We start from the raw sequence: 72,089 nt of genomic DNA, 5'->3' as shown, positions 1-72,089 counted from the left end.
TAAAATTTCACAAGAGCAGGCAAGTATAAATACAGCACTTTTTTTCCTAATTGGTGTCTGCTAAAGAACAGTAAATGCATATTCCCATTTCCTGCATTTCTCTTATGTACCTGTAAAGTGAAAGATGACCATTGCTAAAATCCTTTAAGTGGGAAGAACAGCACAGAACTGACATAAATCAATAGCCTATTCTGTTTGTAGTCAGGATGTTTTCAGTTGACCAGGATAAGTTAAGGACTGACAACTGCATAGCAATTGGGATAGTATCAGCTTGAAAAATCACAGTCAAGTGAGATTAATTTTTGTTTTTACTATGTACTTACTCCCTGCTTTGAGTCTTTCCATGAGTCACTTCTAGATCATTTTTGTTCAGGCTTTATGCCTGGGCCCTATTTGCTAAGTATTTTAGTGCTACTTTGATCCTGACTGGCTTAGGTACCACAGGCTGGGGAGATGTTAAGTTTCTAAAAAGCATGTGATGCATGATTTGTCAGTCTTGACCCCGCTGGCTTCTGTCCAACTTAAGTTTTTGTGCTCACCTAATTAACATTTTTGTTCTTAGGTGGCCACTTAGATAAAGTCCCAATCACTATCTTCTGATTCACCTAATTATAAACACAGGGGAAAAATGTTATTATAAAAATCTCTGCTCATACTACTGTATGCTCCTTGTTATGAAAGCCCATTCTTAACTTGGTCCATTCTTCCAGATCAGTCTTTACTGAAGTAGAGAGTTCATTCATAAAGCAGCTTTTAGTACTGTTTACGAGTCAGACTGTGCCAGGGAGAACACGCTGCAGAGGGCCACCATGTTTCCTCCCATCCAGTTTTCCTGGTGGATAATTACTAAGCAGGATCAGTTTTATCAGGATGTAAACTAAATACGCGTATGGTTTTGGAGACATCATACCATTGTTCTATATTTGGGCCTACAAGCCATGCAAGACTTAAGTGTTACTTAATGCATCCTCTTCCATTTGACCACCCCTTTGACTTCAAACACTCCCTTCCCTGTATTCTGGGAGATGAACAGCGTGCTTCCCTTTGTAGTTACTGGCACTGGAAACAGCCATGTACTGCACAGAGAGTGACGACCCAGAACCCCTGGAAATGGTTGATAACTTCCGAAATGTTCAGGAATTTCGGGAAAGACTGGTTTTTATCTCCTTCCGTGAAGGTAAGCTGTACGAGCACTTCTATGCATAGAAAGAGTGCGCAGTGATTTGTGTGAGCTTGAAATACTGAGGCGGCAGTCCTGTTGCACTGTACCACTACAAAAACATAGCAAGCTCATTTTCCTCCAGTTCTTTTTGTTCCCTTTTCTTCTCTTACAATAATAAGGTATTCAAAGAGTATATAAGAAGTTTGTTTCCCCATAATGGGTATCAGGCAAACTTTGCAACCGTTCCCATTACCAGCAGCAGCTAGCTGAATATTGAAGTCTAAACTAGTTTAGTCATGTCTTTCTTCTCTTTAAAGCTACCATTTCTGCTCTTCAATTAATGCTGAGAGAAGTTACTCTGATCAATCACCTCTTTTCTCATTTTAATTTGTTTATAGTTTGCAGCCCACTTTCAAGATCTGACTAAAACAAAATACTGAGTACTGTTGGCTAACAAAATTTTGCATCAGTCTGCATCAGGTCACTTGTTAACAAAAAATAAGATTTTTCCCTTTCTGAAAGATCATTAATACCCTTCTGCTATGCGTGATGAAGAGTCTGTGCAATCTCTGCTCACACATAGTTCTCTGCAGTGAGCAATAATCTTAATCTTACTACTGCTTCAGAGTCAAGAATAAATCACAAAACAACCTCCCTATCAGTCAGCTAAGAAAACTTACTTGTTTGTATTATGTTGGTAACAAGTGGAAACCTTGTTTCTTGAGTGTAATATGACTTGGCATAAGACAGAAGTTATTTCTGTGACTATATACAACTCACAGGGCATACACGAGTCATGCTTGGGATTTTGTTGTTTCTGTTTCTCGATTCTTGTTGTATACTACATAGAGCCATAGGCATGATATTCTATTCTATCTTCATGCCCCTTATCAAGTCCCCATGCTGCCACTTGCAGAGTATAATGGCTATAGAACAATGCCTCAATCTCATCTTAAAATGAGAATTAGTAGTTCTCTTGTTTCTACATTCTAACCAAAATATATAGGAAAAAGACAAGCTCACCAAGTCATCAACAATCCTTAACAGCCCCATGATTAACATACAAACTGCTATTAGTTGCACAAAACTATTTCGAGTAAACTGAAAGATGGCTAAATAGTGAAAGAGAGAAAGAACTAGAATATGTCGGTCCTTTTTCTGCTTTTGTGGATAGAAATATCCCTCTCTCCCATGGCATTCTTACATGACTGGGAAAAGGGTTAAAACTTTCCTCCCGAACTTCCAATCTCAAACACCGGCTGCCAACTTGGGAAGTAGTTGGGTCCAGAACGGCTGTTTTAGTAATCTCCTTCAAACCTCTGCTCAAGTCAGATTGCGTACAATGATTTTAAACAGCAGCAGCAGGATTTGCAATACAGCTGCTGAGTTTCTGAGACTGGAAGGCTTCCTCTGCGAGGTCTTTCTTAAAGGCACGCACAATCTCCTATAGCAATGCCACTGCAGAAGCACTTACTGCAGTAGCTGAAGTTCTGGAGTGAGCAGCTACGTCATGTTTAAGACCAGTTCACCATGGAATCCTAGAGATCGAACTTTTTTTTTTTCTACCCTCTCATTTCATCAAGATTCAGTACCTGGTGCACTGGGCAAGGGGATGTTGCTGATTGCTAACTGCTTCTATAAGCCAGTGATTTTCTGAGTCAAACTGGTCAGAAACGAGAAATACAAGTTTTCCATCTGTTGCTCAAGCTGACCTTCCACAGGATCTGACTACCCTCTCTCTGTAAATCACGCTCGATACTTGTTGAGAGTTACAATCCATGGTCCTGGTAACTAAAAATCAGATACTATGCTTTTCACCCAGGAATCTTTAAACACTTCACAGAAATAGTTTAAGCATTATTATTTCCATCTGTGGGGGAAAATTTGACCCAGATGTGACTTTCTCAAAATTGCTGCTGTGAACCAGAGCCAAACCCAATAACAACATTTGGCTCTCCCTCTGCTAAGCCACATTATTTGGCTCCCATGCAGAGGTGACACCAGCTACAAAAGCATTTTCAATGTGTCTTTGCAGCTGGCATGACTTACCAGAGTTCAATTGTATGGGTTATTGCCCATCCTGCTGTTCTCACCCAAGAACTGGTCTCTCAGGCCACGAAAGGCATTGCTCAGTGCTACTTTAATAGAAACCCCGTTCAGTGTAAGCCCATTTAATTACAAAAACTCATTGACTCTATCAGTGAACCATGGAAAAATGTTCTACCCATTTCAAAAGCGGTATTCATACCCCTGCAATCGCACATTCCACCTACTGCGGTCACAAAGGCTCCCTCACAGGTGCAGCCCCTCACCTCAAGGGAAAAAAAAAGGTTTCTGTCAAAGCACAATTAAAATGCACCTGGTTGTTGGCTTGGAGTGCCCAGTCTGAAGCAGCCAGCTGTATCAGAGGTAGGAGCAGAGCACGCTCATTAAGAGGGGAAGGAGAAGCCATACACAGAATCATGGCCTCAGCCAGGCTACCGCAGAAATTTGTGAGTGAAATCCTGTTGTGCGCACCCCAGGCCCCAACTAAAACAGGTTTTCAGAGCAACTTTTCTGCCTTTTCAGTAACAAGACTGAGGGCTGCAATCTTCGCCTGAGCTCAGACGCCACAAGATGGGGGCACTGAGCTGTATCTTGTATCAAAAATGCAAATGACTGAAGTGTTTGGTCATCCACATTTTGATGCCAACAATTAAAATCTGAATTCATGCTCACTATTAACAAGTACGACATTTCAAAATGTTTCTAATCTTAAAGCATTATTCAGAAAAACTCAAACATGTATAATGTATTTTGTGCATCAGCAATCTATTGCAATAACATCAGTTTCACATACATGCAGCTGAAATACATTGCAATGTTCAAACCTTCCACTGCCCACAAGTTAAATGGGAACTTGTGTCCAGTTTTGATTATAGCACCATGCTGAAATACTATCTGACTAAATTTTGCATGAAGTCTTCTCATCAAACAGAAAAGCCCCCTACCCTTCTTCTTCAAACTATGAACTCTTTTTCTACAATTATCTATTTCGTGTTATATTTTGTTGTCCATTTGGCACACCTTTAGCCTAACAAAACTCCCCTTTTTTAAAAAAAGCTTGTATTGCATGCTGCTTCTATTCAGCTGGATGTAAAATTAATAAAGTATTTAAAGGGCTAAAAAGGATGAGGTTAAACTCCCTGTTTTACATTTCTGTTTTCTCAACAGCTGATTTAATAAGAGAAAATATTTAGACGGAACTCATGAAACCTGTCAGCTTCACTCTGAAGGAGTTCTGATGTTGCCTAGTGAGAAATAGGCATTTTGTAAAATATAAAAAACAATGTGTAAATGAATCATGAAAATGTAGTTAAGAGAACTCACCTTCAGGATCTTTGGGAAGGCCAAAATAAATAAAAACACTTCTATTGCCAAAAGTATATATGAAGGTCATTATCAAAGATGCCATTATTATGATAATGCTTAACATCTCAGAGCAAACGTGAGACTACTCAGTTCTTCACAGTAATATCCTGAATTCATTCATACCTTCTTAGATTACTTTAAGCAATGTTCTCAACAACGAAGCACATCACTCTTCAGCTGTCCACATTCAGTGGTGTTGTTCTGCCCTGAAAAAAACAAAAAGCACCCAATTTAACATCCTTAGTTGCCTGGGTTTAGTTCTCCAGTTTTGCTTAAGCTCTCTTATACATTATAGCCCTGAAATCCAAGGAGTTTCTGATATGCTATGCCTGTGCCTGCATGTTGGCTTTGTGAGTTCAGTGGGTGCCTATATTCACAGCTCTGTGAACTGTGGACCCAGGTGCAGAACTAGGACCTTCCAGTACCCACCTCTGCATTGTCCATTCCACCCCTGCAAAGTGCTACGAGCCGCTGTGGGGAAGTTGCAGATGCAGAATGCAAATGTTATGACACATTAGAGATGGACCTTCTCCTCTCAAGTAAATGAAATTAACTGTTTTGTATGCTTTACCTCTTTTCCTAGGTTTTGTTGTTTCTCTTGTGATAGTCTGCGTTCTGGGAGTCCTCATCATTCTTGCAGTAGCCGTCTGGCTGCTGAGGAGGAAAAGGTAAGATGTCCGGCTATCACATCACAGGAAAAGAAGTCAAACCAAAACCATCTTCGGACACGAAGTGCTTGTGTTTCTGAAACCATGCACATTTTTAAAAGTGCCAGTGTTTGATCTTTTATAAGATATGATCTCTTCCTTAAAAGCTTTGATTTTTTTTATCACTGTAAACATTATTTCTCCTGTATCACATACTCTGAACTAATTCTATTTTATTGCCAGCAAACTATGTTTACATGGCTACAAGGTCTCTACTTGCTGCAACCTTTATGCCACAGTGGCCGCCATTGGAGGAATAGTTGGTTTTTTTCTGAAAAGCAGCCATATAAGGTGTTTTTCCCAAAAAATAATTATGACTGGAACACTGCTTGTGTAAACTCTTAAAAGATACAAGGACGGGAAATTGGGATTGCATGTGAGTACTGGGGAGAACACAAACCCACTTTCCACTCTAGGTACTGACCGCTCCCACGAGCAGATAGGAAATGAGACTCCCCTTCCAGACTAAGCAGGACAAGCAGGCTGGGTTGACAATACTTACTCAGGTTTTCTGTTTCTCGATTGCCATTTGTTCCTTTTCTTATTCTTTTTGCTAGCCCCGCTGCTCCTAATTGCTTTTTGAATCCTTTCATTTTTTCCTAGAACAGTAAGTGAAACAAGAAAGGAATGGAGTTTTAGACCAAAGCTCACATCATTTAAGGGAAAGAAATCTGTACTGATAAGAGATCATTTAGCCAGACAGTTTGCCACCACAGACAAGTTCTGGAAAAAGTCTAAGATTACAAACTTTCCTACAGCCTCAATCCTTTGCAATCAGCATGGACTCCTCCACACAGAACGCATTCTCCTGAAATATTTGTAACAATAAGCTACTGTGACATTTGCACTGGTGCAGAGAAAAATAATCTCATGCATGCATAATGGGACATTTTCAGTAACCAACGATGCTTTTCCTTCATTGGAACCATAGTTATTTAATACATTTGTTTTATTCTAGCTGTAAAAATGGAGGCAAAGATAACAGAGGAGTCATCTACAAACCAGGCGCATACAAAGAAGAAGACAACATCTCCAAACCTTGATGCCCTGCTCTGTCACAAAAGCCCCTTTACATTCATAGCACTGATTTATTTTGCATTGGTGAAACACATCTCTTGTTCTTGGCTAATGATAAGCCTCAAGAGTGTTCTAAAAATGTACCAGCCAGAGTTTTCCTGTAGCCCTTGTTCTCTTCTTTTCCAGGGAGATATGATCAGCAAATGCTCCTGAGCTAAATTCCTCATCACAGTCTTTTCATGTTCGCTGCTTACTGAGTCTGGGTCTTTTAATTGATTTTACAGTTAATCCTAAACACCAATTTTATGGTTTGTTTAGCATAGATTTTCCCATAGGTATTCGAATGTGAAGACACTCATCAAGCAACAAGCACTCTTCCCTGCTAAATCAAGGTTTTGGTTTTAGCACCATGAATAGAAACATGATAAAGGGCAACATGTATATGAGATCAGAATTTGAACTAGGTTGTTCAGCAGATACATCACAGCAAATTATATTAGGACATTCACCAGTGGCTTTGTAACAGGAATTTAGAGGAAAGGACAAGTGTAAATGCAATGAGAGCCACATGGATTGTTAATGGGCTTCAAACCCAGGAACTCAGTGCTGAAAACACACTACTGCTAGAGGAAGAGCTCACTTCCCAGTCAGTACACGGAGGCCAGCCTCTGCCTGTCATTGGAATTACAGAAACATCTTGTCTTATTGTCCTGCTCTTATTTATAGTGTGTGTATGAATGATGTGGATATAATGCAGTTGCTGCTGCTTTTAAGCAGACTTGCCATTTAATCACGAAATCTTGATTGATTTTGCAGTGTATAGTACAACTGTGATTATATAATAAATGGTTTCACTGATATAGTTCTCTGAATTTAGTAAATAAATTATTAGAAAGTAATCAAAGTTATTTTTTCAAATTGCATAAGCTAGATACTCTTGAGTCTCATTATGCACTTCTGAAAGTGAGAAGCATAACCCTGTTTCTACTGAAGACAATGTAAAATGTCATTGACTCCAGGAAGAGCAGAGTTTAGCCAGCCTAGCTCCAGATGTATACAGAATTCCTCTTGAATCTGACATCTAAAGTGAGGGTCTGAAGCGCTTGTACTTCCGTGTACAAGCAGGAAGTGACTGAGCACAGGCTTATACCTAAAATAACTTCAGGTTTGAATGCTACTAAACACCACTGGGGAAATTCCAACCTGAACTTTATACTTAGATCCAGTTTACATTCAGTAGTATCACCACCACATTTGTGTTTTTAAAATCAATACACTTTTATTGTATGTGTTTTCTACTTTAAAGATGGCAGGTGAATACTTATGTTTTACATTCTTGCCCTTCCACCCCCAAGAAGATTGTTGTGACGTCAAAAGCAAGCTTTTGGGTAAAAGGATAAATATCTTATTAACACTTACTGTACAGGAAATTTAGCAGCATAATCTTACAACTAAGTACATTGCATTTGCCAGCATTTTTATCTCACATAAACAAACGCATAAAGATCGTCTTGTTGAAGTATTTGAAATCAGTTAAAAAGCAGCGTTTGTGTGCTATGGGGAACATTACTTACTCTTTGAATACAGGTGTTTATAAGCACAAGAACAGATAATAAATTTTTGTGATGTTTCTTTGGTTTCTCTTATTTCTTCTAGAAGAGTAACATTTTAATTAGTAATTCAATCTTCAGCTCAGCTGATTAGAAGCATCGATTGATAGCTCTCTTTTGCATGCAACATCTTCGGCATCTGTAAAAAGCAGCATAAAAGCCTCACCTGAGTAATATATGCCCAATGTGAGCACAAGTCTCACATTACCAGCAAAAAAAACATGTTACACATTAGGCAAAATATGTCTCCTTCAGAACTATTTCTTCAGCAAAAGGACAAACTGAAGAGGGAGTCACACAAATCAAATAGCTGCTACTCGCACTTGTAACACATTCTAACTTCATGGACTCTTCCTATGAAATCCATGCTGCCTTCAAAAATGCAAGCACATGGGAATTTTTGTGTTATGTTAGCACCATATTACCAGTATGCACTGCCAGAGGTTCCTGAGATGAATGAATCTAAACCCATATGTTTTCCAGGCTCTTTAGCCACTATCATATAATAATAATCCTATTGATGTATCACATTTTTTTTAATACTTTCCAGGACATTTCTTTTGTCATTCTTACCTGCGCAATATTTCAGATGTCTGTAAGAATCAAGCATTATCTACTACCAGAATAAATTAAATCAAGTTATAAAAATCACAACTCACTCCTTTTTAAATAGGATTACCCATTATTGAGGCTCCAATAGCAGAAATTAAGCCTAAATAGCTTAAGCCGGAAACAAAGTGCGTTAGATGCCAGAAGAGGTGTAGGGCTCTCCTTCCATTTCCTTGTGACAGAAGGAAACTCGTTCCTTTGTTACAACTCCCCACAGCATTACTATGTAATGCTAAATCCAAACGCAGAGAATTCACTTCCTGTGAGCAACCAGGAATATCCTCACAGAGACGCTTTAGTGCCTGCCTTACTGCCTGGGTTAGTCAAGGATCCCTCCTCTCAGGAAGAGGTTATCACAATAGCAGCTAACAGGCTTTCGGGTTTTACTTCAGAAAGGAGAACTTACATCAGGACATCCTATCATAGTTTGTATCATGAAGTTTGAAGTCAGTTTGGTACAACTTTGTCCAAACTAGCTGACCAATCACAAGACTATTCTGCTAAAAGGTGCCTACAGTAGGATCATTATAAATATCTTACTGTCACATTTTCTCAACTGTGAGCAGTGTAGGGGTATAATACTTCTTGCACCACTAAGTGTATCTCAACATTTTCTCAGGAAGCATTGAGTCGCAAAAAGTTCTATATATATCATATCTAATGTATGAAAACAAATCCCAAAGGAATACTTTTAATACATATACCTAAAAGTTAATACCCAACAAATGCAAACTGAAACTTCTGAAAAAGCCTATCAAATACAGCAGTTTTTAATATTCATTAAAAAAACCAGCTTCTTGACTTCAGCTAAAATGGTGGAAGAAAACTGAGTTGTCTTGCTATTGCAAAGCTTACTGTATTGAAGTAAAAAAATTTTGCACATTTGTCATTAATAGTTTTATTTCAGCAAAATATGGATATTGCTTAGTCTCAGAAAAATAAATAGCTCCACAAAACCCCTCAAAAGTCCAATTATTTTTTTTTGCTTTTAAAAACATAATTAACAACCGTTACTAAAAATAACAGGTAAGACCGTTTCTGATTACAGAGAAGTGAAATGGCACCATCTAGTGACTAACAGATGAGAAAAATCAAGTCAGGAACGCCGTCATTACTTTTGCTTCCCCTCAACACCACACATTCAAGTTTGGAAACAATAGCAAAAGGAAATGCAAAAATAAACATGAATGCTGGAACACTTACTATGGAACAAGGAACTGAAAGTGTTATTACTGAAGGATTATTTCTCTACCAAACTAGCCACCTAGAGTCTTTAGTATGTATATATATATAAATGCGATAGTCACACACTACTGACCCAAATAACTTTCCAGGAAAGCCCAATGACTTTTAAGCAATGGTAACAACAGCCTAGTGAGGAGTTTTCTAGCAATTAATAATAACACAGCCGTCAAAATTTGTGAACACAAATCGAGTAACTTTGGACAAATCTGACTCTTCACCGGTAAAATCAAGTAAGGCAGCGGCCTCTCCAATTAATACCACAACGTATTTGCACAGGCATCATCATCCCACATGTGTATGGTCACTGATTCACATGTCCAGTAGATCACCTAAAAGCTGCCACCATAGAACACTTCTAAGCTATTTGTACCGAACCAAACTTTTAAGTGCTTCTGTGTGTATTTAATAAATACAAAGGCCCGTCTCTTGCTTTGCTAGAAAAGTTTCTAGCAACTCAAAAAAAACCCCACGAAAACCCACCACTCTAACCTTTTAGGGCACCTCACCCTAAAAAGTGGGACAGGTTGAAATTATAGCATCAGAGAATTATCTTTTTTACACTGTGAGAGACCGAAAATACTTTGTGAAGAACATCACAGTGATCTGTAGCTCTGCTGACTTGTCGCTTATTCAGAGCTCCACGGTAGGGCAAAGAATGCTACCTATTCTGAATAAAAACAAGATAAATAAGATTAACTGTCTATTGTAACAGGGTTTAAAGTTGTTAAGAAAAGCAGCAGACAGAAGAGCTGGCCTTGCTCCATGCTGCTGCAGTCTTCAGCAAGAAGAAGTAAAAAAACCCCATGATATTCAGGGAAATCACAGCAGAGCAAGCTGCTACAAGCTACTACAGGCATGGACCGTATTTCAAGAGCACATGGATAAAATCCTTTCTGGTTAGAACAAGCATTGGGTCAAACAATATTATCCACTAACTTCAACATACGCAGCTGGCCCAGATCAAATTGTTTCTCTATTTCTATCAACCACTTCACCACACAGATACCTATTTTAGCTTCAGCAGAGCACAGAAACGTGTTTGAACAGACTGCCCTTCCTCTTTCAACAGTGATTTCAGTTCAAGTTGAAATTTCTGCCTGCAAGAATGGTTTTCAGCTGACACAGTAAAAATGGGGCTCTTGTAATATCTTTCGAGAACACCTGCAGAACTTTTACAAAAAACTGTATGATTTTCCAAATGGGATTTAAACAAAACCACACCAAATCCCCCCAAAACAAAAACAAACAAGAAAACCCTTTATTTTCAAATATATGAGGGTATTATTTATAAAAATTGTCACTTGTTTTAACCATCATGGAGACACAGTGCAAGTCCACAGACTCCCATTTGAAATTACTACTTTATGACTTTTGCAATTTCAGCTACAGATATTGTCATAGGACAAAGAAAGCAAATGCTTCTGGTCATAAGAAGCAGGAAACAAGGAAGACACGTTAGAGTATCTTCTGATTCTAAAATTTTGCATGAATACTCTGAAGGAAAAGATGTGTAAATAGTTAAAAGAGAACATGTGAACAAATATGCCTTTTTAGGACTGTTACTGTATTTTCTCTTTAATTTAGTTGCACTAAATTTTTGATAAGTCAGTGTTCACCCACTGAGTTAGATAATTAAAAAGAGATACATTAATCTGGTCCCTAAAATTAAAAGGAAAAAAGATAATTTCTACTACTACTTAAAGCTTAATAAGGGGCTTCACTAACAAATTTTAGGACCCTGCACATCTCAAAATAAAAGTAGAAGAATATTTCATTGGAACGCTTGCACTCTAAACCCCAGTTTTGCTGTAGGTGAACCTCTGTGGGGGAGGCCGAGCTCCCTTGTTGGAAACCATCGATGTAGATCAAGAGCGACAGACTTGCCAGGGAGTCTTTCAAGAAGCACTTAAGCATCTGACATCTCTAAAAACACAGAGCACAAACCTTTAGATCTTAAATTCATGAAAGCAGTGAGTGTGGTAGTATATTATCAAGGTACGGGGGGGTCTTTGGTGACCAGCTGAAAATCAGAAGCACAGAGCAATTTTATTGATAGTATCACTTAAAATATTCTAGATATGGTAAACACACAAAGATGGTCAACATACAGAGGTGCTGGCCATCTCAGTCATCTCTATAGCTGAACCTTTGATTATTAATGCAACCTAATAATTGGCATTAGTTAACATAACACACTCTTCATCTTGGTCACACAGAAAATGCTATGGACATCATCATGTCTCCACACAAGACAAACACCTGTCTGTCAAAAAGCTGTCAAAAGCCCAGTGGAATCAGGGATCTACTTCACTGGTATGGAGAAACATACAGTAATCAAAACCGGCGCTGGTCATCTCTTCCCCAAAGCAAGATAATTTTGGAAAGATCTTTGGAACACAAATCGAAAGTTTTCACTTGTTATTTGGAAACTGAAAATAAAAATATCTTGTTCTCTTGGTTTAATGTCAGAAATCAATCTCTCGAAAGATAACTGGCAAAAACAACCTCGCTATTGTTTTGCACGTTACTGGAATTATAATGTGCCATAAAGGTCATTTACTGTGTGAGTTATTAAAGATTACATTTCTGTCATAAAACAGTGACTATAGGGTAAGTATCACAGAACGCTCTGCATGCACTTCCAGGTGAGTGAAGCAAGCCGTGGCTTCCGCACTCAACCACAGCCCTTCACCTGACGTTATATGGCAGTCACAGGACAACGTATCATGGGATCAAAGGCTACCATGTCACACTGCGACCCACTTCTAGAAAACTTACCTGGCTCTCTTGGCCTTGTGGTTTCATTTAGGTAGACTTTAAATAGAGAGAAAAAACACTTTCAAACATCATATAAAGTATTTAATTCTACAGCCTTAAGCAAAGCACAGCTTGGAAACTTTATTATCATTGAATCGCTTTGATCTTTACAGAAAGAGCTACGGTGTCATAAGTTGAAGAAAACTGGCAGGCAGTAATAACATTAACTCCTGAAAACTTCTAAATACGTGGCTGAAAGGGAGTTTGTTCTGATACTAACTTGTAATGAAAGCCATGATAAATAAAATATTAACAACTTTGTTTTAAATTCTTAATTTCCAAGAGGTGGCCCTTACTATGGAAGAACGTTCAAGGGTTAATTAACAGGGTTAACTCTATTAGCTGTGTTTGATCTCTAGTTTGCATCATATACTCAAACTTAAAAACTAAAGTTCCTAAGCTTTATTGTTTGCTTCAGGGCTGCAATAATTTTATTTTCTATTATTAAACCTAACTTTTGAGAAAGCACACTGAGAACTGCTAATACTGAATTCTGTTGGCTATTTGTCCAACATGATTCCACACTTAACGAATCTCCAGTGAATGGGAAATACCATATGACTTACTTCGCAAGTCTGTTGCAGGTAAGTGGGAATAGTTCCAGGAGCAGAACAGAAACCACCACTCCGAAGACGAGCACGTTTTTCCACACTGATGCTTAATGGCTGCCACAGAGTGCACAGCAACAAACCGCACAGGGGAAGAAAGCAGCAGGGACACCAGCCAGACAAAGATCTGCCATAAAAGAGGCAGGGGAAAAGCGCAAAGAACTGTTACCCATATTACATTTTCCACTGGCATCTGAAATTTCTAATGGCATCTCCATGAGGGAAATCAATGGGTTAGAGTTGCAGAGTAAATACCACAAAACAAATAAATTCTAAGGAAGAGTACATTTCCCATGACGAGAAACTGTTTTTTTAATTTTAAGAAAAATCAAACTAGCTATTTCCTCTCTGATGTGGAGAGGGTGGTTAAAAAACAGTTAAGCAACTGCATCTATTTATGCAAACTACATTCCTACCGAAAGAGGAAGGACTGCGTGTGAGGAAATACAGAAAAGCAAGAGCAGCTTCTAAAACCAGTTTTGGTAGAGTCTGTCTCTTACAGTAGTTACGGTTCTTGGGAATACCTGCCGGGCACCCAAAATCAAACAACGGTGCCTTGAAATGGATTTAGAGGCGCGCATGGAAACGAGGGCCTGCCCGGGCACGGCGGCGGGCGCAGGCCGCGCCGGCAGCCGGGCTGAGGCGGCGGGACAGGCCGGGGACAGCCCGGCCCGGGTGGGACAGCCCGGCGGGCACCCCCGGCTGTGTGGTAACCGGGGGGGCGGCCTCACAGAAACGCCTGAGGTGACACTGTGCGGGGGCGAGCTGCCGCCGCCATCTCAGAACGCCGCCGTCCCCGCTCAGAGGCCCAAGCACAGCTGCGGCTGCCCGGGTGGCTGCGGTGAAGGGAACGGAGCCCAGCCCGGGCGGGTCTGGGCCCGGCGGCTCCTCGCCCCTCCCCGAGGGCGGCTCCGTCACGCCGATGTCAGCACACTGCCGGGCCCCGCCGCTCCCGCTGAGGCGAGAGCAGCCGCCGTGAGATGGCCGGTGCCCGGTCCCGCGCTGCATGCAGCCCGCCCTCGATCTCCGCACCGCGCGGAAAACAGCGCGGTTCGTGCCGGAAAGCAGCACCGTGCCCCTGAAGGCGGGGCCGCCGCTTCCCGCCGCCTCCGCCGGCGTCCCCGCAGCCCGGGAGGTTTCCCCCGCGGCCACCGTGGGGCTGGGGGAGGCGCAAGCGGAGCGAGGCCCCGCCTTGGGGACACGGGTTCGCGCCCCAGCTGCTCCGGAGACACGGGGGAAAACGGCCCCACGGCTGTTCTCCTCCCCTCCCTCGAAACAGATAACATTTCTGCTGAGTAACGTGCCCGGGTGTGCTAAATAGGACACGGCACTCAAAGAACAGTTAATTAATTGAATACTATTTTCAAAGGATTGCCCATCCCTACACTGGGCAGGGCGAGTACACTTAGCACCGCTGTTCTGGAAGATTACTTACAAACAGTACTTAAGACATACGTGGTGGCCTTTTCCCAGTATTTTATTGGTTCAGAGCATAACTGTGAGCTGTACAAAGTCACTGCATTTCAGGTGAGGAAGCTCAGAAGCAGTACTCAGCAGCACTAGACATTAATCTCACGGACAGAACTTGCTGAGGCTTCTTGGAAAGATTCTGTCCGTCATCTAGAATACATACCACAGCTACTTAGTTGCCATGTTGCCTGGGAAAGAAAAAAATAAATAGATAAATAAATAAAAGTAACACTGAGAATTTGCCAACAGCCTCGAAAATAGATTAAATAGTCAACTTTTTATTTTTTAAAAAGCATCATTGATATAATAACTTGCACTTCACTTGTAGTTAGTTGGGTAAGTAAAGGCTGAACATTGCCAGTGTGGACAAAATAGTGCTGAAAGTGTCAGAAATTGTGAACGCAAGCAGTTGAGAAAGGCACCTTCCATTTTCTATCCCAAGATAAGCATGTTCACAGTCTGTTTATGCTGTTCTGCAAAGGTGCTAACCCAAGTCAGAAAGGTGAGGACAAGGGTAACGCTTCCCTGATGAATCAAAGCCCATCAGTGTGAGACCAGTGGCCCCCCCAGGCTGGAGCTGTGTGTCACCGACACTCCCGGGGAGCTGCGCCGTGAGCAGAGAAAGTCACAACTGCAGGAAGCCACCGCAACCATCCACGCAAGTATTTAAAACTAAATAGGGTGAATTCTCAACACTTAGTGCGTGTTTACAGATCTCTTGTTCACTTGGAAGTCAGTACCTTGTATTCAGTAGTAGAGTTCAAGTTACACACGCTTTCCACAATTCATTAACCGTGCTAATTCCCTAATTCCTCGGGTGAGGAACATGCTTGTATCCTGCTCAAAACTTAGAACGTGATTTAGCAAACCGAAGGAACAATGTGTACCGAATATGTGCTCAGAGGAATTTACACAACATTTGTTCGCACCAGAAGCTTAATACCCATGTGCTCTGCTAAAGACAGTAAAATATTTTTGAAGCAACTACAAAACATCCTGGAGCACTAAAAATTCTCTTCAGTATGTTCTGCATTCCATTCTATGCCCTTTCTTTAAACCTCTAGGTGTCAAGAATAAGCTTATGCAACATAAAAACTTCATTTGCGTATCTCTTGAAGATCAGAATCTTTCCAAAGAAAAATTATTTTAAAATCTCGTATTATATTGATTTTGGTATAGTTCAAGAGCGCTGAAGAGCCACTAGTTACCTAAGTTGGAAAAAAACTCATTTAGGAAGAAGGTGATTTACCAGATTATAAAAGCTGGATACATTCTATGTGTGTACCAACAACTTGCCTCTGGTCTACAAGTGTGCACTATTTGTATAGCAATTCCTCGTCTGCAGCCAAAAATAGATCCAGGAACTGTAATAAATCACCAATTTCAAGCAGTGTAAGCATGCCTGCTATTTCCTTTCAACAAACAGAGAATGCAAATGTATTTAAAACGTTATTGAGGTGCAGATGCAGGCCACTAACTTCTGTGAGAACTGAGAGGCTTGCAGAGGAGATTTTAGGACTGCTGAGCATCTAGAACCAGTTCAGATCAAGGGGATCTGCAAGATAATGTTTAAACAGCTGGTCCTAAAGCAGCAAACTTGTCTGCCAGAAGAAAAAAAAGAGTAATAATAATGTGTAACAAGAATGTAACTCTAGCTTTCTGTTGCTTGAGGTAAAGAGCCAATACATCCCTTCAGCTAAATAGTTCATTAGATGAACAAGTGAAAAGCACAAACTTTAGAAGCTACTTGTCATCCATGTGTTTCAAATTTATTCCTTAGGGTGCCCACTTGGGTATCTCAACCATTAATCTGCTTTTGTCTTGAGCAGACAAAACCATTCTTTCCTTAGGTTAGCTCATTTTCATAGCCACTGTAACTGACAAACCAGAATAATTTGAAACTGAAGAAATATATATATATATATATAAACAGTCAACAGATATTCCTGCCAAATCCTTCTGTATTCAGTGCTGAAGGAAGCTGGACAAACAATATTTGCTATATTAATTCATGATACTTGTGCCTCGGGTAACTTCTAAACCATTCACATAACCCTGATTTAAAGCAAAACAAAAAAGAAAACATTAATAGCCAAAGTGAGTAGATCATTCTTAGTCAAACCAGAGACTGTGTCTCCTGTTACCTTTACTGGTATTGCCAGAAGTCACTTTGGAAGGGTATTTCATGACACTAAACATCTGGTTCCTTATGAAGCTGGAGGTCACTGAAATAATGTACTTAGATTTAAACAATCACTACAAGAATAGAGGATATTTCAGGAGAAATCTAAAGAACAGTCCAGTGCAGAAACAAGCAAAGCCACACAAAAACCCCCTGTGGTTTGCCATGGAAGTTAAGCAAAGCCTTACAGATGCAACTCAGCTGGACCCCTTGCCACAACAGATGTATCGAAAATACGGTGGAAATGCCAACTCTATAGAAACTACGTGGAATATTTCATACAAAATACTCCAAATACTTTTCATTACGTAACTTTTATTTGAGACACACGTTGTAAAAAAGTTCACATGGAATAATAAAACCATTGGAGTGTGAAGCTTTTCTTAGGGGTTGGGTTTGGTTTTTTTTTGTCTATAGACATCAATACACAATTAATGATTAGGTTTACAAGTTAACCACATGACAAGTTCACTTTTATCTGCAGGAGCTTTTCACATTACACCTTTATACCAGAGATAAAATGTGCTTAAACACACACAGTAGAACACTTCTATTTCAAAATTAAGCATTTTCTCAAGGACTAAACTTTTTATTCTGAATTTAGTAGCTATATAGCATCAAAATAACTGTAATTGAAGTTTTACTTGCAAAAATGCTTGTAAGGCCATAGGAATGCACTAGATTATTAAATTCACCAGAAACAAGAAAACTCAATGGAAATCCTGCTTTTGTGGAAGAAAGAAATACAAGTTTTATTTATAAGAATAAGAACGGCATAAGCAGTTCAGTGAATGGAGGAGAAATACGACCTATTATCACCTACAGACCAATCCTTAAGAAGTTTAACATTGCAAAATTTCAGTTACATTAGTAGATAACCAAATAACAGATGCATTTTCACACATAACACAATTATGCATTTTACATATTATTCATGTACTTTCAAATCATTATCCATTCACAATATTTTAATGTGATATGTATTCAAGACTCCTTTATTCACTTGTGAAAATGATCCACTTAATTCACTTCAGCAGACTAGTATGGGAAGGGTACTTACAGTGGGAAATACTTTCTGTAAAAAGAACTGCAGGTCTGAAAAGTTAGACAGCATTTTGGAGACCGTCCCCCAAATAGAAAAGTGAGCTGCACTAAGTTTCGTGGGTGGTTTAAGCTTCAGCAATAATAGAACTTCCAGACAGTAAGTAAATCAAATATTCTATATATACACTCAACAAAAACGTCTTGTGCATATTTTGCTGAGCACAGACTGAAAGCCAAAACTGCAAAGCACTGAAACGAGTTTGCATTTTGTTTGGTGCTTTTTTGTAACCATTAAAAAAATATTGGTCGAGATATAGTGCACAGACATGGGGCTGAGGGAAAGATTTCATAAAACTCAACAGCATAAGCGGCATTTCTGTTTTACTGAAATCCACCAAAGAATGTCTGCCTTTCCTGAAAGGTTAGTGGCAATTTCTGGAAAAAAACAAACAAACACATTTGCTGCTTAATGAATAATAATTATATTACTTTCACCATAATGGACATTAGAATACTAACTAGTTGACTGAGGTATAGTTAAAAGTCCTTCAAAATTTAGATCATGTAGTCTCGAGCAAAGTAGCAACAGAGACTGCACAAGACATAGTGATTTTAGAAAAGCCCGTAGCACCAAGCATCTGATGCGTAGGCAGAACATCCATTTATCATCACCCGCCTGTCTGTAGGAAAGTATAGCTGAAAAAATTCCCAGTAGAACATACAGCTGATCTGCACGCAAAGATCCAGCACATTCTCCATGTCTGGCAGGGCAGACTGTACACAGAAAGGTCTGTACTGACCAAAAGTTCGCACACCGGTAAAGTGCAGCCACTCAGCCATTTAATACTGCTGGAGAAGGAGGGTGGGGGCAGAACAACAAAGAGAGAGAGAGAAATCTGCATTTTACCTTATCCATAAGACCACATGATATTAGAATTCTTCAGTTTCAGCAGGGGACAACAAAATTGCATTAAATTCTTCTACAAATAGAAAAAGATGAACTTTACATGAACATTAAGCAAAGTGATATATTTACTGCATTATTTTATCATGCATAAAGTGAATTTCCTATGGTCTTACCTCACATTTATGTACAGTTTAGCACAGCTAAATGTAAGAAAATAGCAAGTTTTTTTTCTCCCCACCCCCCCCAAATACAGAGCAGATACCCCAATTCGCTGCTGCTTCAAGAAGCACTTCATAGACTCTACTACTTACAGGCTCTTTCAAAGGGAAGTTCATGGAGACTAATATTGAATGAACATTTAACCACACAGCGAAGACAGGAAAAACAACACAAAGCATTCTGTAAACGGTGCCAAACACAGAACATGTCAGTTTTGGTTTGCAGACAACCCCTGAGATAAAAAACCAAAGTATTACGACACCAAATAAGTCAGAGGTAAATTACTGAAAATAAACAACATTCATAATTGGTGTCACAACACTTTCTGTATAGAAGCACTTTTGTAACCATACAGAAAACAGAACTGCTTTAGCCTGTCCGAGAAAAACATCAAGGGTAGACAACAGAGCAGTTAGGGTTGTTTTTTTCACTAAACCTTGTTGCCATGAAGATTTTCCTGGTTTAGTGCAGCGACAGCAGTTTATGAGATTCACCATCTAGTTACAATGACTATTTCTATTAAGCTACACATGGGGATGCGTTGATAACAACTTAAAACTTTATGGAACGAGCTCCTAAATGTTAAACCTTTTAAAACCAAAAGTCTGGAAATCTAACGCTACCGGCCTGTTCACTTCCGAAATATTTACAGCAGACCCAGAGATGACAAATCCAGTACCTGACACCACGAGACGGTGCGGATACCTGTGGCAACAACCACCTCACTGTTCACAACTCCAGACGACGCAGTGAAGCAAAAGCAAGAACGCCAGATGTCGGCTTGGACAGCGACAGAACACACCTATCCCCTAAAAACAAACACGCTGGACGCAAACTTGTCGTTAAAGCTTACAATGGTCCAAGTTTGGCACATCGACAGAACTAAAGCACCTGTTTTAATTGCTCATTGAGGAAATTTTTCAGAAGACAATAGAAAAGTAGTAGAACAAAGACTCGGTTATACAATGCTCAGTTGAGTAAAAAAGGCAACTACGTTTCAACTCTGCTCCTAACAGTCGGTCACTGAACCAGTTTTGAGGAAAAAAATAACTGCTTGAGTAGACCAAAGAGGGCTTCACACATTCAGCATCAACTGCAGAACTAATAGTACATTATAGCCCCAATGTGACCGTCTCCTTAGTGCCACAACTTGATAAACTTATCAACTGCACAGGAAGCTAGTTTTTTGGACACCTCCGTTGTGAATGCTTACAGCCATCAACGAACTATCCCTAGAATTGCGGTAGGAATGGAAGTCACCTTTAGAAGCAGTCATTTCTGAACAAATGAATCCACAAAGAGGTGACTGGGAACTCATGCATTCAGCTTCCACAAGCCACTTAAGTGACAGTGACGAGGCCAATGTGTGACGATGATTTCAACTCCAGAGTGTGCTTCCCCATCGGAAACAACACAAAGCTGCTGCAGGCAGTTTGAGCTGACAAAGGGAAGTTACGTGAGGAAAGACACTGTGTTTATTCAAATGACTGAAAGGTGCATCTGTGAATCAGACAGTGGCTGGCAATTCAGAACTTTGCGAAGTCGGGTAAAGAACGAAAAGCAACATACTACATTCAGAATAGAAGCTGCAGCTTCTGCATGAACAGATTTGTGCATCGAAGAGACAAAACCCATACAAATTATTAAATGCCAATTGTTAAGAGGAATTCTCATCACTAGAGTGTCCACATCCACACTGCAGTCATGGCCACAAGTATACAGCATAGAAAATAATGGAAGTGAGACTTAATTTTTCCCCTGGCTCTTCTGCTTGAAAATAAATTTGTTTAAAAAAAAGAAAAACCTGCACAAATCTGTTAAGAATCTTACGTACAAGTCAAACTGTGCAAATACAAATGTAAGATTGTGCTGTAACAGGCAGTAAGAGGCCAATACGGATGTGCAAAGTTAAAAGAAACATAGCAGCTTTTGCAACAGGCAATAAAACAGAAAGTAAAAAAGGAAAACAAGTTAACTCTTGCATTTGTGTCTCCACTTCATAGCTTCCATATCTGAGAAAGAAGAGCCTGACAGGTCAATAGGCTTAGTGAGCAAAATCCACTTGGTATTTTGTGTATCGCAGTCTACGTTCAATGGAGCTCTCAGCAGCAGCTTGGTGGTATTATTTCTGAGGCTTTGTGACCCTGTGCTTTCAAAGAAGCAGAAAAGGTTCTAAGTGTGCTGCAGTCTATCATTAGAAGTTCATCAAAGTAGCGTGCATCGAAAGAAGCTGCTCTTCTTAGATCGATTTTCTGTTATTTTTACTGGCCCACCTGCCCCTGATGAACTGTTGTCATTCTGAAAGAGAAAACGGTATCAACATTGTAAAACGCAGAAGAAGAAAAGTCAAGCTTTCCTGATTTCCCTCCCCACTCCCCCCCGTTGCAAAGCAATAATCAGAACGGAGGTTTGTCGCAACTCAAGCTCCACAATTACTCTGCTAATCACTGAACAAAACCACCTATTTTAAAAAGAAACATTTATCCAACAATCCAGATCTCAAGTATTAGGTGGAGAAGTGACTCATTTGATGTTCAACAAAGCAGGGATCACGCTGTCACATTTCAAAAGAACACATCAGCTTCAGGCTTCCCACTGTTCATGTCCATGCACAATAAAGAACAATGACACACTGATGTGTACTAAAGTGCGATAAAGCACTGTTTGCTCAGATTTGATCTAGCATTCACTGTAATCCCCAGCACTTTTTTTGGTAGGGCTACTACTCAGCCAATTATTATAGCAGTCATTTAAATCTATCTAGTTTGTATGCCAACTGAAGATACAAACCATTTTTCTGTTGAGCTTTGTCATAATGTCCCGTGCAAGTGTGAAAAATGCCTGGTGAGGAGCAGAAATTAAAGAGAGTCAGTCACAAGACGCATTAAAGAGCAGACAGGTTTGGAGCAGACAGACACACCAACAATACAGCATTCTGTGGGCCGCTGCTAGCACTTCCAGTTGGAAGGAACTCTATGTACCATGGCTGTTTACTTAAAACTGCAATAAATATGCTTTAGAAGAAAAAACTATATATTTCGAGTCTCCATCCCTCTAGTCTTTGAAGCGAGTGAACTTTCCCATTGGATACCTCTTAGGCAAAAAAACCCCACAAATAATCTGCTGAAGAGAAGGCTGCAGACACACACTTAAACCTTTTTTTCCAAACTATACTGTGCGTCCCCACTATAAACCCACAGAGAGGTTTGAGAATGGTATGTCTGGGAATTCACATTAGGGTCAGCTTGCCTTCTGTCTGTCCAAAGTTTTGCTCCTGGGCTATCTATAATGTTATTTAGGCTTCCACCATCCCTATGCGGGAAATAAATGAATAAAATCACTCTGGCAAATGTCGGTGCCTCAGACTTCAGCTTATGAAGGAGCAAAGAAACTTCGGTAGCAGAAAAACTCTGCAGTTCTGCAAAGCAGGGAAAAGCAAGATTTTAGGCTATCTGGAGGTATCAACAATCCAAGGACAGTTCCAGAATGTAAAAAACTCTAAACATTCCCCCTCTCATTGTGTTTGGAAGGAATACATCCAAAGACAAACACTCATTTCATGCAAATAAATCGCAACAAATAAAATTCCGATCATGAAAATATCACAATTGTGTCATTTCCCACAAGTTAAGCATTTAGTGGAAAGACGACTAAATTGTTACTTGCTGAATGCTTATACCAGCTGCAATTTTTTAAGGCTTTCTTCACTATTCATGTGATGATTTAAAAAAAATCTCAGACAGCCAAGTTGTTTGGAGTAAGCACAAATTAACGTTGTACATTTAACGACCTACAGGAGTTAAAATGAAATCGCAGGGCATGTAATGAAAGAGCAAGTCAACCATCCGCAGGAACTAATGAAGATGACAGGTACTTTTTATTAATTAGGACACTATCACTATCCACCATTGTCACTAGCTGCTAATGCTCACACTTCCATTGTCTGCTGTAGGAATCACGATGACGCTGTGAAAATCAGGTCAAGCGCTGTTCCAAATGCAGCACAATGCAAATAAGTCTGCTCTAACTGTACTGTATAACAATCATCCTGCAATCAGAAAAAAACCCTGGCTAGCACAGCATCAGTCACATTATTTTCAAGTACCAATCTCTTTAGTTTCTATTTAATTTGTTAGCTGCATGATCTGAATTAAGTATGTGTTTGGAGGACTTTTAAAAGGCATTCCATCAATACACATGGAAAGGCTTTTGGATTACTAGATTCAGGAGCAACATTTAAGAATAAAACTGCATTATCTGAATGAATAAATCTTAATGTAACTGCCTTTTGATATCACATTGTTTTCTTGTCCACGCTTTTCACAGAGTTAAGATCCTCCCCCCACCCTACCTGAGATGACCAGGGTGATTTATAATACAATAGACTGGAACTGAGCCACTCTCCCTTCCAATTCTACTTCCTTATGCTCCCACAAATAGTAATCTTGTGTTTTTAGCACAGTATTTACTTGCATAAAAACAGATTTCAAGTCTATAGAGTATTATAAGCCTTCTCCCTCCTCTACCATCAGCTTACGACAGCCTGTGCTGATGTTCCAGGTCAAAATACATCTCGCCTGCATAGTGCCTATCAAGTAGTAACCCGAAGGCTCCTTGACACAGTAGCATGTTTTTCTGAAAGTAAAGAATCTTTAATCCCATTTCCTGCACAAAGCATTGTTCTAAAATTACACCTATTCCCGCTCCAAAAGCACTTGTAATTTAAATAGCAAGGCACAGAACTCCAAAGCAACTGTTTGCTACAATAACAGTAAACCACTGTTAACACCCATTTTAAAAACAATTCCAGAAAACAAGAAGTGCTGGATTTTACAGTAGCTCTCTAAATATAGCCAGACTGGTGACCCAGGAGCACAGCTGGGGCTGCAGGTCTCACATGAGGTCAGAAAGCCCCACAGATGATGTACAAGGAACCCACGTGAGCACAACACCCATCTCTTACCTCTTCCACGTTTATGCTGGATTTTGCACTTGTCTCCAAAAATTTGATTCCATAATCAATTGCTAACTGGAAGAGAGGTTAAAGGTTTTCAGTGTCTTGGGGGTTCATTTGTAAAAGGAATGTTTCACATAGGTTCATAATAGAATAGATGCTGTATGCTGCAGCAAGCTTTAAAAACAAACCCAAACAAGCTTCATTTCTGCTTTTCTCTTGCAAAAACATTAAAGTTACTGGACTGCTAGACAAAATATTAGAACAGGCCACATCCTCATGTGAATTCAAAACCAAAGACATTAATTGCTCACAAAAAGACTTATCCAGGACTTAAAAGAACATCAAGATAGAATCTTCATTGATAAGGATTTATGGACCAGATAACTACATACAATCGTCCCATAAGTTGTGTTACTAGCAACTACACTACTTCAGCTCTGTGCACGGTTAGATAGTATTCGTACTTGTTTGTTCTGCAGAACAGCTAATTGCTTAAGCTTTAATAACAGTACTTATGACAAGAGTAAGTAACATGGTGAACTGAGTACAACATGATCAAACTATACACAAGCCTTATATTGAGATTTAGAATACTTCATACTCCAGCAAAGGTCGACACTCTTCACAGGATCTTCCTCTCAAGACAATAGTACCATTAAGTTTATTCAAACTTGAAGATAGTCAAGTGCTATTTTAAAACAACAAAACAAATGACAAACCTGGCATCCTATAAGATTCTGAAACAAGAGATTTGAGGCCCAACATACCAAATATCTAGCAGCCAAAATCCTAAGAAACATAGGCTCCTAAATAAGGCAAGTCACTGAAACTTACCTTCTCCCCTTTTTCTTTTGATACTTGTCTCTTTTCATTCATATCACATTTGTTACCCAGGATCATTCTCTCTACATCTGAAGAGGCGTGCTGAAAGGAGAAAAAGTAACCTCTCAGAAACAAAGTGCATCATTACTTAAAATAAACTTGTGTGTCAAACTAATCCACAAATGAATGTTTTATTTTACAGTTATTTGACATGAAGGCATTACTGAGAAAGAGAATGATTTTTGAAACAGGCAACTTAATAGTTAAGTTTAAAAAATATATTCAAATAAATACTCCTAGATTAAATTTAGTCGAGTATTCTTACAGATCAAATACAGCACCATGAGCTCTGTACCAGGTTGCGCACAGGTACAGGTGTTTGGCTATTCTGGAAACGTAACACTGCACACTTGACCCTAACAGTGGTGCACGGACACCTGGGGTATTTGGTTGGAGTATCATTATGTGATATATTGTTAATAAAATACTTTTAAAGTAATAATCACTTCAGCAAGAGAACTTCAACAAGAGAACTTTTCTAGCCCAGTTGCTAATACAGACATTTGGCTTAGGAGCCTAAGAACAATACTAAAGAAAAGCCCAGAGATTTTGTCTAAAGAAAGAAAAAAAGTAAGATTCTGTCACCAAACTAAAGCTTCACTAAGATTAGGGCTTCTTCTCTAGATTTGTAAAGACCACTCCCTACTTAACAGCAGGTCCCATTAAATAATCCACAGTAGGCAGCACGAAGAAAGCTTACCCAAGATCAAATGAAAAGGGCAAAAATCTCTGATCAAACACACAACACAATAGCGACTGAAATTAGTCAATGTGTCATCACCTCTGTGAAGGCAGACACCCTAAGATCTTGCTCCTTCCCATCCCTCAGACACACCCAAAAGCAAAAAAGAACAAAACTCACATAGTAAGAGCAGTTTTGAAACACTTTACGCCTACTTTTTAAACTTAAGTTTTCTACTTTCTATCCCTAGATGAACGAGGTAATACCCTCCCCATTAATAACCACTGATGCATCCACTGCAACGTCTGACTTGGCCATTAATGTTGGCTACTATAATGGAAGTTAATAATTACTTGATTATTACTTGTCCCAGGGAAATCATAAGATGGAACAGGTAAGAAGTACTTTCAAAGCACCTACCTCCTCTATGTTTCTTATCCAGTTTTTTATGTTGTCAAAAGACTTTTCATTTGTGATGTCGTACACCAGCATAATTCCCTAAATAAAAATCAAGAAAATGTAGTTAGATGAGGTAGCACTATTGGCTGACTTTTGATGTATGCTGTTGGTTTGATTACGCTTGCAAGAAATTCAACATATGACTTATGCACCTACAAACAATCCTTTCTCAAAGCATTAGGCCACTGCTAAGAATTTACCCAAAATATTACTATTTAATACCTCTTGCCACTGTTAGAGGTCAAATACATTACCTATATGAAGTTTTAAATTATTAGGCTATAGTCAGGAAAAATTCAGAAGCTCTACCACAACAGCAACCAGGACTCTGCTTTAAGCAGTTACAGATGTCAAACCTGAGACCCAGCAGTGGAGTTACCTGGACCCATGGCCAGATATGAATGGAACGGATCTGTTCATACAAGGTGACAGGAACATGTAGTAGCAGCACAGGTAGTAATCAGCAAGTTGAGATCAACAGTGTCCCAGCATAAAGCATCTCAAATCACAGCATTAAGAACCATTACAAGCAGTTGTACCACAGACAGTGCAGGCTCTAAGTCAGTTATTTGACTTCAAATCATTCTTAATGGAAGAAGTAACAGTAGCCTTTGTAGGTGACTGTATTTCTAGACTAGATTTTGCATTTCCTACCGGCTGAAGGAAAGGCAACTCAGGGAAATACATTTTTAATATTAAAATCATTCCTTAACTACTTTTCAAACACTTCAAGTGTTTAAAGGGGTTGACTACATTTAAAAAAGGTGCCTAATGAAAGCTTGGCAACATAGGTATTATAATCTGCAAAAATTTAATTACATTAAAAATACAATAGAGCTTGAAGTTTCATCACAAAAACAGGACTAGACAACGTACCAGCAGGTTTAAAATAAAATGAAAAAATACAACACCACAAACAAAACAAAAAATCCCAACCAAACCACAAACTTTATTCCCCTCATCACAAGCCACAATTATTCAGTCCTCCAACTGAAGGCTTACATGATGTAACCTTAATAACAGCAAACCAGTTACACTAGTTGTGCCTAATTATTTTGAAGTAAGAGCACTCACCATGGCTCCTCTGTAGTAAGCTGTTGTGATTGTGCGGAATCTCTCCTGGCCTGCTGTATCCCTAAAATTCGGTGAAAACAAGTTGGAGGTGATCTTCACACTCTTCTGTACTTAGACATATCTTTTTACACAGAGTAACAACATATTGATACTCACTCATTAAGAAAAAATACCATTTAGAAGCTGTTTGCGCAAGTTTCTTCAGCTCTCAACATCTTGATACTCACTCCCAAGCTATCCTAGTTACATTAGTGCTTATAGCAGCACCATAAATATGGCACAAAAGCATTTAAATTCTCATGCAAGCAGTAACACTCAGCACTACACAGCCTTCCCTAGAGTAATTAAAAAGGGAGCTCTGATGCATTAAACAAAAATTAAAACATGCGCCAGTAAAGTATTTCAGGATAGTGCATTTTCACATACAGTTAGCTATGAAAAATCAGCCACTATACCTCAGTGTGCTGATATTTTATCCTAGGTGACTTCAAAGCAGTATTCGTCTGTGAGTGAACAAGAGGACCAAAGTGTTTGCCTACTAGTCATAGCTATGGGGAGCTGGACCCCAAAGGCCCCAAAACCCTTTTGACTGCCATTACAGACAGAAAATTTGTACCAACCACTTGTGGCACTTCCTTAAGTCACAAGAATTCTGGCTCGCATGCAGCTGTCACAACTATCTTTGCTAGAACCTGAGAAATCGGCAAAAGCCCTACATTCACCAGCAGCATTTTAAGAGTTTGGCATGTGTAACAATGCTACTCCAAAAATACTCATCTGCTGCTATCAGGAGGCTCAGTCTCTGCTAACCCACCATGCAAGGAATGGAAGGATTATCACTGACCTGTGCCTCTGGGTATCAAAGTACCAGAGAAGATTACAGTTTGTGAGGTCACATATTTTAGTTTACAGCTATGGAGCCAATACTCCTCTTCCACGCGGAATAGCTAAAAGTGCATTTAAGGGGCCAGCTTTTGATAAAATAGGAAGTTGCTGTAACGTTCGCATGGGAACAGGCTGCTTCCTGTGCTGCTGAAGCAGAACCATTTCAAGAACAAGCCAGAAGAAAGCACAAACTCACGGACAGTCAATGAATAGAACGTATGAGACTTCTGGTACACCCCAGCTCAAAACCTATAAAGTATTTCTGCTCACAGATTAATTCGATACTCACTGAAAACTTCTTAAATTATTTTGGAATACTTACCATATTTGTAGCTTGATTTTCTTCCCATCTAGTTCTATTGTTCTGATCTTGAAGTCAATTCCTGCCAGAGAAAGAGATACTCTAAGTTTTGCAATAACTGAAAAGGAAGTGTTCCATTTCCTTTGGACAATTTGGTAAGAGCAAACTTAGGCAAAAGAATTATTCTGACGTTGTCATTTCTTCCAAACACCAGCAAGTGCTGAGGATGCACAAAGGTTTTCAGCTGCATCCAACATGCCAAGGATAAATTATTCTGCACAATGAAAACAGACCAAACTCAGACTCACTACTACACTTAGTCAGGATTATGTGAGGAAGGTTTAATCTCAAAATTCCTCCATTTTACACTGAGAAGGTCACTAGTTCAAATGTATATTTTTCTCAACTTTTGACCAGCCCCTGCAGTTCAAATGAATTCCCTAGAACCTCTGCTGGATCTGAGGATAAAATGCTTACTATGATCCCTTAGTTCCTTTTTAAAACCAGCATCTACTTTTAAAAACAGGTATTTAATGCAATCTGTTTGGACATCAGAGCTAAAGGTAAAGCATCACAGGAGATGGTGGCTGAAGTGGCTCACGCATGGGACTTTTTCAAGAACATGAGTTTAAGAGTAACTTAGATTTTCTAGAGAACTCCAAAAAGTATCAAGAAAACACTTCTTTTTCCCTGTTACACTTCCACACGTGGAACTCCCATCAGTTCTGAGATTGATGTTCAAAGACAGATTTTAAGCCATGGATGAAAAAAAATAAATAATTCAGACGAGCTTACTAATGCCTTTTAAGGTTTAGACAGATCAAATGGATCTAAGAATCAAAGCCAAGATTTCCAAATAGATCAGCCCTTACCCTGCACTATTTTCACTTTCACATCCTATTGTAATCTATACTTTAACATAGCTCAAATTAAGACTGTTCAAGCCCAACTATGTGACTGCTGGATTCTTGAATCATCCCAGACACCCCCATTTATGCCCCAATTAACCTGTTTTGAAACTAAGAGCCCATTTTTTCTTCACTGAATCCTAAACAGCTATTTAACACACAGTCACAGTTTGTAAAGGATTTGGGGGGTGGGGTAGGCTATTTTGTTAATATTTATTTAATTTCTTCTTTCCTCAGATGTAATTTAAGTGAAAATTACCAAGAGTATCTTAATTGAGAAAACGCTGTTTATAGCTGTAAGAATTCATCCATCACTTAAACAGGAAGCTAAGGGATTTTTTTTAATATACTACAGTAGCATTTGGATACGAAATATAGTCATTCATTAACTATTTGACTTTCATTCTTCTCACATGCGGTATTAATATTTTAATATACTGAAAATACCAAGTTTCAGCCACTTAATCATGATGTGCTATGGATATGTAGTTTAGCCCATTAGTTAGAAAACAAATTATGAGCAGAAATATCTCATCAGCACTTTTAACAGCATATGAAATTAATTGCATTAATTTAAAATGCTGTAACTACTGCTACAATTGCATTTTCCCAAGCTTCACTAGTAAATTTACAGGCAAAAAGATATTTTCATTAATTCACATTCTTCCAAAAATGACATAGACTGATGTGTACTTAAAAAATCCTTATTATACACAACAGAAGTTTGTCAAGTATTTCCTTTCTACATTTAATAGGATTTTGCATCTTGTTTTTTTGTAACTAGATGCAACACTATCTGAAAGTCGTCCCTTAGGTCACTTCTAAAACCCAGGTTCTGCACAAAAGATACCTTCTCAGAACTTCAGGCTTCTCGTAGGAACTTAACCAAAATTCTCAAAGATGAATTTTGAAGCTAAAAGAAGAATATAAAGGGCAAGGCCATAATTACCTCTGTTATGATACTAAGAAGTTTAGCAAATGCGACTGCAACTTTTGAGAGGCTAAAATGAACTAGAAACTGGTGTTTCTTTTGTTCTTTCTCTCCAGCAACAGGAAGCGGTGAGCGGCAAGCGCTGGTGGAGCCGGCCCGGTGACACTGCGGCCCGGTGACACCGCGGCCCGGTGACACGGCTGTGCTTCCTGCCACCGCTCACCGCCTGCGCTGCAGCCTTCTGCTTACAGAGAAATCCCAACTGCGCCACGCAAAACACCCCAATGAGCATTTCTGAAGTAATTATGGACAGAAAGATTCCTGTGTCAATGAATACAAAAAGTCTGAAAAGACACTTGGGTCTAATAAAGAAGAGTCATTTCACAAATCAGAAAGTTTGACTGCAAAGGATCACACAACTTTCACGGTTTAAAATGCAATATGCAATGCTGTTCTCTCCAGGAGGGAGAAAAAGACCAGAAACATCTGCACGTCCATCTGAAGTTTTAGAAGCTTTTAGAAAACACAGACCCAGACGAATTCTTAGAATGCAAAGGCGGACAGGATAATTACTTTTAACTGCTTAAGTGGAGTCACCACACAAGTCACCCAGCAAGTCAGCACGTACTAGGCACAGATAAAACAGCACATGTGGTAGGTATCACAAGCTTGCAGCCTGCATGGACCAAGTCTAAGGCGAGGCCTGAACCACGCATTGGTCAGCACTGTAACTGCTTCCATTTCCCTTGCTGCATGAGGTAAAAGCAGCTCAGGGCTTATTGTTCTTCAAAATCCTTTTTGGTTCCTTATAAGCCAGGGATGCACACCCTCTCATCCCTTTTCTGAGGGCATTTTCTCCCACAGCTCCCAACAAACCTCTCTCAAAGAATACAGTGAGAAGGGAAATCTGCACGCTAAGAAAAAGAACAGTGTCATTAATGCCACACAAAGACTTACACAAAAACCCCATGAGATCTGCAGGTTGCCACATTTCCCTTGTATCACCACGTGAAGATAATAAAACTCCCCATCTAGGGTCTAACCATTGTCCAGCACCACGTAGCCAAGGGGACTGGCCTCACCAAGGCTGCTTTTGCTCTAAGCCAAGAACTCATCTTCATCTCACCCACTGAAAGCTCTTCTGCCACTAGCACCTCTTCCACCACTCCATACTTACACCTTCCTTCATATTCCAGCCAATCTGGGCAGATTTTACACATAATTAGGCTGCAATGCAATCGTTTTAGAGACATTGGGAAATGTTCCAAAGAGCTACGTTGCAATACTGAATATACAGAACCACCCGACAGTGCAGATTGAGAGGTTCCTTTTCCAGCTGCAGTACCAAGGGTTTCCTACTATGAACCTTAATAAAACCAGTCTGACACAATTCTTACAGAATGTAAGGACAAACTGAGCCGAGATGCTGAAACAGTTCATTTTGCTACTACAGTTTTTAGAACAGCAGGTTACTCCTAAGGCACCACTGTTATTCTTCTGTCTTCTCCTCATCAGCGATTTTAACCCTGCAGTCACCAGAGCCAGCACCTCAGGTTTTCCAGTGCTACAGAGTCCCAGATGAGTCCTCACTGCAAGTTTTCCCCACGCACCGCTCTTCAGGCTTAAAAGTTGTATTGTTTCTTCTTTAAAACAACATTTCTGCTGCAGAAAATGCTACAGCACAAGGAAACCAAACCAAAGCATTCTGGCTGGAGCAAGTACAGTGTTACAGCATAACCAGCAAATGCTTCTGAAGGTAAAGGTTTCCCTGGTCTTCAGTCTGCTTAGAAAGAAGGTACTGGAAGGGCCATGTTCTCCAAGAACACAAGTAGTGAAAGACAGAATATAAACAAAAAGTTTCATATATATATATAAATCAAAACTCACTTAGTAGCCACTGGCAAGCACACATCAGAATTCTTAATATTTAACTGTATTACACGGTTAACCAGTATGTTAATTTTTCATGTGGCTCAACATCAGCTTGCAGCAGCTGGACCTTACATGAGAAAGCTGTATGATCAGATGACAACTCCTGTTGATTTGAACCCAAGTTGATTGACTAGGTTTCCCGTTTCACTAAGCTCACGGAGTCTTTAGATTTAATAACATTTTTCTGGTGCAGCTGTAGCAATAAATCAGCCAGGAAATCAATTCCTTTCAGGATGTGAATAAACGTCAATCTCCGACAGCGCACACTAGCCTGTGTATCTACCACAGTATTTCTCTACCTCTGGCAAAGCAATACTTACTAAATAATAATAATAACTATTCAATGCACTAGCATTTCAAATGGTTTATTGTTGTTTGTTTTTTAAAATATACAAGCAAAGGGAATTTTAAAAGTGGTGAAATATCAAAAATTGGCAAAGAAGCTATCTGACTTGCTTGCTATAGTCTCATTTTAGACTCATCTATCAAAGAGCATAAAAGATGCATCACAGTGTCAGATCTTGTTTATCAAGTAAAAATTAAGAGATCTGTTTTGCGTGAACTGCACATAAAAAATCTCACTCTCTTTTAAAAGTTCTCTTCCTACTTATCTAAATCTTACCTTACTCTTTTGAAGAAAAAAAATGGAAGAAGTAAAATTAAATGGAAATAAAATATTTTTCCAACAAGACTCCCTGATAAACAAAAACTTTGTGGCACTTATCACCATTGGACATAGATCACAATAAAAATGAACTCATTACGAACCAGGGAAAGGAGTCAGGGTACAAAGTCTCCTTACACTTTTGAGCAATACAGCATCAGAACAACTGGAATTTATGCAACAACGTTCAAGCTGGGCTTGCTCCAGCCTCACAGCATTGGCCCTTCCTGTCCTGCTGTACTTATGTGTAGGGTCAGGGAGGGGTTGATTATTCTTCAATGGGCAGAGCTAGAGAGGGAGAAAATTCTGCAACTTTTTTTTCTGCAAAACACAACATATAAAAGTCTTCACAATACACAAATGGACAACATCTTCCTGCAGTTGCTCAGAGTTAAGTCTGAATTAAAAGCAACTCAAAAACGAGTATGCAGACTTGTAACCTACCTTCAAAAAAAGGAAGCGAGAAGAAGCCCACGACTGAAAATCAATATGCTCCACCTTCCCTTTGTTGAACTCCGGGAGAGAATTACTCTGAAATACTCCTCCCTATGGGCTTTGCTTCTCATGAACAGCAAGGACCAAGGTGCACAGAGGCCCATCGGAACCAGTGAGCAGCAGGACCTCTGCAGAGCTGTGACAGCGGGGACCGTTCTGCTCATCCTCCCAAGCACGGGTCTGCATTTGAGAGCTGTCACAGCCTGTCACCTCCGAGATCTGCAGCAGGACATGCCTCAGAACCACCTGCTGCCAGCACATTTGCCTTTCATGATGCTCTGCCGAGCTGGGAGCGGTCGGCACTGAAGGACGCTGAGGCACTCGCGCACACCTCGCTCACCACAGGATGACAGACACGCGGTATCAGCACCCACCACACACACGAGCTGTGTGTGGACAAACATCTGCACAGCTGAACGGTTTCAGTACCTTCCACACACAACTATTTTTTTAATGGTATTTTTAAGGTAATATTTTGTTGTGCTACTTGAGTATACTGTCTCAGTCTACAAAGGCAGATAAATGAAGCCTCAGAAATGGGCTTTAAAATTAGATCTTTTGTGAAGGATTTCAGTAAACTTAAGAAATGACCAAGTAGGAAACAAGATAAGTGTAAAAGGCAGGGTGGGGAACACTTGCAACATACCAGTGTGTCATACAGCCTCACGCAAAAGAGCAAAGTCTAATCGTTTTGAACTTGAACGCCTGGCTTTAGTCCTCAGTAACATCTGCGAGGCATTTTCAGATTATCTCAGCAATATCTTGTATCACTGCGCAAATTAAAGATGCAGTAGTCTCTTTATTGCGACCATTCAAAAATACAGCAGATTAGCATGGAACAACACAACGGGGTGAAGGTCAACATTTTTTAAAGTTGCAACATGAATTTATTTTAGAATTATACACAAGTGCAAGCAGTTTTATTCATCCTTTCACAAATTAAAGGGACAGAACTGCATTCTATTCCTTATGGGCAGCCCACAAGAATCCACAAAACATGGCTAAATTCAGAGTGGGCTGGACAGGCTCCTTCAGATTAGCTGGCCATTCTTTATCTTAGTCCTCACCCACACTAAGAGCCTAATACTGGCGCCCTACACAATGATACATGGAGCTGTGCCTTGCGCCTCGGAAGTTATTAATACATTAAGGTTCTTAAAGTCTAAACATACGACACTGGCAAAATAAATACATAAAAATGGCTGCCATAGGTAAGGTGAGAAAGAACGTGGGTGTGTGTATATTTAACACAAGGCAGTTTCCTGCTTATAAGACCCTGAAACTTCGTACCAAGATCAGACCGATGCTCATAAAGCTAAAAGCCAAGGGCCACCTTCCTTCAGCTTGTGTCTCAGCTACGGCACAGCCACTGCGCTGAGCTGCCTTTAGTATACACCATCTTCTATCTAAAACAGAACAAGGGAAGCAGCATACAACTTATTATCATGAGAATCAGATCAGCCTACACTTTGAAACATTCGGGTTTTTGACAGCCCAATAACCTACGGTGTACTTTGATGATCACTCTAAGGTTTGAACCCGGCGCTCCTCCGAGCTCTGCCACCACAATCCAGCACTGCAGAGCTGCCCGGGGACACCACACGATCCTGAAAAGAGAAACTCTCTTCTCTGCAGGTTGAATTCCAGATTTACAGACTGCTTTGAGCAGCCTTTGAATGGCATGATTTTAAGCACCAAAAATACTCGATCCAAATTTAGAGGCTATGAAACAACACAATAGTAGAAACTTATTACTGCTTGACATGACTAAAATTACCAACTGTCACAACAGCCCAGCTTTAAAAGGGCTGGGTATGTGCAGAACATCTTTGAGAGTTTACAACACAGGTACTACAGCTCTGTAGAAGTGCACAGAAATTCACCTATGTCTACCTCTCATTCTATTTTGAATGTAGAACAAGCTACACTTGGTGGTAACTCGGTTTCATCTAAAATAATTTTGAAATAGATTAAAATTGCACTGCTGATACAGACAGCAAAGTTTGTTTATTTTAAGGATTATTTATAGACTGACTGTCTCTAGGAGGAATGCACTAACTTGAGAACATATTCCTCTAAAGCCAGGGTGCAACTGGAGAGCAGCAAATGTTAAAATCAGCCAACAGGCTTGAGTTGAAGCTACAGTTTCACAGTTAGTTGGAACTAGGGGAGGTGCCACCACTGAAGAGTCACGACCAAATCCTTTCCTCTTTTGATCTGGTTAGTTTACATGTTTTTCATGTTTGTTTTCCGTGCGAGTTGCATAATTCAGTTTACCATCATCTCTAATGACAACTGATGGCGTAACCCAGAGAACAGGCACACACAGTCACAGCTCTCTCTCCTCTCTCAGTAGCTGAACACATGCTCTGTTTCACCAACCAGTCACTACAGACCAAAAGGTGGCCCACAAGTAGGTCAAACAAACTCCTTATTAAAAAAATTCTATGTAACAGATACAACACTTGCCACCAAGACTTAAAGTTCATTGTTCACTATTCATATACTACACTTCAGTTGCAATGATGAGAAAAGGCCAAAAAGGTTAAGTTTCATTTTGCTCAATAATTTTTGATCCAGATGAACCTATATGACTGTCGAGCGAGAAGTGGAGATGCCTCTTCTTTTTAGAAAAGCTTTTTAAAGCTCTAGGGCTCCCACTTGATCTGGATATTTGTACTGAGTAAAGAAATAAAGACTTTTGGGGGCCATATCACTGTCTGTTTAAAACAGAAGAGCTGCTACATGGAAAGCAAGCGCACACACTTGGAGATAAAAAACCCCTGCACAGTACAACCAGTGATCTTGGCATCCTCTGTTCTGAGGGCACCTACAATAGGCACGGCACACATTTCCGGTTGGCTGCAGATACAAGACGGGCACAGGAGACCTGATGGGAACAGTCAGTGCATACAGTTAAAAATCGTGACGGCCCAACAACTTGCATGGCCAAGCATCTCCGTGAGAGACTCGGGGATAACAAGGTAAGGTTAGAGGGAGAGGAAAAATAAAATGTTGAATTGGTTAATGTTAGAGCAGGTATAAATAAACCACGACCACTGTAAAGATAAATGCAATTTTAAAAGATGAGCAGTGGTGAAATTTTTGAAGCTTTTATAGGAACGCAGGAACACCCCACTCATTAAAACATGAGACTTCAGAGGGCACAGACCAGCTAAAACTGGAAGGGAAAGTACACAGAACATGAGTATTAGCAGCAACATAAACAGAGAGAAAAATACCAAAAAACCCCCACACGTCAACAATGGCAGTAAGACGGTTCTTAGCTTTGTAACCGATGCTCTGGCCAAAAGGGTTCTGGTTATCTATGAAGACCAAAATGTCTCATCCAGTAAGAACTACCTTTAGTAAGATAAATCATCTAATCTATGAATTTCAGTTACAGTCTGAAATATGGTCATGTTTCAGAAGCAAGCATGTAAAGTTCTTGGTGCGGCAGCAAAATCAGACCAACAGTCAAAGCAGAAGGTTTGAAGTCACTGAAGTTATTTAAAGATGGCACTCCCAACAGGCTCTGGGAACACCATTGTTACCTTTTCCTGCACAGCACATTCTCAATGCTCCTCTTAGTCGCTCCTGCTCAGCCAGAGAAGTTCTCCCGTCCAGGAGCTACTCTGACTTACTCTATCCTCCTCCTTCCTCCCATGCCTGGGCTGACACAGATACCTTCATCTTCAATCCCAGCAGAAGTCACACCACACAGACATTCTGTTTCAGTAAAGCAAAGCTCTCTCTCTCTCAGGCAGATGACAGAAAGGAGGGTTTTGCTGGGAGGGGCTGGGGTGCGGTGGAGCAGGGTATGTGTTCCCTGGATCACAGCCAGTTTAGCTCTGCACAATTTCTTAAATTCAGCCTGTTCTTCCCAAGTTCCAGATTCGATGTCACACTCCTATTAGTGACCAGTCTGCTCTCAGACACTGGAATACATATAAGAGAATGACACTGACATTCACCATCAGCTTTTCTTCCTCTGGTGCCCAAACCAGTAGAGTTTGTACAGCAGCAGCAAAACTAATACAGATCATCTTAAACTGGGTCAACTGTTTGTTCTCCTTAGCAGAAGAAAAGTCTTCTGAAACATGCAGTACTTTAGTTGTCTTTGAAACTACATACAATCTAAAAGCCTCATAGCTTACACGTAAGAGGAGAGCTTACTATACACCACAACATGAAACTTACATGCAATTAATGGTCAAAAATCTTTTGAGAGGTGCCAAACTACATCCCAGTGCAAGCCCTGTAGGAACAGGAAGCTGCCAACTTCAGTTCTGAGTTGCAGCTAAAGACTTCCAGACCAACTCCACTTGTACAACATTCTTACAAAGTACAACTCTGCTGAATTTACTGTTATTCATAGTTCATCTGCATGAGAAAAGGATCAGATCTATTTTATACATCTACAGTCAGCTTTATGGACTGGACACTATAGCTTATCGTAACACCTGACTAAAGACAAAAAGCTATATAATATCCTTTGAATTACAAACAAACAATGTATATCACAAAACATGAAAGAAAGCATCACTGTAAATACTCCATGCATTCTTCATCACCTCTTATGAATTTCAGTTCAATTCTGAAGCCAGTTCCAGATCTGTTTCTAATAAAAGGATGCCTTGTCACAGAAGGACTAGGAAATCCTTCCAAGACAATAAATAAATATGTCACAAACAAAAGCTGTATGTCTTCAATACCTCTCTCAAAGCCTGCAATCAATTAATCAATACATTTGTTCCTACATTCAATGTTAGTCTGTGTTCTTAACTTTGCATTCAAACCAAGCCAGAAAAGCAGCTCTAAGCCGCCCTCCTGTCACTCAAATAACCAGGTAACTTATAACCAAGACAGAGCTCCATCTGCCAGTTAGGAGCAGGCACAGAGCAGTTGGACATCTGTCACGCTGCTTCAGATTAACATGCAGCGAGAACGCTGCAACAGCATTTTTAATAGAAGCCAAACAATTTCACTTGCCTATTGGCCTGTTGCAGAATACAATAGAGTAACACAACCTCGTCAGCAGACAAAAATCAAAGTCTAAGGTGTCTTTTGTTACCTGCTGGGTGTTAGTATCAAATTTAAGGTCACTCGAGACACAAACTTTAATGCTTTCAACCTGTGATGTCTCCAACTATGACGCCTTCTGATCAACATCAGAGTAATATCTTGCTGACCACCCATCGCATACCTTGAAAACCAAATCATTCTTCCAGTTCCACATTTACCTCCACAGTACTGCCCCACTGCCATGCAAACCCTTGACCTTCTCACACTGAGACACCCAAGTCCCACATCCTACAAGCCTTGCACACGCACTTCCATTCTGTAGATGTGAGTAACGGCGCCACCTGAGGCAAACTAGTCTCAGTCACTTCAAAGTCTCTCTTGCAATTTGTTCATTATAATGACGATAAAGTACTACTGACAACTCCTTCCTCCCTCTTCCCCCACTTCGCTCATGTATCACTGATGTTTGCTTTCTTCTACAGCTCCTACCATCTGGAGAAGCCCAAGAGAAACTGATTGAATGAACATAGTGAATAGGGAAGCTTAATGGGAGGTTGAAAAAAACCCAACAAAACAACAACCCATCTTTTGTCTGCCAGACAAGCAGCCATGGCGAAGAAGAGAAGAAATATTCAGTGGGGCATAATTTGACTTGAGTGCACTACAACAATTTCCATCACACATTACAGATGTGGAAATTTCACTGCAAAAGGGAAGTTGGTAATTTTGCTTGTCAAAGGACTTTCATCCAAGTGTTCAAAGGTCAGCATACATGTGTTTGATTGCCAGAGCAGTGTCCTATTTTGCAAGCTGTAGGCTAAGGAAAAGTTACTTCTGTAAAATCAACAAATTGTTTCAACTCTCAGAGCCAGTACTATCTCGCGTGGGCAACTTCCTGCCAAATGCTGATATCATCTTGGATTAAAAAAAATAAATATGACAAATTTTGTTTCAGCGTCAGCAAGCCTTTGTACTAAGTCAGAAACGCTATCAGCCAAAAGATGTGATTTACTCTCATAGAGACCAGTTTAAACAAAAACTTGAAAGGAATGCAAAGAATAAACCTTATTATTTGGAATGATAAACCAAATCCAGTTTTACCAGACAGCACCACTTGAACAGCAAGTTAAGATACTTAGTCTACTAAATTAATGCTGCTTATTCTCGTGCACCTCACTGAAACTACCAACAAAATGCATGCGAGATACTCCAAGATAAGTTTTGCTTTAGAAGCTGTTGAAATGTGAAAATAAGCTGACTCAACTGCATTTCACTTTCCATGTAGAACGGTGCAGAAGCAGAAGTTTCCACTCAGGAAGCAAACCAAGCAACATAACCTTACACAACACATTCCCGTTGTAAAAGTTTTATCCCGCATTACCAGTGAAAAGCTGATCCTCACTAGGGACCACAGAACTATCATGACTTGTCAGCCCTTTTAGATATTTTCCAAACAGAGCTATGGAGCCCTACATAAAAAATGTAAAGCTGCTGATGGCCAAGGACCTGCCTTGCCTGAAGCTGCTGTTTGGAAACACATCACTTGTAATACCCAAAAGGATCACCAGAGAAAGGTTGCTGGTTTACTGCTCATAACAGGTAGCAAAGTTTGCTGAAGGTTTTAGTTATGCCAAGTAGTCAAGATAAAGACAAAAAGATTCCTGAGCCAAGATTTGCCCAAAAAGAATTTTTTAAAGTCTGATAAGATTATAAATACACGTGCACTTCACGTTTATCCTGCTTCTCAAGCAGCTGTTGGCCACAGGACACAGGGCTGGAAGACTCTACTGTCTGAATCAGTACAGCCACCCTTACAGCACCGCCAAAGTCTTGAAAAGTCAAGAGACCGTTTGCAAACTCCCAGTTTTGCCTGACAGCGGCAGAGCAGGGAATCTGCAAAGTGTGACACACGCATACCATGCAAGATGACAAAGTAACCGCAAGTCATTACTGACTCACTCCTGTAATACAACCATCAAGGCTAAGTAAAAATATTCTATAACAAAGCAGTATTTCCATATCCCCCTCCTACTTTCTTTTTCCCCTTCTGGAAAGTGTTTCCATTGCTCTGCTAACCAAAGTGATGTGGTTTGCCCTGGTTAAACTAATAAACAACAACAGAGGTGGGAAATTATAAGAAAGACATTTGGTGTGCAGACATGATACGGGGTGCCTTTTGTCACGGCAACAAAGTCTGCTTTAATTTCTGGATGTAGAATCTAAGAAAAAAAGTTGAAACGAGTTTAACCCCATGTAGTTCAGAAAAAACTCCGACTCACCTCACTCACACATAGCATTTACATACATAAGAGTAAACAGTAAAATTTAACATCAACACATCTCAAGCACATGCCTTCATGGACTGCTACAGTGAAACCAACTCTGATCCTGCTGGGAGACAGACCAGAGGGCACCACTGCCGGCTCATCACATCATGCGTGCTAATTGCAGTCACTGTGAGCTGAACAGACACGGTAACAGTAAGTACCACCATATTGCAGAACACACTTTTTGGAGAACACGTAAACAAAGCAGCCTGGCAGCTAACCCTTCGGGAAGACTCGCTGTACTCAATTAGGAACGCTAATCTGGAGACCTTAAAACTAAACCCGGCAGGCGGGCCCATTGGGGACAAGCTTTGCAGCCCTGTGCCATCGCCACACCAGGGCTGGCTGCGCTCTATGGGCCAGCGAGAAAAGGCAGAGTTGTTAAAAGCGGAGTGAATGCCCCTGAGCTCCTCAGAGGTACGAGCTGTGACTGTAAAACCCACCAGCACTGAGCAGCCAGCATATGCTCACAGAGTGTGCGCGGGTGCGTCCTCAAGAACAGATTAGATCTACGTGATTAACCCAAAAGTAATACAAGCAATATGTGACGAAGACTGAAAATAACAAGTATTGTTATTTAAGCCTACACAAGGACTTCATGAGCAGCTTCACTATTTCCTACATTGTTGACTTTCCTCTTTGTAGGTCCTTTGGTAAAAAATAAAAGGGACTGGGAGAAACAAATCATAAGGAGGAAAACATAACTGTGAAATCACAAATACTACCTACGGAGCCAGAAGTATGCCTCAATTACTAGTAACTTTCTTCAAGTAGAATAGTGGTGATAAGACAGCCCTTGTGAAACCAAACATAAAGGAAGGAAATAAGAGCAAATCACTTATTTACTGAATAAGGTAAGAAAAACCAGCATCATATTCACAATTCTCAAGACTTCAAAGTGAATCTGTGTGAAAAAGAAGTATCAAGGGGCTAAGCAGTTCAGGAAACAAAGAACATGGCTGGAAGATATATGCACCGGTTTATGTTAGCTATCTCTTTATAAGTATAAAAAGGTAATTTATATTTAGTATAGTCCCAATGTAGGCATTTTTTTTAACTATGGAGCACTTATTAATATTTATTAAGCTTTTTATTCTACCGCAGATGGAGCAAAATACCTTTTTAGGTAAAATGCTACTCAGGTCTTGATTAGCTGGTGTTACCATTACAGCATTTTGAAAGCGGCTGCAGAAAGAAAAGGAATGTGCCATTTTAATTCCTCAGAACTTCTTTATTGAAATGCAGAAAATCTGTTCTCAAAGCGCTAGAAATGCAGCCATACCTCTTCTAGTCAACCACATCCTCCCAAAGAAAAAATTGTTGTTGCTGTTGCTTGGTTTTATTTTGTTTAGGTTTTTTTGTTTGCTTTGTTTTGGTTTTTTGTTTGTTTTCCCCTGTGTATCAAGTTCAGCACAATAAAATGTCTGAAGAGGTTATGGCATTTGGGTAACATAAAAAAAACCCAACTCATTATTCTAAATCATCTTTAAATCAATTTCCGATGAAGAGGCTACTCATCCTCTTAGTGTTACTCTTCAAAGCATTAGTTTTGTCATCCTAAATACTTGCAGCCTCCAGTGCAGTTTATCCCTTCATCCCAAGTGTCCTTCATTTTATTTTAGAAGTGACCACAACGACAAGCAGCTAACCATAAATCTCAAGTCTTGTCAGGCTGAGATTTCAATTCAGCAATATCTCAGTGAACAACCTGGAAATCGTGCTTATGTTTAGTTGAGCAAGAAGTATTTTAAGACTGACAAATCTTGCAGAAATATAAGGCATCGTGGTCGGTTTCAGTATCATTATCACCAAAAGAAGCCAGTTGAGCTTCAGAAACCCCTTTTCACCAGCACATTTATAACTGAACTCAGCTTTGGCCAAGGAGGTTCCCCTCCCATCACTAAGGAGCTTTTAGCTCTAGTCGACTAAGGGGCTTGAGCAGAACCGCTCCGGATCTCCAAAATGTAGCTACACGTATGTGAACACACACGTGCACGTACCAGAAACCCACGAAACCCTGTCCGGAGCGGTTCTGTCACTGCCAGCTCAGCGGGAGCCGCACTCAGCTGAAGCAGCCCAGGCCCGCTTCTGCTTTCTGAAAGCGAACATCTCACATCCCAACGTGAAAAGACCGGTAGCGAAAGCGCGAGAAAAACGGACGGATCATTCCCTAACGCGGCCGGTGCAATAGCCGGGATTTCGCGCAGGGCTCGGTCCCGGGGCAGCCCCGCACACGCCATCCATCGCACGGTCCCCGGAGACACCGGCTCCGCCAGCAGCGGCAACAACGGGAGCGGCCCCGGGGCTGGGCGGCCGAGGCCGCGCCAACTGTTGCTGCCGCCGGGGCCGCAGGACCGACCCGCATCCGGCGGGTCCCGCCGCGCCGCCCTCCGGCACCGGGACAAGCCCTCCCCGCGCGGCCTGCCCGCACCGGGCCCCCGCGGGGACGGCGGGAGCGGCGCTCCGAGCGCGGGGGCTGCTCCCCCGCCCCCCGCCGAACCGGGGCACGGCGGCCGCGCTTCCCCCGCCCGGGGCCCCGACGGCCGCGGGGCTCCTGCTCCACGCACAGGCCGCCCAGCGCGGCCCCGGCCCCGGGCGGCGAGACGGGCGGCGCCCCCCGGCCCTCCCGCCCGGCCCGCAGCTCCTCTCCCGGCGGGAGCGCCCCGGCCAGCAGCCCGCTCGCTGCGGGGAACGCGCGGCCCCTCACCGATGGTGGAGATGAAGGTGGTGTTGAAGGCGTCCTCGCTGAAGCGGAAGAGCAGGCAGGTCTTGCCCACGCCCGAGTCCCCGATCAGCAGCAGCTTGAACAGATAGTCGTACGTCTTCGCCATCTTCCCTCGGCCTCGGGCTCGCCGCCGCAGCAGGAGGGGGCGAGCGCGGCTCGGAGCGCAGCGCAGCGCAGCGCAGCACCGCCCGGCGCCTGCTCCCCGAGGCGGCTCCGCCGCGTCACGGCGCGCCGGAAGCGGCCGGGCCCGACGGGAGCTGTAGGCCGCGGCGGTTCCGCCCCTGCCCCGGCCGACAGCGACACCAGGGCACGGCCCCGCCCGTCCCGTGTGGGGCCTCACGCTCCCGGTGCTCCACTCGCAGCGGACACACGAGTTTTCTGCATAGAAACACACACGCCCTGGGTTTAATCCCACTTGCAGGACGGCAGTCACCGAGCAATCAGATGGCCTCGTTCTACAAGGGGCTGGGCTGACTCTGCACGGAAACTAGCTACATTTGTAAACAGAGTCACCTATCTATCTGCTCAAGTGACACAAATAATGCCCTAAAAGTGCACATCGCTAGCAAGCACAGGTGAAACGCGAGTGCCCGTGTGGCCTCAAATGTTTACGTGTTGCTTTGGTAGCGCCAAGTAAGGAAGAAACTTGTTGGCACAACAGAAACAGTTCTCATGCAGTCCCAAGTAGCACTAAGCCCGTGGGTATTCTGGGTATTCTGGGTATTCTGCAGCAACATGTGGCTATTCGGGAGCACTTCAATAAACACTTTTCCCCATCTTTTTCCACTGATAATTATCGCTTGGCGTGAGGCTGCCTCGTTATGTATTCACTGTGCTGTGATCCCCACAGGATGTCACAAGACACTATAAAAATAAATAGCATTACTGAAACACAGTGACAGCAAAGAGCTATTGCTTTCATTTGATTTAAAAACTGTAGCCTTTGGACAAGATATAAACAGAAATCTCCAACACTATAAATCACTACACCAGTTCTCCCCTCTTAGGAAAACAAAGGAAAAAGAGCCGTTTTCCCCAAATCGTTCATTAAGGGATTGCCGTCCTGCAAGGGCTGAGCTGCCAGCTGCCTTCGTGGAGATACCTGCTTGTCAGGGTCTCCATCTGCAGCCAGAGCTGGTAGCTACAGCCCAGCCTACAACTGTAAAAGGGCCTTTCTAACTTTTTTTCCTGGTGCTAACTTGACCGATAAATATGGTGAGTTCTATATGGAGTCAAACAAAATTAGTTGGGAATATTAAAGCTCTGTCATCCATGGTTAGCCACCATATTCCAAGCACACACAAAAATCACTCCATGACGTTAACCTACAATTTGATGGGGTGAAATAGGGCTAAACTATTACAATGCCTGGCTTGTGAAATTTAACAAGGGAAAGTGTAGAGTCCTGCATCTGGGCAGGAACAACCCCAGGTTCCAGTATAGGTTGGCAAATTACATATTAGAGAGCGGTGTAGGGGAAAGGGACCTGGAGGTCCTGGTGGACAGCAGGATGCCCATGAGCCAGCACTGGGCCCTTGTAGCCAGGAAGGCCAATGGTACCTGGGGTGTATTAGAAGGGGGGTGGTTAGTAGGTAGAGAGAGGTTCTCCTTCCCCTCTACTCTGCCCTGGTGAGACCACATCGGGAATATTGTGTCCAGTTCCAGAAGCACAGGGAACTGCTGGAGAGAGTCCAGTGCAGGGCAACAAAGATGCTGAAGGGAGTGGAGCATCTCCCTTATGAGGAAAGGCTGAGGGAGCTGGGGCTCTTTAGCTTGGAGAAGAGGAGACTGAGGGGTGACCTCATTAATGTTTACAGAGATATAAAGGGTGAGTGTCAGGAGGATGAAGCCAGGCTCTTCTCAGTGGCAAACAATGATAGGACAAGGGGTAATGGGATCAAGCTGGAACACAAGAGGTTCCACTTAAATTTGAGAAGAAACTTCTTCTCAGTGAGGGTGACAGACACTGGAACAGGCTGCCCAGGGGGGTTGTGGAGTCTCCTTCGCTGGAGACATTCAAACCCGCCTGGACACCTTCCTGTGTAACCTCATCTGGGTGTTCCTGCTCCAGCAGGGGGATTGGACTGGATGAGCTTTTGAGGTCCATTCCAATCCCAAACATACTGTGATACTGTGTGATTCACTCCAAACAAACACCTTCACCTATTAAAAACCTTTAAAAAGCAAAAGCTATTCTGCTCCAAGTTATTAATTATTCCAAATCTTCCTGCTAAGGGTCTCAGTTTGGTGGTGTACCTGGCCAATACACGTTTATGATAACAAACCACCAAAAATCCAATGACACACCTGATGTACACCTCTGTACAGGGTGAGTTCAGTCAGAACTTGTCATGAACGCTAATCTACTGCCAGTTAATTGTATCAAAATCTGATTTTATATCATGGATGCTGTGTTGTGATTAATGTAAAAATTTCTTTGTTTGATGGAGACTTCTGGGAGAGCAGGATATCATCTGATAGAGCAGAATCAAGGCAGCAAAACAAGGATGGGGGGAATTGCTGGTCCATTTATTTTTTTACACACTTGGAGAGTTCTGCCTAGTTCAGCAGTCGGGCTCTTTAGATGTTAAGATGGCTTGTTACAATACTTATTACAAGATTTAATTTTATAAATGATAATGGCAACCTAGCACTGAAGCAGTCAAACCAAATTGGTTAATTATTTCAGTCTAGCGTGAATAATCAGCTTATAGGAAACTGCAAATGAAAAACTAATCTCTGAAACATTCCCCCGTTATCTGTATTTTCAGAGACTTGAGTTGCTATGTACTGCAATTATGGCCACACTGAAGATTACTACACAATCGCATTTCAGCATTGACGGGAGTAATTTTGGGGTTAATATTCACTCTTGAGTTTTATGGAACAAATAGGCTTCCATATGTCTCTGGAGCAATATGTTTGCGATCGCCATCTGTTACTCAAGAGTAGTTTTATAGAAAAATAATGCAAATTACTTCCCTCTTTAATTACACTGGTGCTTTGCAATATTGTGTTCTATTCTGATTTGGAAAAGTGCCAGTTTGCCAGATTCAAGGGACAGATGTTTACTTAACCATGAACTTTAAAAACAAGACATAAAAATTAAGAGTTAATTTTTTTTATTCTCCAGAATATGGAAAAACTGTAATCACCCAATTGTACAACCCTGAAATATGTTAGTAAAACTTTGAGGAGTACTACAAAGCTTTTAAGGCTTGGTAACCAAGCTGCCATGATACCTGTTCCATGAAAATTGTGTTATTGCATTAGAGTCAAATAGATCAACTACAATTAAACATTCCATTTTTTTCTGACGTGGGAGCAGCACTGAGGGGAACACGGAACACTGTCACTACACAAAAGCGGACAGCACTGTAACAGTGTGATGCTGATTTGTACGTTTCAATAAAGCAGAATTGTAATTCCCTGTACAATCCTAAATGACTGCCCTAAAAGTTTTGCGTGAATACCACAGCTGAGGCTCACCCAATAAATAGATGTGGAGTCCCAACCAAGGCCCAGCAGAATGCCATTAGTCGCTGAGATGTGTGTGAAGTGCATCTGTTAAAGCACTCGCTTTAACAAATGCACTAACATGAATAGTGAAATGCAACTACTCACTCTATTCATGTGCAAAAAATCCAACAGTCTTTACATACACGTTAAAAAACTCGGAGAACACTTGTGAGTAGTTTACCAACACCTACATTTTAAAGAAAAAAAAACAGATTACATTGCTACTTCATTCCCACTCTTGTTTTTACTTTATCAACTGGTAGATGTCATTACTTCTAGCTTCCAAAAATCCTTCTTCCCTCTCAGTTCAAAGGCGAGACCGGTTACATAAAAAGAGAACGGTGTGAAAATCTGTCTTTAACCAAGCTCTTCTGTTCAATGCCTACGAAATTATAGGAAATCCTACATCACAATTGTTTAAGTACAAGGTTAAATAAAAACAACAGAGTTTAAAACACGTTGGTAGAACCAAGGTCCTGTTAATTTGGCACTAACTGGAATCCACAGGTCCAAGTCCTACAGAAGATAATCTTACGAGACAGTCTTGCCCTGAATGCCACCTGACTGCAAATCATTAACATGAGCTTTGCTCCCTAACTTCTGGACTCTGCTGCCTAATAGGATAATATTTTTGATGTATATCTGTAACAACTCTGGTTTTGGCAGGTGCTTCTGCCATTTATTACTGTTTGATCCCCATCATGTGACACTCCTTTAAAAAAATGTCCTGATTCTCCAGTTCCAGTAAATATGTCTTTCACTGCAGGTCAGTGCTTCTATGCCCATTCTACACTCTGTCTTAACTGCATTTGGTATGTCGGTTTAACTTTTGTGGTCTTTACAAAGAACAGTGTTCTCCTTTACTCAAGTGACCTAAATGTATGAATTTTCCACATGTATATGCTGCAGAACTTCACATAGAAGAGCTTAAATCAAGTCATTATTGGGAAAATAAAGTATGCACAGTTCAGTTCCAGAAAGGAAAAGCCCTGTAAGACTGTCATCTGTAAGTTCCATCAGTTTCAAGGTTTGCTATTAAGGTAGTGTAGTGCTAAAACTGGACCTTCTTCAAGGTTCAAGTTCCAGTGCTAATCTAAACTCTCTCGGCATATGCATATTTAAAGCACATGACTACATGCCGTGGTTTAGACTATTAATTTATAATCAATTACTATTATAATACTTAATTCTGCAGTACAGGCAAAACCATGGGCAGGGTCTTTACAGATCAAATATACCATTTGAAGTGAACCTATGTATTCTGCATGCACCTTAGAGCTGGTTAGTGTATGAAAATCTAAACGGCCTTAACAATAGCACTACGGGGACACCTAGCCACGTTTTAGTATTCTAGACAAACCACTACAAGCATTAAGAGGGTAAATCTGTTTGTTAAAAATCAGTCAATACTCTCTTCCTCAGCAACCACATGAGGTTAAATGAGGTTTTGTAGTAAACTCCCCAAAATCCTCTATATTCTCGCAACATCTGTCAGCAAATCTGCAGGATGTGCAAAACCTCAGCTGCAGAATGGCCACAAACGGAGCAGAACGGAGTAGCAGTGGGTGTCAGCGTGTGCAGGGAGGGCTTGCTGGCTGTCCCAGCCCTGCAGGGGACCTCCAGAGTGCGTGTCCTCAGAGACATGGACCCAGCTTTTCAACAAGGGACTGCCAGCCACAATGCAGAGAAAAAACCCAACTCTCACTATGTTGTTTTTAAACATCTCCAGATCAGCTTTTGGAAATTTTCTGTTGTCATTCTGGTGGACAGAAAATGTTTCTTGTTCTTTTCTCTAAAATGAGATCAAAGTCTTTGCTGGGAGAAGGGCGGAAAGGGGAAGTCATTCTGAGAGCTGAATCTATCGCTGTCTGTGTCAGGCACGCCACAGAGTGCACACTGTATTTCTCTCCTCAACTCACAGCACGGTGCTTGTTTTCTAAAGAGTATACTTCAAAAAAAGCTTCCATCACAAGACTGAAGATAACGCATTAGAATTGACTCATTCAGCAGGTCACTGAACTACAAGCAGTTACGAAAAGGAAATGAATCTCCAAGTAAAACCAAAAGAGAACCAAATAGAGGGATGTGTCCAAAACACATCCTGTTTTCGGATCATCCTGTGTGCTTCTCTTTCCACAAAAACCAATTTTTGCTGTAAACGGTAACTCTGAAGTCTTCCTCAAGCACCAGAGTGTCCTTGCAGGAAAGATATTTAAGAAGGGAAAGCCAGGAGGAAGAGGTGATGGAGAATGGTACTTTAGAAGTTCTGGGGTTTTGTTGGTGGTGCATTATATATTGTGAAGATATTTTCTTAAACAAATAAAAACATGACTCTTCTTCAGATTCTGAATCAACAGACTGAATAGATTCCTCCCTTTCCCTTCTGCTTGCAGAGAAATAACATTCATTTGAAAAAGACTGAAAGGCAGTACGAACAGCGAAGACTCAAGAGCTGACTGCGCTGGTAACTGGCTTACGTTCCCAGCTCCGCAGGACAGCGTGCAGAGGAAAGTATGAGTCAGAGCCTTCCATATCAAATTCCCCATGATATAACAAAAAATCCTTCCAAAATACCCCTGTCTGTGTGTCATCGCCACTCCAGCACATAAGGAAAAAATGCTAACACACCATAACAGTGTTAAAAGACAATGGTTGTGATGGCAAGAAGAGGATAACTAATGTAATGGCTTGGAGCACAACACATGGGTCTATTCTTGCAGAGAAATGTAGCGTGTCGGAGTGAGAATAAAGTACTTTGAAAGTTGAGTACAGTGTCGGCACTGGAGAGGCCATCTCAGCTTTGAGAACATTGTTGTCAGAAACATACGACTCTGTAAAACTTGCATCTTCACTTCTGCTCATGGGCAACTTCTAAAATAATTTTTGCTAAATGCATCAGTTCTCTCTTCAAAAAGGATGTGGCTCAACACGCTGCCAGTTGTACGTTTTTGGAAGACTTTTCATACTAAGCAGTTTTTGTAAGGTCTATTTGTGCCACTTACTGGACTACTAGTGAATTACAGTTTCAAGTGTTATGGACTTGATTAAATTGAATCCGAGACTTTCCATATTATATTTGTGATTATTTTAATTTACTCATGGAAAACAAACAAAAACCACAAGCAAACAAACACAACACTCAACGTCTTACTAAAAATAAGTAATGAAAAATATTTTTGCATTCCAACTATCTGCAATATTTTATTTCTCATAGGTTCTCTAAATTGATTTAAACACATAAATGATAAGTTACAAGTGCTTCCGCATTTTTCTGAGTAGGGTGGGAAACTGCAAAAGAATATGCACATAGATACAACTTCATGCAATCTGTCATATAGTACTAAATGACATACGAGTGATGATTTAGTCAGCATCTACTATAAAAGTAGATGGGACTTCTAGATTCCATTTATGACTTGAAAATACTGTGTCATGTATTAATATGTCAGAGGGAAAAATACGCCGATTTTTTGAAAATACTAAATAATACTGCAATAATACTAAGACTCTGCTTAACCAGCTTTTGGGTGCCAGTGAGAGGGAGCACCGTGGTGCCGCTCTACCATAAGCACCGGAAAGGATGCTGTGAAGTCTCTCTCTGTTCTTTCTGTGAACGCCTCGTCTGTGCGAAAGCAGCAGCCGCGTTACCCTGAGCTCGCACCGAAGCCCTCTACGGGCACTTAACCGAGCGCGCACTTTCCCTCTGCACTAATTGCCCAGCCAATTAAAGGTTAACAAAACAAGTTACGTGCGGGGAAACAGCACGATGGCGCTTTCGCAAATCCGGCAAACAACGTCCCCGCAGGGGTGAACTGCTGCGCGGCTGCTGGAGGCCCAGCAGAAGGCGGCGCCGCCGGCCCCGGGGTGGCGGTGGCCCCGGTGGCCCCGCCCGGCGCTCCGCCCCGGGACTCAGCACAGCTGGCCGCCCAGAGCAGCCCGGGCTGCGCGGCCGCCGGGAGCGGGCGAGGAAGGGGCTTCCCGGAGCGGCGGACATGCCTGTGAGTTGTACACCCACCGCGCCCCTCCGCGGGGCAGACGCGGGGCCACCGGCCGAGGGCCCGGCCCCGGGGGCCGCTCCCGGCTGACACCTGCCCTCGGGGCTCCTCGGGACAGGAGCCCCCCGCTACCGCGGCCTTCGCAGCGCGGGGAGCGGCGCGGACGCGCCCGTCGAGGGAGCTGCCGGCGGGGCGGGGAGCGGCTGCGGGCGCTCCGCTTTCACCGCTGCTCCGGCCAGCGCCGGCCGAGCCCCGAGCGGCTCCGGCTGTGCCGCCAGCCCGGCCCTGCGCGGGGTCGGCTCCCCGGGAACACCCTGCGGGCGCCTCGGCGGCAGCGGGTCTGTCCGAGCAGCCCGAGCGCCGTTTAACGTGCGGGGCTTTGTCCTCTTGCCCTCCCCAGCTGGCTAAAGACCTGCTGCACCCCTCCTTGGAGAGTGAGAGGAGAAAGCACAAAAAGAAACGCCTTGTGCAGAGCCCAAACTCCTACTTTATGGATGTAAAATGTCCAGGTAAACATTTAAAATGTTTATGTCTTACAGAAGGAGTTAAACTAATTTTGTATGTGGTTTATCTTCATTAACAGTCTTTAAAAAAAAAAAAAAATTAAAGCTAAATGTAGTTTATCTGTTCTGTAGAGAACATCTGTATATTGCTTTGAGGTTTTTTTAACAATAAAAGTGTTTTAAACCTTTTTTTCAAAAGTTAATTTAAACAATCATATTTTAATTTTATTTTCTGGAGGTTTGCATGAGATTTTTTTCTTGTTTTGTTTTTTCCTTTATGAAATCCTGGCATGTAGGGGAAAAAAACACCCCCCCAGATTTGCATGTATAAGAAGTGAGATGAAATGGATGCTATAAGGCATTCCTGGCACAAGTTTCAAATAGAAAACAACGTTGTTTTTCCTCCTATTGTAAGTGGCTTGATTCTGGAAGACAAATCAGAAAAACTTCTCACAGGATATACACAGCTGTACTGGGACTTCACACAGAAAGTAAAACATCTACAACTGCCTTTTTTGTACATTGCTATTAAGAAGTAAGCTGACATCTAACTCACATATACAGGGGTTATATTATAAGGTGTTGCCTGTGTCTGCTTTTCACATATTTTCATTGCTTTGGCTCAGAAACAGCTGTATAACCAACTTATCCTTTGTAAGCTAAAACATGGGACCTCCTGGCACAGTTACAGGAGTATGTTCTACTAGCAAACAGCTTCTTTAACCAGCACAGCTACATCCATATTGAGGCACAGAGATTCTCAAGTGTGGTAACTTATCTCCTAGAAACAACTGCAGTGTAAGATTAGAGCAGCAAGAAAATCCATAGACTTACTTACAGTAGTGATCATGCTGACCAGAAGCAGGGAATTGTTGCTGTATTCAGATTTTCTTACTATCTTATTCTTTCTTAGTAGCTTAGATTTATAAGAAGCTCTGAGACGTTGTTTTCCATCTGAAAGTGAGGTAAATTCATTAAAACTGCTTGAAAGTAAAGTCTAGTTACTTTTAAAAACATGGTTGAAGGCAAAGCCACTTTTTCTTTTAAACTTACTTCAATGTACATGCAGGTATATAATAAGATACATTTAATGTCAGCATAGGCCCCTAGATCACTGGTTATCTTCATTAATGTTGGATCAATTGGCTATTGAGTTTGAGGGATATGCAGAGCAAAGGAGGAGAGCTTCAGCAATGATACAGTCCTAAGCACGAGGCACTGAAAATATCAGACAGCTGTAGGCATCGTTCAGCGTTGTTGGAAGTTGCTGCCAAGTTACGGAAATGGATTGGGCTTATTTCCCTGCAAAGTGTTGCGGAAGCCTCTTCTTGCATCTGGAATTAATGAAGTTAATCTGTGCAAGTCTTCTCCTTTGAATATGACGCCAGCTTTACAGAATGCAACCAAGCACGTGCCTTGTATGTACCAATCATTAAACAGAAAGCAAACACAGATTTGAACAGCACTGTTTACGCTCACAGCTGCCAGGCTTTGCCAACAGCAATGTTCTACTATTACAAGTTAAATATTTCTCTAGCTAGATGGGCTCTTCTATTCAGTGCAGATGGCTAGTCTAGAACTCCTTGATTTTTTTTTGGCAGGAGACATATGACAGGAAAATCAGGGCTTGTCCACCATTAGTCTGAGTGGATTTTCATATGGGGAGTCATAACAGTTTCAGTTAACTAACGTGCTTTCATATGCATGTTAGTAAAAGTACTTCAGACTACAATAACAATGTTTTGCTTTGTTTTACTTGGTATGCTGCGTAATGAAATGTAGATACGTTTTTGGACAAGTGTATTTAGTGTTATCTGATTCAGTAACACATACAATAAAAAAAGACATGGTAGAAATACTCAACGGAAAGCTTAATAATGCTGTTTTCCAGGATGCTACAAGATCACCACAGTTTTCAGCCACGCTCAGACAGTAGTTCTGTGTGTGGGATGCTCAACTGTCCTGTGTCAGCCGACCGGGGGCAAAGCCAGGCTCACAGAAGGTAAGGGGCAATGCTTAGCAGCCTAAATATTCCACTTATGTAAATGCATTGATGTATTTATAGCCTGCAAATATTTGAGCTTGGATTTTGAAAACTGATATTGGAACACTTGTTTTGCAAATTGCATAAAGTTGGTTGGTAAAAACATTGTTAATGGGCCCTGAACTGCAAATTTTTCTTCAGCTTGTTGTTTTTAAATGGCTATACAGATATGCCAGGCAGCTAAGCAGCTGCATCATGATAAAACATGGTTGATTTCAGGTGCTTTAACTTGTAATTTCCTTTAGCCTATCTGTAATAAAAAGCCTGTTTAATTCTGAGCTAAGGTTAGAGCCTTAAAAAGCACCCTTAAAGGAGTAGGGTACTTTTGCCAGGCTCAGGCGATTCTGCTCATCAGTGGTGACTTGCCTGGTTGTTTTGAAGCCGTAGTACTGTAAGGCAGTTCCCTGGCTCAAGTAATGTAACCAAAATGTGTTTGTATAAATTATAAGGGAAAAAATAAACACTTATCGTTATATACAGATAATTGATATAGCACCATTATCTTGAATTGCAACCCCATGTCTGGGGTATATGAAAAACACTGAAAACACTTCAATATTTTAAAAAAAATTAAGATCAAATCCAGGTTTAATTCACATTTTGTTTACAGGACAAAAGGTAAATATATATGTAAATTACATATAGTAGTGCTTATACCATGTGCTACTACACAGGCATAGTTCATACAAGGCCAGAGTAAGGCTGTTGAGCAGTTGAAAAGGTAACAACACTCCTAGCACCTGTTTCAGTTTGGGGTTTGTCTCACTAAGGGACGAACAGTAGACTGAAAATTTAAAAGGCATCTGGAAGAAAATAAATTGTACACCTTAGCACTGACTCAACCAGAAAAACATGGCTGTCATATAATTCAGCTTAAAATCAGACTAAGTCTTCACCTCTTGTGATACATGAAATCTAATTTATTGCATGAGTTTTCCTACTTAGGTTGGGTGGGCAGTTTTCCAAGGGAGTCTAACAATTTAAGGACTATTCATACTTATATGGGGTTGTTTTTTTTTGTACAGGCTGTTCATTTAGAAGAAAGCAACACTGAACACTTCAGGATGTGGTTTTGGATCTGTGTTCCTGAAAGCCTTACCAGTTTAAAAATGCCCATTAATACAACAATGTAATTACAATTGATTTTGTAACAATTACACGCTACGGGTGACTAATGAGCTGGAATCTCTTTTTCAATAAATAATTTGAAGTGCAAGTTTTTCCTGCAAGTTTGCAGGCCACTGAGCTCTCTTTTTATAATTTTACTGTTAAACAGTATATTGTTAATTGGGTGGTGTCATTTAATATGAAAACCTTGGGCTTGCTGCATCCTTTCCCTCATTAATTAGCAACTACAGCAGTATAATGCATATGGTGACAGAAACTGCTGTAAGAATGCACTTTGTATACTTCATTAGTGCAGCTACCCTCACTGCAAGGGTTGCAAAGGCTCCATGTATTTAAAATAGCTCGTTTGGTTTCAAGGTTGTATTGAGTAACGTGGTGATAAATAAAAATACAAAGTTACTCACTTATGTTCAGCTGTTTTTCTGGAATGCATGTTTTTTTCCTCTCTCAAATCTGGTCTCAAGCCTGCATTTGGTATTCTATACTAAGATTTCTATCTATTAAAAAGAAAAAAAGGAATATTTTGCAGAACACCGAAAGCATTCAGTACAGAGGAAGCATATTGGCATATAAGAAACAGCAAGTCAGCAACCTACGCTAACAGCTGTGAATTGTATCCAGTCACTAAAAAAATCTAGTAAAGCAAAACTATGCAAGTTTTCAGTATTAAACACTGACATTAAGACAGTGAGAACACAAGTTTTCAGTTTTTAAAAGCCATCCTTTTCTAAACGGCTGTTCAAAAGTAGATTTTTTTTTTTTTAACCATGAGAAAACATTCAAATGAAGTCTTATTTTAATAAATAATATCTCGTGTATCAACATCTCTTTCAAAATGTCCTAGTGAACTAATCGTTGTTGGGAACTTCTACTTAACTTGTATTCTTCTTATGACTTTTAAAACGTTTCTAGTCAATAAAACCCCCCGCAAAACCCAATATTATAATTTGTTGCATTTGCAAGATGTTTTATTTCAGTTAATTCAAACAGTGAACATTTATAATTACCAGATACAAAAAGTAGATGCTTGGTACAGAAATAGATGCACCAATGTAGTATACATGCCTTTTAAGAAAAGTACAGTTTTATGTCAGTACCATACTGTTTTCACAATAAAGTTTCATTTAAGAGCAAGTTTATCATGAAAGCTACTCTGAATTGACCAGTTTCCCACACTTAATGCCAGTCCATCAAATACCTGGTTTCAGAACGGAGACCAAAGCGGCAATATTAATTCACTTGCGACCTGAATACATGTGCTCAGGCCAGACTGATTCCTGGTCTCCCAGATCTCTGCCTTTTCTTCCCCCACCATAAACAATAAGAACTCATTATTAAGTAAATACTAAATCAGAGAAAGTCAGTGACCCATTCTATTCCAGGTACTGGAAGATGAAAATTAGACATCACAGCATCTCCCATACTGTACATGTGACAACAGAGGGGTTTTTAAAAGCTTTACGTTATGGAAGATAAAGAACAAGGTATGCATATAGAATGTTGGTGGCTAAACATACTCTATGAGAAGAGTGAGACATTGCCATTAATATCTTGGTGTTAGAAATGCCTTAGATGCTTCTTCCCATTATTCGTAGAATCACAGAATGTCCTGAGTTGAAAGGGACCCACAAGGATCATTGAGTTCAACTCCTGTCCCTGCATGTGACAACCCCAAACACTTTCATACATAGTTTGAATATTTACATTTATTAGTTTGGTTGTGTGCAGCCAAGCATAAGGGTAAACCTGTGCCTTGTACGTTCTGAATCTTTTGTCGAAACCCAAACACAATGGTGAGTGAAACCTGGCTTCTCTCAAGTACAAGAAACAGTTTTCAAGAACAATAAATACCATCTGCAAAACAGATGCATCACACAAGAAAAGCATGTTAGAAATCCTAAAATAACAGTTACTTTTCAGATTTGCTATATTTAAAACATTGCATTTGGTCTGTATCCATGTATTCTTCAACACGAAAACAACTCAGACCTACTTACTCCAGTTCCCTGTGTAAAATGGGCAATAACTTCTGCAGCTGCACATTTACCCAGCTTGTAGGTGCTCATGACTGGAAGAAAACAAGAACGTCGCTACTGCAGAAGATGCTCATCTACCTCCAGTACTTCTGTATTGGAACTGTCGAACAATATCAAAGACTTAGTGGAAGAGCAGATTGCCCAACCAAATGACAGTTGTTTCAGAAAGGTTCTCTCTGTTGTCTCTACTGATTTTATATTATTGAGATAAATACAATCCATTATTAATGAATGAAAAAGTGCAGTTTTGGTGAGTGGGCCATAAAACCCAAGCAGATAGTTTAAGTGTAAGCTTTTACTGTTTAAAGGCACAAGAACTATTATAATTATGAAGAGGAGTCCACAAGTCCTACTAGCTTCAATTAAAAATGTAGGTAAACACCGACGCCTCAAAATGTTCAATTTCCTGGTTTGCCAATCTTGGGCAATAAACGTTATCACGGGCGTGCTGCTAACAGAGCTGACGGCGTCTTATTTCATCACAGGGCAGGGAACGACTATGAGGTTAATGCTAAAAGCACTAACTTATGGAAAAGGCAGGTAAGTTTGTCTCCTGTTCGCTGTTATCTAAGACATCTTGCTCCTTACACGCAGAGAAGCAGAGCTGCTAAACACTGCAGAGACAGAAGTATTCTATTCAAACCTTTCCTGAAGGTTATTTGGTTTGTCTCAACCTGGAAATACTGTCTGATGTAACTGCAGAAGTGTGGAGTGGTGGTAGATCTTGGAGATCTTCCATGCCATTATGAAATATATAAAATTAACATATTCAGATGTCATTGTATTCCTATAGTAAAAGTAAAGACTAGAAACTGCTTCTTTGCAACTCACAATTTCTTGTTCAACCATGTACCACATGAGGCAGGTCTCCAAATGGAAAAAAGGATGGTTTTCCACAAAACCTCTCGAAGTCTGTGAGACTTCTACTACTGGCTTCAAGAATGGGCTTTAAATTGTATTGAGTTATTTGAGTTCCTAATTCCTATACCTAAAGGAATATCTGCATTGCAGAATACAGTGCCATTTCTGGCTACCAAAGGTAGCAAGTGTGTCATTCAAAACCAATAAGACAGTCTGACAGCTTACCATGTGCTATTCAGGCATATTCAACTGTGGAAATAATATGCTTATTTCACAGAAAACTAGTTTCACACATTCTCTGTGTCCAATAAAAATGGAAGAGAGGATATCTAAGTAACAGTAAGATTTTTACTTACGTGACTCTAGCTTCACTCTTTTCTAATTCTTAACAATCCACAGCTCTGACAAGAGCATACTTCTGGTATGAATCTGCATTCTGGAGGTAGCTTCAAGATTTGGGTTTTGTTGGGTTTTTTTTGCTTTTTAAGCAAATAAGCACTATGTGAAAATATAAAAATCAACAGTAAAACCATTTTACTTTGAAAAGTAATACTGAACAGTTTTGGCAGACTGGAACTGTGAGAGTAACAAATTATGTCTTTGTGTGCTCAAATCAAGATATGACATTTTTCAAAAGTTTAACATTTAAGGTAGATAATTTGTTGTTGTACTTCTCAGTGCAGGAAACCAATGCCTTTTTTTTTCTTTTTAATCTTGGTCAAGCACTTGACTGGATGAGAAAAGAAGCCTGCTAAAGTAATCATGATTTACACAGGTGTTACAGGAAGTCAAATTTGACTGTTACATTCTCTTTTTCTGTATGTTAGAAACTTCCCTGAGAGATGAATTGCAGCTACACATAGGTTTAGCACCACTAGCAGAAGTTAAGTGAATTCTGGATGCTTTTTCTTCACGTATTCTTAGTGACCTTAGAGTCCAATTTCTTCTCTTTTTTGTGTGTGTGTGTGTTTCAGCACAGTGAGTTCAGTTACTCATCTCTCTTTTTTTAATCTATATATTGTGCCCACTTCTCTTTATCGAATTCCCTTGCAATCTTTAAGGCAGTGCTGTTGAGTGAAACTGATTGCATGTTACAGATAATACTGACAATTACTCCTCTGGGTGGTGCCACCAGCCCGGAACCTATAGCTTCCGAGTCCAGCTCTTCAGGAAGAATGAGGAGGACGCTGCTGGCCCCCACTGCGCCACCTGTGTGAGATGCGTAGTGTTTCTGCTGCCTGCAACAGCCACATAGCTGTTTTTTCTCTACAACAGCCCAAGCCATTGCGTATTTACCGTCCCTGTCCCACGACACTTCTGTTTTTGGCACCGGGGTCCACATCATTGCGACTGTGTCTGGTTTGAGGTACCCCGGAAGAAGTTTGCCATTCGTGCTTTTAAATTGTCCGGCTTGATAGCTGTATAACAAGGCATTTCCAAACTTCAGAAGGTCACCTACTGACGACAGAAAGCCACCACCAGCCCACTTGTACGAGTTGTCCACATACGGTGCGTTTACCAGCCGTCCCTTTTTGTTGTAAATGTAACACCTAGGATTCAAGAAAATTCACCTTGTCATTCTCAGATAGTATGCACAACTATTTTAAGCTGCCCTACCTTAAAAAAGCAAACTGAATATGTGTTAGGTTGTTCTCATGAAACTTCAGAAGTTCTTAAAATGTATTTTCTTTAAATATATTTCTTGCAGAAAAATCAACAAGAAATTCAGACAAGAAAACAAAAATGAAGGTGACTTCTTCGGTTAGAAGCTTAATTTCAATAAAAGTACTAAGCCTTCTTCTGAGGATATAGTAAGAATAAAGGCAATATACACATAAGAGATGTAACAGAAATCTACAGGTCAGCCGGCACAGGATTTTTGTTAAATCCCTGTACTAGATGTTAAGTGTTTTAAGAAAGAGGAATCCTACAACTACCCCATGATTATCAGACACCGAGCTGAAATTTCACTGAGGTGGGAGGTGACTGCTCCGAGACAGGAGTTTCCACTTAGGATTGATTTCCCCCCACTGCCCCATTACAGTTGCCATATACTACCAAAACTGAATATTCTGGAACTACTAAGAAAAGTGAGAAGCATGAAAGTCTCGCAAAACCCGTAATTAAAATACAAACTAGAAACTACCAACCAGAATTGCAGAATGAACTATCAGGAACAACACCACATGAGTGCAGGCTGAACGATGCTTGTGAAAATAGCATGTTGAATAACTATATAATCTGATGAATTTTAACCTTTGGCCTTTAGGCTGGTGACAGGGGGTAGCGGGGCAGGGCAAGCCTATTATCAAACAGTACAGAGACACACTCCACATCCAGTCCCCGCAAGTCAGTTTTTTGATCACAATAAAACAAAATATTGAAATGCTTGACTAATGCCTCCAAACGATCTAGAACATGACTTTTCAAACATTTTCATGCCCGTGAAATACAGTATAACCAAACTATTGAACAAAACACAACATGTCCATCTGTTCTAGCTTGAGGCACCAAGCTGGCTGCTTGTGGAAGCAAAACCATCTCGTTAGCATCTTAGTTTTGGTTAACAATGAGCACCCCATAAAAACTCCTAAAACAGTATCTGTCCCAATTCTTTCATCCCTACCATATTTCTGTTTATAAATGGTTTAACATATTTTTTAAAAGAACTTGACTGTCAAGCTTGATAACTGATGAGAACATCACCAGCATCCAGAATTAGAGCTGGAAGAGCCTCTGAAAAATTGCAAGCAAAATAAATACCAGCACAAAGCATCTTAGAATACAGAACAAAGCTACCCCTAAACATTACAAACTGCTTTCTATGTCTGTGCATGTACACACAGACACATTTCAAGTATACGCTTATATGTAAGTACTATAAACCTTGGATTCAACATGATCATCAACATTTTCATTGAGAGCATTTTAGAAGCCATAATTTTAAAAAGTTTGAGTGTCATTTTCACGACTTTTTCCATAACCTGCTTTTGTGATTCAGTTACAATTTTTCTGCAAAACAAATGCAAACTTCAGTCACTCAAGCCACTCCCCTCTCCATATATACCCTTATAACAGGAAATACTTCTTTCCTATTCTGTAATTTTACATGCTAATTAATCAATACTATAATCCTGACACAAAATCAATTACATGACTAACTTTGAAATAACAGAAGCCACTTCATTCAAAAGCCTGAAATAAACCTGACACATGTTTAATTCAGCTGGTTTAATAAAGATAGAAGGAGCAACAAATGTTGGGGGAAAAAAAAGCTTTGTCCTTATTTACCTTGCTCTGTTATATATCATTGCTTCATTGTCATCGAGTACAGTTGATAGCATATCCAAATCACGAAACATTTTTAGCATATAATCTGTAAATTTTTGTCCTGAAGCTCTCTCCACAATAGCGCTCAGAAGAGTAAACCCATACGTTGAATACAAGAACTGACTACCTTGAAGAAACACAATGAGAAAGGGAGGGGAAAGAAAAGATGTTAGCTCCATGATGCTTACATGGAATCTGAAGGATAACATTTAAGTAATCACATGTGCACACAAAACCATATATACAATGAATAATCAATTAAAAGACTCTCCCGTCACCCCCACATTAGTATGATGTGGATCACAAGCTTACGATGCTGGGCCCTGGGAACACACATGGGCACTTGCTACGTGCAGGCAGCTCTGAGAACAGCGACAGAGCTGGAGAACTTTCAGAGATCTGCATGCATGGCCGAGCTTTGCACCAAGATGTGAAGACTGACATTTAACACCCTTTGCACAAGATTTACCACACTGGCTCTAACAATAACGTCTATATTTGGAAAGCTGAAGCAAACAAAAAAATTACTTCTTAAAAGACGCTCACCTACTGTGACTGGTTTGTGTGCCTATACCCTAGACACAGAAAGACCAGGGTAGCACTTGCTCAAGATTTTCAAAGGTCTTGGTCACTTTTACCAGTGTTTCTAGTTCTAGTTTTCTAGCTCTAGAATATCCTGAAAAATTACATGAGCACTAACATGCATATTATTTATGATGATATAATTTATTTACAAAACAATGTTTCATTTTCTTAACTATTATCCTTGCACTAATGCTTTTTATGAAACATCTACATATCAAGCAATGCTGAACTGCCTGCAGTCAAGACAGATTCCTTACTCAAAATGGATCCTAGAACTCTCCAAGATGGTAAGTGGCTAACTTCTCCCCCTTCCTACCTCTCTGCCCTTAAATGCACATTATTTACTGTTTATCAGCAATGTATATCATTTCCCTGTCAACCTAACTCATTTAGAACTTACACCTGAAGTTCTACAAGCCCTCTCCAGAATTAACTTAAATAACTCTAACAATAAATAACCTCAACAATTCTGTGATTCTGTGGCCTTCCTGTAGAATTTTTAAGCTCCGGTTTAGCGCCTCACTAACATTTTTTGCTTTTGGTTCATACCTAGAAGGCTCAGAGCATAAACAAGGCAAGTTGGTATCTGCTCACAAAATACTTTGTAGATACAAATTTGTTACCAAACTTATAACCTGCTTTAGCATTTATAAATGCAATAACTGGTACATTTCACAGCACTTACTGCACTACTTAGAGCTCCTGGAAGAGAAGTCTTATTTCTACCTGAGGTCTCACTTTCTCTGCTTCCCTGCATTATCTGGGCCTTTTTGTATTAACTTTTAAGTCACATTTTGAACCTGCTGGATTATGGTGCAGATACACCATTAGGAGGTATCTATACGAGCATAATTCTTCAAATCAGTAGATTGGTAAATATATCTATACAAGACTGTTATCTAAAATTGAGCTGATAAAATCCCGATCAGTTCAGTCTTCAAAAGTTACCTCTGTTTTAAGACAATTACATCACTAGATGGTTTGTGTAGAACAGCCCCAATATGCCTCTGTTGAGCTTTTAATGGCGCACAAGTAGTAAAAAAAACCAAAACAAACCACATATTTTGGTTCAAATGAATAGAAACTCACCTGGTTTAAAGAATAAAGGATCATTTTTAAATATCTTCAGTGATTCAAACACACTTTCAAATTTTTCCTTCAAATAATACTCTTCTTGTTCAAATTCCTTGTCTTTCCCGCCAGGTTTTGAATTTCGGCTTTTTACCTCACCTTCATGTTCTTTCCTCAGTTTGGCAGAATCAGTCTTTTCAATCTCTTTGCCTTCTTTTTCTTTTTGTTCTTTATCCTTTGTTTGCTTCAACACTCTGTTTGCCTTTTCCTTTTCTTCCTTTACTTTTGTAATATCTTTTTCATAGTGACGAATCCCACTCAAGTGTGAAACCAACAGTCTTGTAGTAATAGTGACCTGGGTAGAAAAGGACAATATTTAAATGTGAGCTCTCTTCATTAAAAATGTGTCATGCACTAAATCACCAGAAAAGTAAAATTCAACATGACAAGGAACAAAGATATAAGACCTTATAAATATCATGTATTAAATGCAGTTAAAATACATACATATATATGTGCACACTACACACTTGATATAAAACTGAAGATCCAAATTTCCAGTGCTGCTTTATTGAGCAGCAAACAGTACAGTCTACATGACTTTTGGTGTTTTAGAGGACTAGGTCCAGATATAGGCACCTGTACACACACGGCTGTGCAACGACAGTAACAAAAATCCAAAGAAGTGTTAGCAATAAGCAGTTGCGTACCTTTTCACCCTCATAGACTTTTTCTGGAAATTCAGGGACATATATCTGCACAGGAGCATCTAAATCCAGTTTCCCCTCTTCCCACAATTTAGCAACAGCCATCATTGTAAGACACTTGCTAATACTGGCAATTCGCATGATTGTCTCCGGCTTACACACCACACGATTCTCTACATCAGCATAACCCAAACCTTTAAGAAAATAAAAACATTGTCGTAAATATTTTTGCACAGATACATGATGAATTTATTATTTGTGATGAATTAGATTTACTGGCTCCTTAAAATGTTTTTCCTCTAGATAAACTGGAACATGAAGCACTGGACTATCCCTGCTCCTGCTTCAATTAGGTTGATAACATTTTAATGTAGTAGAAACAGTTAATCAAATCGCATTGTACTGGCCAATGGCATCCCAAGTTACTGATTAAGACTACAAATCAAATCTAATGATGGAAGATTAAGCCAAAATTTACACTCCTGAGGTCAAATATTCAGTGCAGAAAAACTAAAAGAGACCAAAGTCCAGACTGTAAAATAACTGACCACCAGTCATAAATACTCCTTTCACTGTTCTGAATTAATGGCTGAAAGAGTAAAGGGTCTTATTTTATCAATACAGAAACTGAGAAAGGAAATCACGAACTGATAGCAATTCCTACGCTGTAAAGCTTTACAGAACAGCGCTGTTATACACTATGTTTCAACATCACCCAGCATGACTTCAGTTAAAAGACAGTTTAATATTCTCCATACTAGCGTTTCCCTAGGTAACCAATCCACAAATCTGGTAGCAAGAACTGGAATTAATAAAGCATTATCAAGCTCCCATGCTAGTCTTCAGTTTGAGCTAGGTCTGAAGAAACTGTGCAAGTAATGTTGCAGCATAAAAAACAATGAAATACAGGAATGACGTATTTGCAGTTTTCAGCATAAGCAAGGCTTGCAAGCAATGCATGTCTGTCTAATAACGAACTACTAAAAAAAACAACCAACCACACAACTTGCTAAAATACAATAAATAAAACTGATGACATGTCAGTCACCCAAGACCTTTTCATTTACATAGGGTAGCTACTCAAGTAGCAATCTGATTTGAGAAAGGTTGTGATTAAGTTTCTAGCACAATTTTCTTACTAGGCCACATTACAAACGGTACTAGAGGCTCTTCAACTTGTTCTTAACATGATGAAAGAGAAACCAAAGCCCCACAGTCAGCTTTATACATACACAATAGTTAATGCAACAACAGACTGTCAGAAGAAAGTTCGTAACAATCTTACCATTTTTTTTAAATTCTATACCGCATTAATGAAGTATGTTGCCTTTTAGTACTACCATTCAAACTGTGTAAAAACCCAAAAGACATTATTAAAGTGTTTCTGAAAAGAGACACAGTTTGGTGGTGGGGTTTGTCTGTTTGTTTTTTAACAAACATGAACTGTCTCCGGGACATGTTTGTACCAGAGGGCGGTACAGCTGTGTGCCTGCAGTGCAAGGACATGCAAAGACTCATCTGGCAAACTAATGGAAGGAACGTTCTTAAACGTAACTGTTGAGATGTAATAGCACAGGCAGGAAGTTAATAAGTTATCGATTCCTGGAAATTATTGACGTTTACCAAGGAAAGTATCACTTTGTTCTTCCTTGGCAACTGTTTCTGGCCACCGTCCGGAGATGGGACATCTAGTGGATAAAGCTGCAGCCTGATCGGTGTGTCTGAACTGGTCATTTTTAAGACATTCACCCCTTACCAACAGCACATACAGCTACCGCCCCAGATACCGACCTTCTGACCAGACTGCCTTTCCATCTACAGAAACTCCAACCACTATGCCCGGGACTCCCGCTTCATCCTGACAAAAAGAGACAGGAGACACGAAGAAGGCTCTTTTCAGTTAAAAGCCACCGACAGGCGAAGGCTCAACCCGCAGCAGCAGCACCGCAAACGCGGCGGGCCTCAAAACCGCTCCTGCGAGCCCCGTTCCCCTCGGGCCTGACCGGGCCCTCGCAGCGGTGCCGAAGGCCCCGGGCACGGGACCCTCCCGCGCCCTCCGCACCTTCACCCGCCGCAGCAGGTCCCGGCTCCTCTCGATGGCCGCGCCGAAGTCCCGGGGGGGCGGCAGCGGACTCGCCTTCGCCTCCCGCCCGCCCTCAGCCTCGCAGCCCGCCGCCGTGGGCGCCTTCACCCCCAGCGCCAGCCCCAGCGCCAGCCCCCAGCCCCAGGGCCGCGCCCCGGCACCGCCGCCCCTCGGCCGGGCTGCCCGGAGCCGCCCGGGGGCTGCCCGGAGCCGCAGCGCCTGTGCCAGCCCGGACATGGCGCCTGCTCGGCCCCGCCGGCCGCCTCGCCAGGCAGCCCCAGCCGCTCCCGAGCGCTCGCTCGGCCGATCTCCGAGCGCATCGAGCGAGGGCAGCCGCCGGTTTGGTTTGGTTTGTTTTAAATAAACATGAGATATTTACATTATATGAGCAGTACCAACAGACTCTATTTAAAACTAAACCGTGTAACCACAAAAATCACTTGTAGTTTCTGGAAGGACATCACCTGTTGAAACCCAGCACCTTCCCAGCAAAAACCTGCACACCCCTCAGCCCACGAGTGGGAGACTGACAGACCACCCCGTGGGAGCAATCCTGGCTGTGACTGGGCAGCAGTCGCCTGGGGAGAGCAGCCCTTTCCCTCCCGGACACGTTTGTACCAGACCGCCGTACAGCTGTGTGCCTGGAGTGCCACGGCGTTCAAAGACCGATCCGGCAAACTAATGGAAGGAGGGTTCTTAAACGTAACTGTTGAGATGTGATAGCCCAGGAGGGCCCGGCACAGACAGGCAGGGCTGGGCAGTCCGCACATTTCGGTGTTTTTTAATCACTCTTGTGGCTCTTGTTCTGGGTTTCAGACTGCCCGGTCCCACAGGGCACAGGGGAGCGCGGGACGGACCCCTGTCCGTGGATGAGCCACTGTGGGCCACGATGAGCAGAACATTCCAGAGGTGATACCAGAAGCACTAGAGCCCTTGGCACACGACAGCATCCAAACACTTGAGAAATGTTCATAGTAGCCTCTTTTAAACTTATTTTTGTTTATTTTTTTTAACTTTCTTTTCTAAGCCAGTCCTGTCAAGGGAATGCCTTAGACTGGACTGCTGTAAGGACCTCAAGCTCCGCAAATCACACGTAGGTTGATGGGAACGTGTCATTACAAAGCTCCTGGTGTGGAAAGCCCACGGTGTCCCGTTTGATGGATCACGTAGGGCTTTGCCATTTTTCTCGTGGAGACTATCTGGGGTATTTAGACAATGACTTAAAATAGAATGCATACATGTTGAAGGATTCTTGAACAACAGCTCCGTAACACTCCATAAATATATATATGTTGACAGAGAATACAACAGCTTAAGAAATTAAAAAAAAAAAATCCATACTTGCTAGCCAAAGTGGGGAGCGTGTCCTTTCAGAACTCCACATATGCTCTGCTAGGAGAAGCTTGCGAGATGCTGACCTAGGGAGTTCAATCGTATTCCTGCCCAACGAGCTCAAAGCTGCAGGGTCTGGCAGAAGTCAGGCCTAACAGCTTTCATGCATGAAGCCAAATGCAGACCAGATGCTACAGTTTTCACTGCAGGCACTTATTTCTCATTAATATTTTCTCAATAAAACTCCACTGCTTATCACAGTACAACTTCATACCCAGCTGGTACAAGATGCTGTATTTACTTTCTCATAACTCATTTTCACTGTGTTAAACTGTCTCTCTGGAAGAATTTTGCAGCAGGATTCTCTGCATTCTTACATTAACCTGCTCAGCAGGAACTCTGGCATCACACTTTTGAATGGGCCTAAGCCAGAAATGGCTCTTGCCGTTTCTCTCTGATTGGCTTAATGAAGAGCTTTGTGATAAATCCAGTAGCACAACACGTCCCACTGTTATCTGTTGTATCTTCCTCTGAGCTGCTGTTTCTGTTAACTTTGAGTTAAGAATATCAGGTTTACAAAGTTTTGAGAATTTTCTTCTTCCCACCAATAGCAAATGAGGACAGCAAGCACCGGCCTAATCCAATTCTATTCGAAATTTAACAACAACAGAAAACCAATGTTTTTCTTCTATCCTTATCCACCAGTCATTTAGACATGTAGGCTCAGCTGTAATCCATCTTCCTTATGTAACACAGCCAGAAAACTCCATCTGGAGACCCCCTGGAAAAACTCCACGTGGTTTAGCACTCAACCAGCTGACTTACCCTCTGCTCTGCCTCCTTGCCAAGTTGCGCTTACCAGATTTGAAAAGCCCGTGTGAAGAGATTTGCCTTATTGGGATGATAAAGAGTGTCGTGACACGACGTGTCTCTCGGCAAAGCCAGGCTGTGCTTGCTCAACGTGGGCCAGCTTTAGGGTCTCGTCATCTAGAATCCTTTAAGGCTTTATAGTCTATGAGTAAGACAAATGTTAGAGCCTCGATAACATGAGACCTTAAAACAAAGTCCTTATGCATCTTCCCAGTCATCTTGTGTTTGCACACCGCTGCACGCACTGGCTTTTTCTTAATTCTGTTACCGTGTGAGCTGGAGAACAACAAGGTGGGCAGTGGCTTTCATGCTGTTCTGCACCATCAAAAGGTGTAACATGCTCGTTCTGCTGGTGCTGGTCAATAGTATGTGAAAACATCAGGTATTTGCAAATTGTGAGGGTTCATCAGTATTTCCTAAAACATGACTCTTTAAAAAAAAATAAATCTACAGGCATTTCGAAAACAACTGAATCACTTCTGTCCGTCCCTCTCCGTTTCTGCAAGTGCTTTTGTGGATCCAGCAATATTTAACAGTTGTTATTACGGCTGCTCCTGCTTGTAGGTCTGGACTTTGATCTCAGGATTTTTGCTATGATGATCTCGTTTGCTTTTCTACCTCACTGACGTGGCGAAATTCTACTGTGACATGCCTCTAAATTTAACATTTCCATTGAAACCGAAAAGATGGGTAATGTTTTTAACAAACAACATCTAAGGTTTGAATGACACGAAGCAAGCGATACCTGTTAGTATTCCCTTGATAAAGGGATGGCCAGTTCTGAAACCATGAGCCCAGCTCTGCGCTTTTATCATATTAAATACCATTTATAACAGCCACAGACCCAAACTGAAGCTCGCAGGCTGAGTTTGTAGGAAGGGGCTTTTAAAAATTTAGGAAGTAGCAGTGTAACAAAACTCCTTTGTTTTCTTTGTTTGGATTTATTCTGAAACAAACAAATGTTCCATTAATCCAATGGATTCCAATTATTCCATCTGATTCCAATAGTTAAAGGTTATAACTTTAATAAAGACTTCTGCACCTAAAAATGTTGAATCTAATGGAAAGCAATTAACAGACAAAAGCTAAAATAGTCAAAAAGGACAGTAATTTGTATTTGTGCTAGATAAAATGAAAAAAAATAGGAAAGCAGCAATTAAAAATATTATCTATGTATACATATCTATAAGGGAAAGTGATATGGGTGAAAAATGCAAAGACTAAAGGGATAATGATTCCCTTGATCACACCTGATGTTTCTACTATCGATTTAGGAAAGGCTTAAAATAAGCAGAACAAAACAAAACCCAACAAATTCTTTCTGAATTTCGAAAGAGACAAATAAAAGGAACGTTAGATGTAGAGAGAAATCAAGCTCTGCTTTCTCTCTGTCTTTTCAGGAGCAATTTCACTTACTTGAGAAGCAGGAGACGGAATTGTTGTTCCCCTGTGGCTTGCAGCGTTCGTGCAGTAGATGGCAGTACCAAACCCGCCGGTGTTGAGGCTGGTGGCAAAGCGCGGCTTCCACTGCAGGGGCATCTCTGGGCGGTCACGGTCCTACTGAACTGAGTTGTTACCACAGGTTCCTCACCCACGTACAATTTTCGTTTGGTCTTGGTCAGCATATCAGTTATCAAGAGTATTATCATTTGCTTATCAAATAAGGTAACGGCTGCACGATTACAGTGTATGCACCATTTCAGTGACAGTGCTAATCTCACTAGTGTGCACCAGTAACAGTCTGGGCCAGGATCCAGCCAAAAACCAGACACCCCTTCCCCAAAAGGTACATACATAGGTGCATACTCACAGCTTTAAGATTAAAATCTTCCCTGATTATTTTTTACCTAAACTAAGGTCACGGATGGATTCTCCAACAATGTAGCTGAGAAACACTGATCTGGAACAAATCTTTAAACATGTAAAATGCCTGGATTAGAAGAAAGAGTAGCATTAAAACCAGTGGGTCTTTAGGCACTGAGACCAACATGTTCATCATCAGCTCTGCTGAGACTATAATTCAGGTATTTGTTAATCTTAAGTTCTCAAGGAGTTTAGTTAAACATGATGTACTTTTTCTACCCCACACAAGAACACTGATCGTGTTGTGGTCCCAGCAGCAGCATGGTCATGCCGTGGCCATGTCCCCATCACAAACTAACCTACAGGGCAGCCATGCCACCCCTTGGGCTCAGCTGGGACCTTTGTGCAGCACCACAGGTTGGTGAATTTATTCCCCCTCCCCCCTCAACACACATGCCATAAAAGGAACATAACTCACCTTTATTTACTCTATTTTTCTATGTACTCAGAATGTGTCACCTGGGGATTGCTTACTTTCAATAAAATAGAATATGAAAGTGTTTTATAGTGCCACATTGTTACTGCCTTAGTTTTACAAGTTGCATGCCGTCTGACACAGTTCCTAGAAACAACAGGATGGGAGGTCGGGAGATATTTCACATGCCAGGGAAAGGAGTGCTGAAACTACCATGCTGCACTTACACACCAGCCAAAGGGTACACAATATTTCTTTTGCTTCTTTGCAAAATCATTAGTTTTGAAACTGCAGTTTCTCAGTGGTGATTTTCTCACACTCTTAATTCAGGGCCTACTTTAAACCCCTTGAGACTCAGAGGAAAAATAGTTTTCACCAGCTGAAAGTAAGTAATGAAGGAACATTTGCGAAATACATCAGTGTAAAAGAAAGAAAACTACCACCTCCCCCCTCCATAAAAAAAATCATAGTGAATTATTTCCTGTTTTTCCTGAAGTTATTCTCCAGGCAACAGTCGGTTCTCATAGAAAACTGAGCACAGAGAGGACCGAACAATTTTGTCCCTGAGAACGGCTTCCCATTTATCCTTAGATTTCAGTTGCTGTGCATAAGCTTTTTACCCTCTCCAGCTTTTCTCCCCACTCAGTGGGTAGAGGTACAAGACAGATGCCTTGAATAACCACTATTTGCACAACGCAACAGGTACCAGACAGCATCAGTGCCTTTTGCTTTTCCAAGTACCTATTTCCAGACTAAAGTATGTTGCTTCAAAATCGAAGTAACAAAACTTTCTGGTTTGTTGCTACAAAACAAAGGTGTAAACCACCTAAAACTTTACACATATGAACCATAAGGTGTCATTCTGAAGCTGGTGTGCCCAACGCTGCAAGTATGAGGTGCGGGCACTCCAGGACAGCTTTCCGGTGTGCTCTAGAAAGGGGTCCTCACAACTGGGTCATAACCACCTCTCTTCCCACGCTTTCTCCCCAAAATGCAAAGCTCAATGAAATGAACAAGTCCCAGACAACTACACGTCAAGAAACGCAGCAGTGAGAGCTCTGCAGCCGCGTTCAGGCCCCAAGTGCCGCCTTCACGGCAGGTGCCTGCAAGTCAGGGAGAAAAACAACAGGTGCGTTTGCTCTGATAGATACAGCAACAGAAGGAAAAACGCGTTTCCAGATTTTATATGTGAATCTTCAGGCTTTCCCTGCATGAAAAATATGGTCCTGATTTGCATTTACTGTCTCTATCTGCTCTTCTAGATAGAAGACTCCAGATCCTCCTCAGTATCTACTCCTCTAGCAATTTTTCCAAACCATTCAACACTATTTGAAGCTTCAGCACGTGATTTACTGATAACTGTTGTCACAAGAATATGCTTCCCTGCGCTTCACACCAGGTACTCCTCCAGCTGTATGTGTGTGCTGGTTGCCAGCCCATTTTGCACACGTTCGCTGCTGTGACCATCCATTCTAGTGTGGTCTCACCCACCTGTGCTGCAATTACACCTTCATTTCCCTCTGCGGACATGTTCTGTGCCACTAAAAACGCTCTTTATGAGAACTGAGCACAGATAGCTTGAGAAATGGCACAGGCTAGTGAAAAACAGGAAACGGCCTCTTATCAAATTAGTAACATCTCGGATGTTTGGGTGGAGGCATTTGGCACTGGGCTTGCGTATTCTTATGGGAGCGAGTCCATGCACACTACAGACTCCATTCCTTTGCTTCGCATTATTGTTCCCAAGTTGGGGCAAGTTTCAGAAGAGCCTCTCTAAAGATGTGTAAGTGCACAATGACTATATGCTACACAGATCACTAAGAAGGGATTTTAGCTCTATCCCCTTTCCATACATTTACACAGATTTGTGCTGCAACAGAATAATCGCAAAAACTAAACTAGGTAGTTCTTTTTTACCTTTGCATGCAGATCTATGGGAAATGACTTAGAAAATTTGAAAAACTTCACTAGTGAGGGAAGACAGCGGCCTGGGATGACTGACTCCTGCACTAAGCGTGGGACAGTTTGCCCCTACTGCCCCATGGAATAACCCATCAGCTGCATGAGTTGGAAATACTATCATTTATTCCTTTGTCCTTGAACCAGATCAAAAGCATTTCCACGTTTTAGATGCTATATCCACTTTCTGTTCTCTAGCAGCGTGTGTCAGGTACACATACACACACTTAACTTCCAGTCATACTTTAGCGTGATTACCATTACTCAATAGACCAGTTTTACTAGCTGCATACTCGCCTTCATGTCTGCCACCCAGCATGGATTCTTTTCATCGCTTCCTCTCCAATAAAAATGTTCTCTGACAAAGGCAAGCAAGATCCTGATGCATGCATCAGAAGAGAATCAGGTGTAGGGATGCTGGAGGGGAAGCTGTGCTCTACTTCATGGACAATGACATTTTTTCCAAGTGGTGTAATGAAAACTAACAAGTTCCTACTTGACTCGGTGTCTGTCAAATTTAAACAACAGGTGTG

The 72,089-nt window shown here is 41.1% G+C and overlaps 4 protein-coding genes across 7 annotated transcripts in view; 2 read left to right on the top strand and 2 right to left on the bottom strand.

The window, feature by feature from the left end:
• CA12 (carbonic anhydrase 12) overlaps positions 1-4,401 on the top strand; it is a gene marked incomplete at both ends in the record, with an annotated part of 19,707 nt that extends 15,306 nt beyond the window's left edge. The window contains 3 exons of the mRNA XM_080350944.1: positions 1-19; positions 1,051-1,177; positions 4,376-4,401. The exon at positions 1-19 is cut by the window's left edge and continues 139 nt beyond it. Of these exons, the coding sequence (XP_080207070.1) occupies positions 1-19; positions 1,051-1,177; positions 4,376-4,401 (172 nt within the window). The remainder of the gene's footprint in view (positions 20-1,050; positions 1,178-4,375) is intronic.
• A 10,274-nt stretch (positions 4,402-14,675) lies between these two features.
• Positions 14,676-43,505, bottom strand: RAB8B (RAB8B, member RAS oncogene family). 4 transcript variants are annotated; one of them, XM_080350947.1, is made up of 10 exons: positions 43,238-43,491; positions 28,270-28,330; positions 27,063-27,123; positions 25,950-26,027; positions 24,800-24,889; positions 23,972-24,037; positions 21,799-21,849; positions 21,282-21,306; positions 18,790-18,862; positions 14,676-14,844 (listed from the first exon to the last, which is right to left on the bottom strand). In XM_080350947.1, the coding sequence occupies exons 1-9, from the start codon at positions 43,359-43,361 to the stop codon at positions 18,813-18,815; spliced, it is 606 nt and encodes a 201-aa protein (XP_080207073.1). In that variant the 5' UTR covers positions 43,362-43,491; the 3' UTR covers positions 14,676-14,844; positions 18,790-18,812. The 4 variants fall into 4 exon arrangements, with proteins under 4 accessions (XP_080207073.1, XP_080207074.1, XP_080207072.1 ...); XM_080350948.1 differs by lacking the exon at positions 18,790-18,862; XM_080350946.1 differs by lacking the exon at positions 14,676-14,844 and having other exon boundaries at positions 17,026-18,862.
• A 7,118-nt stretch (positions 43,506-50,623) lies between these two features.
• Positions 50,624-54,895, top strand: RPS27L (ribosomal protein S27 like). The gene is made up of 4 exons (XM_080350983.1): positions 50,624-50,772; positions 51,170-51,278; positions 53,164-53,274; positions 54,342-54,895. Exons 1-4 carry the CDS (start codon positions 50,767-50,769, stop codon positions 54,368-54,370), a joined length of 255 nt encoding a protein of 84 aa, XP_080207109.1. The 5' UTR covers positions 50,624-50,766; the 3' UTR covers positions 54,371-54,895.
• Positions 54,896-55,111: 216 nt separating this feature from the next.
• Positions 55,112-65,354, bottom strand: LACTB (lactamase beta; the record flags this gene model as incomplete). The annotated part of the gene is made up of 7 exons (XM_080350982.1): positions 55,112-56,298; positions 56,442-58,891; positions 60,633-60,798; positions 62,346-62,682; positions 63,038-63,228; positions 64,826-64,892; positions 65,097-65,354. 6 exons carry the CDS (start codon positions 65,352-65,354, stop codon positions 58,348-58,350), a joined length of 1,563 nt encoding a protein of 520 aa, XP_080207108.1. The 3' UTR covers positions 55,112-56,298; positions 56,442-58,347.
• Between the last annotated feature and the right edge of the window lie 6,735 nt (positions 65,355-72,089).

This window comes from Nesoenas mayeri, assembly GCF_963082525.1.
Source record: "Nesoenas mayeri genome assembly, chromosome: 11".
NCBI classification, from domain to species: domain Eukaryota; kingdom Metazoa; phylum Chordata; class Aves; order Columbiformes; family Columbidae; genus Nesoenas; species Nesoenas mayeri.
This window is presented reverse-complemented; position numbering and strand designations above follow the sequence as displayed.

What these genes read in the sequence shown, in the direction of transcription:
- RPS27L (XM_080350983.1), top strand. An exon ending in TATGGATGTAAAATGTCCAG is followed by an intron (nt 51,279 to 53,163) that starts GTAAACATTTAA and finishes GCTGTTTTCCAG; the next exon opens with GATGCTACAAGATCACCACA. An exon ending in CAAAGCCAGGCTCACAGAAG is followed by an intron (nt 53,275 to 54,341) that starts GTAAGGGGCAAT and finishes TTTTTTGTACAG; the next exon opens with GCTGTTCATTTAGAAGAAAG.
- RAB8B (XM_080350949.1), bottom strand. Translation starts at nt 43,361, where the DNA reads ATGGCGAAGACGTACGACTATCTGTTCAAGCTGCTGCTGATCGGGGAC. An exon ending in AAAATCAAGCTACAAATATG is followed by an intron (nt 27,124 to 28,269) that starts GTAAGTATTCCA and finishes ACCGAATTTTAG; the next exon opens with GGATACAGCAGGCCAGGAGA. An exon ending in CCAGCATAAACGTGGAAGAG is followed by an intron (nt 21,850 to 23,971) that starts GTAAGAGATGGG and finishes GCTCCTCACCAG; the next exon opens with GCATTTTTCACACTTGCACG.